Raw genomic sequence first — 71,528 nt, forward strand, 5'->3', positions numbered from 1 at the left:
GAATAAAGTATGATACTGGAGACACATACTGTACAAGTGGAAAAGTGCATCACTCAGCCCAACAACTCAAATGTATACAACAAATGTTACATAATTTCACCATGGTGCTTCAAACAAATATATCAGTGCTTGTGTAAAAACAATACGAGACAGACAAGAACTTTATTTCAACTTGAACACAAATGAGGCCTTTCCCCCTGTAGGTCCAAATGTATACTGGGTTTTCTTGTAGGTTCATTTGTATAAAAGTTCTCGGCTCTCAGCATACAAACGCCATCACTGCATGTCACATCTGTTGTAATACACCTGCTGCTCACCAGCACCAAGAACTAAATACCAACTCACAAGTTCCCATCCTTACCCAGTACACCAAATTCTTCGGTTTCATGTCTTCAATGGATTCCCACCTCCTGATTCAAATGACTACAATTAAACAGCCCCTTTTTTAAAGCATAGGATTAGAAAACTAATTGTGCAGGATAGGGTCAATAGGATTTAAACCGATGTACTAGATATAACCAGTCATTTAAGTGGTGCAGTGACGTGCATAAGGAGGTCTTTTGCAGCTTTAGGAGGCCGAGTCCACCTTCACCTAGAAAGAACAAAGCAAAGTGGGGGAAAAGTTAATCAAGACCACATCTGTACCAGTAATAAAATAAAAAGGTTCTTTCAATGCTAGAGTTACATTTCAAACATTGGAGAACCCAAATCCAGTCTCATTTGCCTAGTCAGGTTTTGCCACACAAAACTGGACAGACTAAAGGGTCCGTACTTTCATATTTACCCTGAAGTTAAACCTGCACCATAAATGAAATCAGAATGAGAAGGGATGTTATGAACAGCTAGGTTCCAAATCACAAACTGCAAGTTGACAGCATACTGTACATGCATCACTGTGGGCACGTCTTAAATCGACCACTGGACAATTTAATTAAACCTTTGCAGTACTGCCTTATCCATCTGCCTAAAATTTAACCTCCACCACAAGCGAAGTCAAAATGTTGAGTAAAAGCAATGTTAAACAGTTACATGTTGGATTTAATATAAAGCTACATGCTCAATACAAACAAAGAAAAAAGCTACACTAAATATTTTTACTGGAATAAGAACCACTGAAATGGCAAGTGAACTTGTTTTAAGAAAAAAAATATATTCTTTAGCTAATTTACTCTTAAGACAGGCAGACATGTACAGGCCTCAACCTGAAATACTTTAAATTAAAGCTCATTTTTAAATACACAGCACATTCTGCACAAGACCTTAGCCAAAATTTTCACCCTTTCAAAGACCACAGCTAACATTTTTGCAGCAAACCTTTCAATAAAAGGTTTCAACTTTATTTGTAGGCCAATAAATACCAAAAACCCAGTCCAGTAAAACCCACACCAGATATTTAGCAGTGTGAACCTGAAATTAACCTAGGCCAATTCTAAATAAGTGCACTTAACTAGAATCAAAAAGACACCACAAATATGACTCCTACCCATTTCCTAGGCAAAAGTTTTCAAAGCATGTATTCATTTATAATCCTGGCATAGAGAACATTCTTTGCACCCTTACACAATCTCACCACAACAGCAGCACCTTTAACAGAAATTGCGGCATCCTCCACAAAGAAGGCAAACCCATGTGACTTCACTTCCTTTAATAAACCCTTTACACCTGCAATCAGTTAAGGACCGATTCATGTCTAATGAGTGTCTGTTTAGTACCTCCCACAATCACATTCTTTTTAAGGGACAAGAAGAACCTGTTTAGAGAAAAAGAAGACAGACGCCTAAAAAGCAAGTAAAATAAAAAAAAGGGGTAAAAAAAAAAAATTCAGAAAAACATTTATGTGTGTATGTCTGTGTGTAGTACTAAAGTCTAGGAGTGAAGGCTAAAGCCTGGCAGCTCTATTTGGTCATTTCTCCCAAAGTGGGTTCTTTTCCTGTGGCTGTAAAATGGGATGTTCTGCTTCTCATACACTTAAATAAGAACAAAACTAAAATAATTTGATTATAATATAAACATATAAGAATATATTATATGTAAATATAAACAGTATATAAAAAATATGAGGGGTTATCACCACTCTATTGGCTTTTTCTATAGGTTTTGGGATTAAGAGGATCAATTCGGGATTTAGGGATTCTGCAAAAAAACTGCAGTTATATTAATATGCAATGACGAAGCCTACTAAACAATCACTTGTTTGTCATAGTCGTCATCATGGGTCTGGGCCATATATCTATGGTATATGTTTACTTCTTTACCTAGAGTACATTATGTTGTATCTGTAAATGACTTAATTGACACATTTAGGTTTTGGAGCTTCCATAGCGTATTATTTCCAGGAAAATTGTGGTTGATTAAAAATAATAAATCAGCATCAATCATTGTAGTTTAAAACAGGCTGGTACTGTACTTACTTTGTTTTTTAAACTTTGGATTTGATTTTGGAAAATCTTGTGATTTATGAAAAGGGAAAGTGGTCATCACTACTGTCTTGTACCTCCAAAGATACTATCTTGGAGTTTAAACCATGTACATTTGAGTTTAAATGTTGTTTGCAAAATATATATATATTTTTTTATTTTGTTGTAAAATATGATTTAAAAACCCTAATAACATTTTATGACTTTATGTATTTTATATTCAAATACATAAATGACACTATATATATATATATATATATATATATATATATAATTTATTTATGACTTTATATATTTATTTAAATACTCAATACACAGCAGATACCTTGCATCTGTACTTTAAGTGGAATTTTTTTTTTTTAAAGTCTTGTACTTTTTAGACGGTCCCTTAGAGTCCACATTACTAATGCGATGCCGTATATTACTTTCTTACTGACAGATTCGCTTAAACAGGAAAGGCTTTTAAAAAAATATGTTGGTTTTCTATCCAATAATAAAGAATAGAGTCGTTTTTTTAAATCCTATTTGAACGTTTATTTCATGAGAAACAGAAGAGAGAAGCCTCGTCTATGAACTGGATGCCTGACGTCATCATAACGGCTGGGGAAGGACACGCCCACCATGCGCGAGCGTCACATGCAAGGGTGTGACCTCCGTCCAGTAGTCTAATAGAAGTGCACACTCCAAAGTCTTACTTCCTATTCGCGTCTAGATACGAATGAACTGTTTGAACATCAAAGAAAACAGAAACAGAAGTCCATGAGATTATGGAGGAGAGTCTGGATGGTCTGTCTGGTAGGACTGTCTCCTGTCTCCACTTGTCCTCTCTCTCTCTCTCTCTCTATATATATATATATATATATATACACATTAAGTTTACTGAAAGTAAAAACAGTTAAAAGTCAGAGGATGTTTCTTCTTTTGCTGAGTATATATATATATATATAAGGCCTAAGCCAGCTCTCATTTCTTATCTTTTGCTTCCAAAGGGCCAGACTCCTAGCATCTTGTATTGTCAATATAGTCTTGACGAATATTTTATCCAGGCCTCCTGAAAGACTTTTTTGGCTCTTGTTTTTTAGTCCAGTTCCTGTACCTGTCAAGTTTCGAAGGAATGTTTTTTTTGAAGCCTCATTGTGACCTATAAATTATCCAGGCATTAGAAGACCATTTAACTTAAGGCATGAACCAGTGAGAAACAGGTGCAGATGATGATCAGGCCGATGATTGGTACACTGCTGATGCTGAATGCTCAGTCTTTGGAACAGACGAGAGGGGAAATGAGGTTGTTGTCTATATACATACAGTATATAGTAAAAGTAATCTATGTACGTAGGTATATCTAATGTATGGACTGGCTACTTTACCATTGACATCATGTCCATTAAAGTCTCCTAATTTTTCATCTTGAATAGAAATGATTAATTTGGCTGTGTGATTGTGGAATGGTGACGCAGCTTGGCCCAGTCGGTTGTTGGCACTGTCATCTCACAACTTTTTTTAATTAACACACAAAACAGCCCATAATACTGAAATAGGAGAAATCAATATAGGTTGCAAAATTCTGTACCAAAGAAAATTACAAAGATAAAAGTTTCCACTTATTTGGAAATATTTATTTCTGTCAGTTGCTTAGGTTTTTGTCCCTGAGTTAAGCCACTCCTGGCTTTAATTTATTTTTTTGACCGTTTTTAAACCACGTATTCTAAATTCTTTTGTTGTGCCTGATTAGGACTTTTTCCTGCCAGCAGTTAATGACAACATTTCTGAATTTCCGATGAACTAGATGCATACATGTGTTGCTTTTTTTTGGATTTCAAAACAGTCCAAATTTTGAAATCACTTTCCCAAAACCTCCTTGTTTTTTTTTTTGCAGATGTGCAGGAGTTGCACAAGGAAGTTATGAGAAACTATGTGGAGGAGTCCACCCAGGTCAGCTCCCTTTTAAAAGGTCAATCAATCAAAGATGTGATTTTAAACAAATGCTACATTCCCCTTACAGTCAGCGTGGAGAAGAGATCGGCTCGGACGCACAGCTTGCGTAAGACCTCGGACTTGGAAAGAGTGATTTCGCAAGAGTTTGGTGCAGACACCGAGGGTGGTAAGTTGCTCCTATGTGGAGGACCAGGGATGGGCAAGACCACCGCAGTGGAACAGCTCATCTGGAACTGGGCCTCTGGGATCCATCTTCAGCGCTACACCTTTATCATGCGTTTGTGTTCCAAAGTGCTGCGTGGACCTGAACAGAGTTTGCAGAGCATGCTTCTCAGCACGCATCCTCATATCTCCGCTGAACATCTTGAGATCATCTTGAAGACGCCTCGCACGTTACTTTTGGTGTTCGACGATGTCCAGAGCCTTCTGTCTAATCCTCCTGAATCTGATAAACTGGTGTGTGACCCAGATCAGCCAGCAGGGGGCACAGTGTTGGTGCACAGTTTACTAGAGGGGACTTTGCTGCCTGGTGTGTCATTATTGCTCACGTCTAGAGAAGATCTAGAGTCGGATTCTGTGCGTCTTGCTCACCTGATGGGTTTCTCCAGCTCGCAAAGGAAAGCGTACTTCCAGCGCTTCTTCGACGGCAAGAATAAGGGAAAGCAGATTCTCCATCGCTGCGAACAAGCTGTGGGAGTCAACGAGATTTGTGCAAGTCCTGGATTGTGCTGGACATTGTGCTGTGTGTGCAAAGGGCGACTACAACATGAACGTTGTGTCCCAGAGACCTTGAGTGAGCTCTACTGCATGATCATGCACACACTACTGCAGGAACACAAGGTGAATGTGGAGACGGCAAAGGAGCTGGTATATGGTTTGGGGAAACTCTCAGAAGAGTGCACATCTGACACCTTCACACACTCTGACATCATCAAATGTGGCCTTCGACCCTTCCTGGGCTCCCAGATCCTGTCCGCTATCCTGCGAGTCGACGCTGATGATGTCACGTCCCCAGATGCAACATTCTCCTTCATGTCTCCGACACTGAGAGACTTTCTAAAAGCAGTCTTTTTTTACCTTGACCAGGATGACACAAGGAGCCTAGAAAATCCCATGGAAATCCACAACTACCACTTTTTTCTGGCCGGGCTTTCAGACCCTATGCAGCGGAAGCTTCTGGAAACCTGCATAGGCCACTTGAGCAGCAGCCGTCTCTCAGAGTTCCACAGCTGGCTCATGAGGACAGTCGCAGAGGTTCTCCCGGAAATAGACAAAACAAGTCACTGGCATGTTTTGCGTATCCTCCACCACACGCTCAGCCCTACGTTGATCAGAGAGAGCGTAGGGTCATGTAAGTGGAGATTGATCGGATATGGTGACATGCAGGATGCAGACTGTGCTGCGATGGCGTTTGTAGTGCGATGCTTAGGAGAACTGCAGGAACTGAACCTTTACAACAGCTCGCTCACCGAGGAGCAAGCGGAGAAACTCCTGACTGTCTTCCGTTTGGCCGAAAGCATCAAGTAAGTAAGGGGAGGAGAGACAGTAGGGGGGATGGAGGGGGTTCAGGTCTGCGCTTGGGAGGGATGTTTTTAAAAACCTTGTCGTAAATATTGAAATGCAACCTTGAACCAGACCACCTGATCGCTCTTTTTGGAATCACTGGAGAGGAAGACAAGCGTCTAACTCCAGCTAAACAGCGTCTGTTATCTTTTGCGACACTCCTGGCCAGGCGTTCTCTTTTACTCAAGTGGAAGGACGCCACGTCACCCACTCACGCCCAGTGGCTCAGAGATATTATGTCCTGTTTGTCCCACTACTCAATTTGTTATTCAGACTTGAAATTTCAACAGCTTTTTTCATATACATTTGTAGTTTGATTCCCTTCTTATTTAATTGTTTGTCTGTACACTAGCTACGTTTATACGTGCCTCCATTTTTTTCTCCCCATCTCTCTCTCTCTCTCTTTCATATACAGTATATATATATATATACTGTAAATATGTGCTGTTTTCCCCCACTTTTGGCTCGACATTTAAAACTTTACTGCTTCACTTTCAGCTTAAGTCAGAGCAAAATGGGTATAGGAGTGATCAGACATGTTGCTCGGGCGCTGAAGGACGGACGGGTCACCAATATCGACCTGAAACACTGCAAACTGGGAGACCAGGCGATAACCATCCTGTGTTCCTCCATCACACACTCCAGGCTGCACAGACTCGAGTATGATGCTCACACAAGCACATAGAAAGGACGTTCACTTCTGTCATCATGCATGTCAATGTTTGTTCTGTGTGTGTGTAGCTTGTGGGACTGTGGCGTGACACTGGAGTCCAGTCAGGCAATTGCTGAGATGTTGTCTCGTTCTAACCTGCGTGATTTGAACCTGGGAGCAAACGACCTAAACGACGAGGGACTCATCCGGCTCGTCGCTGCGCTCGAGACGACGTCCACGTGCACGCTGCAGACGCTTGGGTTCGATCTTTTCTTATGCACACGGTTTTATTTACAGTCCTGGGTTTATTTTGGATACATTAAGTCAGGTTGTCTGTCCCTGTGCTTGTGTGTGTTGTACAGTTTGGATCTCTGTCCATTGACCGGATCATGCTTGTCTGCGTTGTCGTCGGGCCTGACGTCTTCACTGTCTGAGCTGAGGAACCTGGTCCTGAGAAGGAACAGTCTGGGTGATGACACTCTGGAACATCTCTCACAAGCGCTACGAAGTGGCCGCTGCAAACTCAACACGCTGAGGTAACACACACACATGCGCACACACACGACCTGTTAAACAAAGCAGGTGAAAATCACATACACTAATCAGCCATATCATTAACATCACTATCAGGTGTTTCCTTTTCAGTCTCAGGTTTAAACACAAAATGCACACAAAATGCGTACTAAATATGTGTGTGTGTGTTTTTTTTTCCCTGCAGTTTATATTCTTGTAAGCTGACGGGCTCTTGCGGCCCGGCCCTTGCAGCCGCGCTTCGATCAGAACACTGCTGTCTGACCGACCTGGACCTGAGTGTGAACGAGTTTGATGAATCATGTGCTCTTCTTATCTGCGATGCCCTGAAATCTCCCAACTGTTTATTGGAGAAGTTATGGTGTGTGTGTGTGGCCATATGTGTTTGCAAACCGTATATGTTCGAGATCACTATCCAGCAGAACATTCTTTATATATATTTATTACAGTATTTGGTTAATCCATTATCTACATTACGTATAGTTGTGTGTGTGTGTCTCAGCATGGCTGCGTGTGAGCTGACAGGGCCGGTGTTCAGCGCACTGAGCAGTGTGTTGGTGTGTGAAGCTTCCAGGTTAAAGGAACTTTCCATCGGAATAAACCGAGTAGGAGACGCTGCAGTCAAACACATCTTGAAGGCTCTGAAACACCCTCAGTGTCGACTACAGCACCTTGAGTAACTACACACACACACACACACACACACACACACTTAAGCAATGTCAACTGAGCATGTTCCAGACAGTTGTAAAAATAAATAAATTAATTAAACACCACATAACTCTGAATTCCTGCTCGGAAAAATTTACATATCCTGATTTACTGTATTTGGATTTAAGATCAAACAACATACAGATGTACAGAAGGGTCCTAAAAATGAGACACCGGTCGCCTTCCAATTTGTTATGATCACCATAACTCAGTGCGACTCGATCTATGAGCATCATGATTTTATAAATATCCCAATTTGAAACTATACCTTTCCACGATTTTGTAACAATTTTAAACCTTAAAAAAAAAAAAAGAAAAAAAAAAAAGTTTTTTTATTGTATCCCGTTCCTTATAACATTCGTTTTCTGACTTCAAAACTACGGTGGCCCTAAAGTGCAAAACAAATTAACAAAACTGAAAACAAAAAAACAAATCCGAAAACAAAATGACCAAACCCAAAACTAATTTGCTGTTTTGTTTTTGTTAATTTGTTTTTGAATTTGTTATTTTGTTTTGGTTTTTTTGTTTTGTTAATTTGTTTTGCACTTCAGGGCCACCGTACAAAACCAAGCGCAGTATTTAAACACTACAAACTAACTTCAAGATTCAAGATTCAAAGAACTTTATTAATCCCAGAGAGAAATTGCTTATTCTTGGTCACTGTTGTTACCCAGTATAATATTAATAATAATAATAATAATAATAATAATAATAATAATAATAAATAAAGTAAAATAGGAAAGAATAAAATGAAAAGTCCTAAAAGAGTAAGTACCATATTGCACAGGAAACCTTTGAATATCTTAAATGAATACAATAAATATGACATTATATTATTGCACACTATATATGACCCAAGAGCATCGGTAAATATTGCACAAATTAATACAGTAATCAAATGTATGTATGTAATATTGTAATATTGTATTTAATATTTTATTGAGAAGTAATATTGCAATTATTATAATATTAATACAGGTAAGTACTATTGTCCTGTTGTGTTACTGTTGCTGTCGGTGAATATCCACATAGTGTACGAGTTACAGAGAAGAGTTGTATAATTTTATGGCTGACAAATCTGGATTCTCCCAACACTTAATATGTAAATGTGGTTTTCAAATACAAGAGTTTAACATTCAACTTCAGATGAAATTAAACAAAAAGCTACATTGTTACTGAACAGCATGTACAGTATCACCATAATTATTGTTTATAAACAAACTCGGCAAATAATTCACTCCCACCATACGGGCTGAAAATAGTTCAAAGTGCGCCCCCTGTAGGATTATAAAGAAAAAGTGGCGTTTGAGGCCTTAAAACGTCACTGTTTCTTTATAATCCTACAGGTGGCGCACTCTGAACTATTTTAAAAACAATGCATGCGGCTTCTAATGCGCGTGATTTTCAACTAATTTGCGCTGACCGTGTTTTGATTTTTGTAAGCGTGTGTAATGGGTGGGTTTGAAAGGAATCTGTTCAGAGTTTGGAGAAAAAGCAAGATCAGCTGCTTTTAATGAGTAAGATTTTTGATGAACGTTTACCGTTTTTTTTATTATTTTTTTTTTAAATAGACTTTGGAGTCAGTGTAATGATACGTAAATCGCCACGCACAAGAATTGCAATACATAACTGAACCGTTAATTCCCCCTTATCTCTATTAATAATGCTGTTTGATTCCGGCGTTAGATCATGTTTTTAAATCTTTCTTAAAAAAAACAACTTGGTTGGCACTACTGTATTTCATGTGTTGTGTTTGTCTTGGCAGTCTCGAGATGGTGGATTTAACGGATGCCTGTCTCGACGAGCTGTGTGAAGCCGTCACGGCTTGTAGCTCCTTAACGAGCCTGATTCTGAAGAACAACAGCCTGACCGACAGCTCAGTTCCCAGATTAGTGAAGCTCGTTCAAGAGCGTCCAGTTCTAGAACTGAAGTAAGTACTGGTCTCGTCAGGCACGACAGAAACGAACACACAGCCTGTGTTACAGAGCTGGAGCTCGCTGTGGTCTTACGGTGTTTGTCTCTTTTTGCAGCGTGCAGTATAATGACTTCAGCGAGGACGTGTTTGAGCTGATGGACGACTACAAAACGATACAATATTAACACAGCGTGTGATTTCACACAGCTAGGAGAAGCTTATAGGCTGGTGGTGTTAGTTTCCCAGACTCTGCTATATGTTAAGTATCTGGGTTGAAGAAGAGATCAGCTTGGATGTCTGCAGATTGACATCTTATTCACATCCTACCACATACACATATAGTGAAAACTGTATTAGGTTGAAAAACACACACAGCAGAATTGTTTATACATTACATGATGGACTGTATTTAATTCATCTTGGTACGTTGACAAGCTAAATCTGAAGCACAGGTATAGCCGTAGCCAAAAGCTTTGAATATGACGCAAATATTCATTTTCAAAAAGGCTCCTGCTTCAGTGTTTTTAGTTCCCTTTTTTTTTCTTTGTCAGATATTACTATTGTATACTGGTATATTTACGCAAAGAGTCATTATTTTTTCCCCCCCAAGACCTCTGCAATTCACCTGCTGGCATGCTGTCAATCAAATTCTGGGCCACATCCTGATTGATGGCAGCTTATTCCTGCATAATTAATCCTTGGAGTTTGTCAGAATTAGTATTTTGTTTGTTCAATGAGATTAGGGTCTGTGCAGTTTCCCGATGTTTTATTCCCAGAGCCAGTTATCACTTTTGCATCATGGCAAGGTGCTTCAGCATGCGGGAAAAGGCACTGCTCGTCACCGAACTATTCTTGGATGGTTGTGAGAACACAGAAAACTGCTCTAAATATTTGCTTAAATTCACTTCAGCGTTGCGACATACACTCTAAACACATGTAATGACATGGTACAACAATAGCTAGGCCAAATTAATAATACCAGTAACAAAGCACAACAACAGAATACCGCCACCTACTGGACACGAGGGTCAATGAAGGAAGGCCTCAAGGTACAACTTTTCATGTTTTATTTTTTTTGGAACAGATATTTACACAACTCAGGCCCGTAGCCAGGGGGGGGTTCGGGTGGTTCGAACGACCCACTCCCCACTGCCAAAGGTCCAGAATTTTTTGTTATTATTATTATTATTATTATTATTTATTTTTTGAGACAGTTTAAAATTGTTGGGCAATATTTAAAATAAAAATTTATTACAAAACAATTTACAAAAAAAAAAAAAAAACGCGACATGTGACAAGTCTGCGCAGCAACTGACGTTTTCTAAATCTGTGAGGCGGCATCCAGCGGTGTATAATATGGGTCGAAAAGAGCAGGAGAGACGGAAGAGAAAGCAGGCAGCAGCGTCATTATCGCAGAATATTGAACATATGTTCAAAAACACTGCCAAACAGAGTAAGTCTGTTACTACCTTAAGATCAAATTGCTAACGCTAGTTAAGTGGTAGCTAATCGTCAACCCCACATCACACACACAGAATAGTTCTCTTGTGCCTTTTCTTGAGCAGTCTGAATGGCTATGACAAGTCTGTAACATCTTAAATAAACATAAACAGACAGTAGCCTATCTGATGGATCTGTGAATTTATTATGTTAAGTAATGTTAATCTATCAAAAAAAAAATAATAAAAGAAAGAACGACGAGTTCAATGCGTAAACAAACCTGCTTGACCATGCATAGTATTAGGATTTATTAACATTTTATTTTGAATTGATAAATTAGTATATTAAATTAGTAAATTTATTGAATTATTATATTTACAATAGGCGATGCTGTCTAGTGTCTATACGCGGTGTAGACAGCATTCGAATGAAGTTTATCATGAATAATTGTTACATAAAACATAAAATAAAATAAGCCCACAAAAAATATTTTTTACTCATCCCACAGTCTTGTAAGTATATTAACTGATCGTCTTTCCCCCGAATTATTTGTATATTATTATTATTAGATAATTATTGGTAATATTTTTATATTTGTTTATATTCCTCATTTCGATCTCTTTACTTTACGTTCTGAATGTAAATGATAGCCTACTGTAAATGCTCTACATTCCAATAAAGATTGAATTATTCTATATGACTGGGATTTTAAAGGTTGAATTTAACATATTTTATTATATTTCGCCTAATTAATAGAATATGCAAATAAAACTATTATATATATTCGACCACGTTACAGCGCTTAAATCCTTTAGTTTTTGGTATTTGCAAACAAACAGCACGCGGACTGCGGATCAGCGCCTGCGTAAGGTAACTCATAGCAACCGTGGACGCGGGTTGATGACGTAGTTAGTTGGCGACAAGCGTTGTTTATGTTTTTTATCGTACTGCTAAGTAAAGAGTTGTTGAAATTAAAATTAACAAACAAAAAAATGTTTGTCACAATCACCCGCACATATTCCAATAGTTTTAAGTTTGCGAGGCGGATTAACGACTCTGAATTTAATCAGTTCTGCGTTCAGAACGGAGAAAATGTGTCATCATATTATAATACCTTACACACAGGAGAGGGTTTAAAACGTTTGTCGATTTTCTGTCCAAATCCAAATGAAGAAAATAATCGGGTTTTTATTTTTATCATATCTGTACGTTTATTCCATGAGAAACAGAAGAGAAAAAAAAATTATTTATTTTTTTTTATTTTGAACTTTTGAAATAACAGAACAGCGAGTACAAAAAATATACAAATTGTAGCATTCCCGGCTGAACATAAGCACTTTACTCTCTTGACTGATGTTTAAAAAGATATTTTAATATCCAAAACACCGTAAGAGCTGAATAAATAAAAACAAAGACAAACAACAAACAAACAAACAATAGACATTGCTTGTAAATGGTATGAATCATCACCAATGTTAACAATAAACATGTACAATAATGTATACATATTTACCATAAATTAAATGAAAATGTCATCCCTTTTAATATATATTAAATTATATCCTTACCTTACAATATTTTAATTAGACTTATTTTAACACTGATGATTTATTTTTAAATGTATATAAAGCATTTGCAACATGTAACAAAATGTACATATTTATAAATTTGAAACATTGACAACCTCTGCTTAGGAGTGCAATTAAGAAACATAAAATATACTAATGTTGAAATTAACTATGAACTACTGTAAACAATATAACAGCCAAAAACTGTACCTTGTGCCCTTTATCAGCCAGGTGCTGAGAGGTAGGAGAAAGCCTTAAATCTAGCAAGGTAATATATGCTCCTTTGTGCACACCAGCCAGACGCTTATCACATGTGAAGTACATATAAAGTGCGCATTCACAAACAGCGCCACTGCACTTCCTTTTATGAACGTCAAAATAAAAGTCTGTGATATAAAACGCAAACACAAATGTAAAACAAATAAGAATAAAGTTTCCATATTTTAATTAACGTCAAGTAAGAAACAAAACACAACCATTAAAGAGTTTCTCTTATAAATGTTCTTAAATAAAAGGCCTTCTTTGTGAAACTTTTAAGTCATTTATGGCAACACTGCCCTCTATTCCTGGAGGTAAAGATGACGTCCCACCTTTGTGCTTGGGGGGTTTAATGGTCATTTACACAAATAAATAAATAATACAGGTATTTTAACATCATAGGTTAAATAATAATACACAAATATATATATATATATATATATATATATATATATATATATATATTGTGGCGTGGGCGGGGTTCGGGTAATAACCATCATGCTCTGCGGGAGGGACTGTTTATGTGTTCACCGTGTTGGGGAAAGGTGTTTGGTTTAGTGGCTTCAGCCAGGGTATGTGTGATAGGGTGTTCTTGTTTTTAAGCCGGTTCATGTGTTTGAGTTGTGAGATTGTGTGCTTAAATAAAATACCCCCAGCCATTTGCATTGGGCAGCAAGATAAGCTCGCTCGTCTCTCCACCATCCTTTCAGGCGATAAAAACGCCACATTTGGTGTCAGAAGTGGGATTATGGAGAGTCGCGAGTTGGAGCGCACCCCGGAGGAAATCCGGAGGATCCAAATGGGCCGCCGAGTAGCGGAGCAGCTGCGGAGGAAGAAAACCCTCCCTGATGGGGCTAGTGCAGGCAAAGAGCGGCGACCGGAGCGGAGCGGCGCGTTCCAGGTTCCGGTATTGGACCTCGGGGAGGAGTCCTCCAGTGACGTGGCGCCGACACCGGAGCAAGCTACAGCTCCGTGCCCCGTCCGCCAGCGAAGCGACCTACAGCTGCGCCTGCCGGCCTACAACGGCGCCGGCGATCCCCACGCGTTCATCGCGCAGGTAGAGCTAGCCGCCAAATTCGCGGGCTGGTCCCCGGCAGAAACAGCCGTCCGGGTGGCCCTCTCGTTGGAGGGTGACGCGCTGCGGGCGTTGCAAGATCTCCGGGCTGATGAGCGGGACGACTGGTTAAAGCTGCAGCAGTCGCTCTGTTTCCGTTTCGGCGCAGGAGACCGTAACGAGGCCGCGGGCGAGGAGCTGGCAACCCGCGTGCGGAGCGCCTCTGAGCCACTAGGGGCGTTCGCCATGGACCTGCGATCTCTCGCGCGCCAGGGCTACCCGGATTTCGGACACGGCCAGCAGGAAGAGCTAGCTCGTCGCGCGTTTCTTCGGGGAATCCGGCCGTACCGCCTTCGCGAGCACCTCCGGTTAGCGGCACCGGCGTCGCTGTCCGAGGCGCTGCGCGAGGCTGAGCGCGCCGAGCCCATCTTGGGAGAACACCACGGCGAGAGAGCCGAGCGATCTTCGGTGGCTCGCGGCCGCTGGGGAGGTGAACCTAGCCGGGGACAGGGCTACCCGTCGCGGCTAGGCCTCGACCCGGCCGGCGAGTTTCCGCGACAACGCCGAGGCCAAGGATACCGCTGCAACGTGCTCCGGCCGGAGGACAGCGTACCCCAGCAGCCGTTAAACTAGCTTCGGGGGGCGCCGAGGGGAAACCGCCTCCCACAGCCATCTTTGTTCCCCCAACTGCCGGATTTAACTTCCGGTCGGGACGGGTCGGAAATCGCGCGGGGGTCTACGTGGACTGCGGCCTGGATAACGTTTCGCTGCGGGCGCTCGTGGACACCGGCTCTACAGTTTCGCTGCTGCGCGGGGGATTGTTGAAGCGCGGAGAGCGCGGTCGTGTGCTGCCGGACCCGGCCGTGAACATTCGCACCGTGTCGGGAAGTTATTTGAGGATACGGGCCTGTCGCACAGTGCGAATACAAGTAGGTGCAATCATTCTTTTTCACCCATTCTTTGTGGCGGATATCGAGGATGATTGTATCTTGGGGTTAGACATTTTGGAAAGGTGGGGTGCGGTACTGAATCTCGCAGACGGGACTCTGCGTGGTAGTTTCGGTTTAGCTAGGTTGCTAGTGCCCAAAGCGCGGCCGGACGAGTTAGTAGCACGCACCAGCGGGGCGGAACTTCCGGTGGACGCGCCATGTAAACATCCGGTAGCTGTCCGAGCGAGAATAATGGCCGAGCTGATGCGGCGTAGCAGTGTAGGGCTAAATCAGACGCAGACCGACGCCGTGAAGTCCCTTTTGCACGAGTTCGCCGATATTTTCGCAGTGGATGAGCGCGAGTGCACGCATACCGATTTGGTGCAGCACCATATCGATACGGGTAACGCCGCTCCTGTTCGGTTACATCCGAGACGCCTCCCGTTAGCTAAACGAGCTATAGCCGAGCAGCAGCTGCGTGAGATGGCCGACTCGGGCGTTATAGAGCCAGCATCCGGACCGTGGTCTTCACCCGTTGTACTGGTGCGTAAAAAGGACGAATCGTGGCGGTTTTGTGTGGACTACCGGCGGTTAAACGAGGTGACGCGCAAGGATTCTTATCCGTTGCCGCGAATAGATGATGCGCTGGAACACGTTGCGGGCTCGGCGTGGTTTAGCTCGTTGGATCTGCGTAGCGGGTATTGGCAAGTAGAGCTCGCCCCGGAAGCACGACCCAAAACCGCGTTTTCGATCGGACAAGGTCTATGGCAATTTCGGCGCATGCCGTTCGGCCTCTGCAACGCTCCCGCTACGTTCGAACGGTTAATGGAGAGAGTATTGGCAGAGATCCCTCGCAACCATTGTGTCGTCTACTTAGACGATTTATTGGTACACGGCAAGGATTTTGCGGTCGCGCTAGCTAACCTACGGGAGGTGTTTCTAGCTATCCGGCGGGCGAATTTGCGGCTCAATCCCAAAAAGTGCCAGTTGTTGCGGCAAGAAACTGTCTTTTTGGGACACGTCATTAGCGCTCAAGGGATTGCCACCGATCCAGCCAAAATTGCCGCGGTACAGCATTGGCCTGAGCCGTCAAATGTGTCGCAGCTGCGCACCTTTCTCGGGTTAGCGTCGTACTATCGCCGGTTCGTGAGGGATTTTGCTACGATCGCCAGCCCGCTGCACGCGCTCACGAGAAAGAACCAGCCGTTTCGCTGGGACAGGGAGCACGCGCGTGCGTTCACACGGTTACGGGAAGCTCTGGTTACGTCGCCCGTTCTCGAATATCCTGATATAGCTCGTACGTTTATTCTCGACACGGACGCGAGCGATGTAGGGCTGGGGGCCGTCCTGTCTCAGGTTGCCGGGGGCAAAGAGCGTGTTGTCGCGTACTTCAGCCGCGCGTTGTCTGGGCCGGAAAAGAATTACTGCGTCACGCGGCGCGAGCTGCTTGCGGTCGTCGCGGCCCTTAAGCATTTTAGGCCGTATTTATACGGGCAATCCTTCTTGCTGCGGACCGACCACGCTTCGCTGGTGTGGCTGCTCAGTTTTAAAGAGCCCGAGGGGCAGTTAGCGCGTTGGCTCGAACGGTTGCAGGACTATCATTTTACCGTTCAGCACCGAGCGGGAAAATTGCACGCTAACGCCGATGCGTTATCCCGCCGGCCGTGCAGCAAGGAGCGTTGTCGACACTGCGAGCGGGTTGAAGAGCGTGTGGGTGGTCACGACATGGAACACACCCCGACCCCCGTGAATCAGAACCTTCTCCCTGCGCAGTCTTCCGAAGCCCCCGTCGGTAATCGGCCGTCCGAGCCGGCGTGCAGCCGAGTCACTGCGGCACCTACACCATCGCCGGTGGTCGTTTCGCCTGTGCCACAGATGGACTGCGATCAGCTAATGGTCGAGCAGGAGAAGGACCCGGCATTGCAGCGGGTATTAAGTTGGGTTAACGCGGGCCAGAGACCGGATTATGCCGCAATCGCCCACCTGGGACCCGAAGAAAAAGCTCTCCACTCGCAGTTTCACCGACTAGCGTTGCGGGGGGGCTTACTCTACCGCCAGTGGGAACGGCCGTGTGGCGCTGGTGAATCTTTTCAGCTGCTGGTGCCGCGGACTTTGCGGGCATGTGTGCTGGGGATGGTTCATGGGCACGCGGGTTCGGGACACTTTGGGGTAACTAAGACACTGCGGCGGTTGCGTGCTCGGTTCTACTGGCCGGGTTGTCATACTGACAGCGAACTTTTTGTCCACAGATGCGATGTCTGCACGGCAAAGAAGGGCCCTACCCAGCGCTCGCGAGCACCCTTGCAAGACTTTCGGGTGGGGGCGCCCATGGAACGTATGGGCGTGGACATTCTGGGGCCGTTTCCCATTTCTGATCGCGGGAATCGTTATGTGCTGGTGGCCATGGATTACTTCACCAAGTGGCCGGAGGCGTTCGCTGTTCCGGATCAGAGCGCTTCCACCACGGCTCGAGTGCTGGTGGATGAGGTGTTCAGCCGATTCGGCTCCCCGGAGCAGTTGCACAGTGATCAGGGGCGTAACTTCGAGGCGGAGGTGTTTGCGGCGGTGTGCGAGCGCCTCGGGGTGAAAAAGACCCGCACCACGCCCCTGCATCCACAAAGTGACGGCCTCGTGGAGCGGTTTAACCGAACACTCACCACCCAACTCGCCGTGCTTACCAGCAACCGGCAAAAAGATTGGGACGAGCATTTGCCTCTCGTGCTTTGGGCGTATCGCACAGCGGTGCAGGAGTCCTCGCAACTGACGCCAGCTGCGTTAATGTTCGGTCGCGAGTTGCGCACGCCTGTGGATCTGGTGTTCGGGCCCCCGCCTCAAGTGGATTTACCCACGAAACCAGGTTTGGACTATTTTTATTCATTAAAAGACAAACTGTTTCGTGTCCACGAATTGGCGCGTAGACACTTGGCGGACGCCGGGGTTAAGCAGCGCCGCGTGTACGATACCCACAGCCGGGGGCGTGACTTTGCTAATGGGGAGCAGGTTTGGGTGTATTCCCCCGGAAGGAAAAGGGGGCTTTCACCTAAGCTGATGTCGCACTGGGTGGGCCCCTGCACGGTCGTCGCACAGCTCTCTGATGTGGTCTACCGGGTGCGGTTGACGGGGCGGTCGCGATTGGTCGTGCTCCACCGGGACCGGCTCGCTCCCTACCAGCCCCACGTCAGCAAAACATCGAGCTCTGTGGAGGCCGGTCCGCCTCAGGAAGAGGGCTGTGCCCCGCCTTCCCCCGCAAAAAGACTCCGGCGTTCACAACGCCAGCGCCGGCCACCGTCACGCCTGCTAGACTGAGTTCGCCATGGTGACCGGGGACGGTCACAGCTCGGGTGGGGGCAATGTGGCGTGGGCGGGGTTCGGGTAATAACCATCATGCTCTGCGGGAGGGACTGTTTATGTGTTCACCGTGTTGGGGAAAGGTGTTTGGTTTAGTGGCTTCAGCCAGGGTATGTGTGATAGGGTGTTCTTGTTTTTAAGCCGGTTCATGTGTTTGAGTTGTGAGATTGTGTGCTTAAATAAAATACTCCCAGCCATTTGCATTGGGCAGCAAGATAAGCTCGCTCGTCTCTCCACCATCCTTTCAGGCGATAAAAACGCCACAATATATATACATATACATATCACATGTAAAATAGAAGAGAGTAATCAAAAAGCACAAAATAGAAGGAAGAGAAGAAAAAAAAATTAAAATAAAGCAGAGGGTACTTCACAGGATAAATTATAGATTGAGTATATTTATAAGCTTGTAGTCCGTGCAAATTGAATAGGTCTTAATTGCTTTTTTATTATGAGACGTTGAAATAGTTTTTAAATATTGCTTAATTTCTTGTAGAAACACAACAAAGATAGGTGTACAATCAGAGAATTTGCATTTGTGTATGTAAAACCTACAAAGATAAAAAATTAGATTTATAACAAAACAAACCTTTGTATCTCCTTCAAAAAAAACCCAAAGAGAACCATCTTGAGGTTTAACTTAAAACCTTTTAAAATGATGTTTGAGATAAACAAGCCAACATGTTTCCATAGTTGCTGAGTGTACTTGCACATCCAGAATAAGTGAAGAATAGTTTCAGTTTTATTGTTACAGAAAACAAAAAATTATGAAGTATTTTAAAAGATATTTCTTTTACTTTATTTGTGACAAAAAGAGTATGTTGCATGGACCAAATAAGATTCCAATTTAAATGGTCAAAAATACTATTCCAATATGAAATAGCAGAAGGGGTACAAGCTATGGATTCAACCAATAAGGCTCTTACTTTATGATTTTTACTTTTCCCCCCTGTAAAACATATCTCTCCAATAGGAGTCTTCACAGGTTTTAGGGAGTGGGTCATAACTCAGAGTTAAAGTATTTTCTTTGAAAAGCATACATAGGCCAGATGGAATAGCATCCATAACGGTGGCAAACTCCTTTGGTGTCACTGGAATATTATAGGTTGACAGAAAGTCTGAATATCTAAAGAGCATACCATTTTTATCAAAAAGTTGGCCAACAAATAAAAGGCCATTGCTGAACCAGTTTTCGTAAAATAAAGATTTTTTCTTAAATAAAATATTCTTGTTATTCCATATATAACAGCGGTGGGGGGAAAAGTTGTGTTTGTACATAAGATTCCATGCAAGGAGAATTTGCTGGTGAAACTGTGACAATTTGACAGGGAGTTTTTGAATGTCATAGTTGCACATCAAAACAAATTTTACTCCACCAAGCTGTGAAAAAACTATCTGGGGGAATATATTCCAAACAGAGGCTGGATTTTTTAAAAACCGACTAAGCCAGGTTATCTTAATTGAGTTATTTAAAATATTAAAATCAATAAAGCTTAAGCCACCTTTGTTGTGAGAATTTATTACCACTGACTTCTTTAAGTAATGGGGTCTGTTTTTCCATAAAAAATTATACAAAATTGTATCTATTGTTTTACAAGTAGATTTGTCAATACACAATGACTGGGCGGCGTAAGTAAGGCGAGATAAACCCTCTGCCTTCACAAGCAATACTCTGCCTTTCAAAGACAGGTCTCTCTGCAGCCAACAGTTAAATCTTTTCTTTGTTTTAACAATAATTGGATTGAAGTTTGCAGAGCATCTTAAATTTTTGGTTATTTTTATGCCCAAGTATGTTACGCAATCTTTGACAGGGATACCACAGATTGAAGAAGTCATTGTATTCTTAACCGGTAATAATTCACACTTGTTAAGATTAAGCTGTAAACCTGAGGCTTTGGAGAAGAGCTGGAGAGTAGCCAGTGCTATTGAAATTTGTAGAGAGTCTTCCAGGAACAGTACAGTGTCGTCTGCTAACTGACTAATAATTATCTCTGAGTTTTCTATACCAATTTCTTTTAAAGGGCTTTCTTTAATGTACAGACTTAGAAATTGTGATGCTATTATAAAGAGATAAGGAGAGACAGGGCACCCTTGTCGTACGCCACGCTTTAAGAAGAATCTGGGAGAAGTATTATTACCTAATTTAATTGAACTATTACTACTCGTATACAGCATTTTCACCATATTACAGAAATATTCACCAAATCCAATTCTATTTAATGCTTGAAACAAAAACTCGTGCTCTAACGTATCGAAAGCTTTATAATAATCTAAAAATAACATAAAACTTTCTTTTGGTAGTAAATATGAATAATCTAATATATCCAGAACTAGACGTATATTATTAGAAATATGTCTATTAGGCAGAAATCCCGATTGCGTTTCATCTATAACCGAATTAAGAACAGATTTAAGTCTTTTGGCCAAAATCAATGCCATTATTTTGTAATCATTATTCAGTAAAGTAATAGGGCGCCAATTATCTATTAGAAGGGGATCTTTGTTTGGTTTGGGGATTAAGGTTATTACTCCTTGATATAAAGTGGGAGGAAATGATATTTTTTCTGAGCTTTCTCTAAAAACCTCTAATAAAAATGGTGCTAATTTATCACTAAATAATTTATAAAATTCTGAAGTGAGTCCATCAGTTCCAGGGGATTTTTTATTTTTTAATGACTTAATTGCATCAATAGTATCTTCAAGGGTAACAGGAGCATCACAAATCATTTTATCAATCTCATCTAATCTTGGTACATTCTGAATAGATTCAAAGAATGTATTCACCTCTTGATGGCAGAGTTTGGATGCATATAATTCACTATAAAATGTAGCACAATATTGGCCAATCATTTTTTGATCCTCATTTACTGCCCCATTAATTATAAGTTTATTTATATTATTACTTTTGGATTGCTCTCTTTCTAGTCTAAAGAAATAAGCAGAGCTTTGTTCCCCCTCCTCAAGCCACTTCCTACGAGAACGGATATATGCTCCTTCAGCCTTGTATTTATAAATATTATCTAGTTGGTGTTGTAGTCCTGCAAGTTCAGATTTTTCAGAAATAGTGATATCGTCCACATTTTTACATAAAATGTTGCCGATTTTAGAGATGACCTCGTTTTCTTTAGACCTCCTTTCTTTTGCCAGGTTACTACTGAATTTTCGTAAAAATTTAGAGATCTCATATTTGGCTAATTCCCAATTGATACCATATTTATTTTCACTTTTTGCTTTGGCCCAAAAATTGGTAATAATGTCATTAACTTTGTCTTTAACTTCGTCATGAGCCAGTACTGTATTATTTAGTTTCCAGTAGCAAGAGTTTTTATTTGAATTAATATTAGAAATTGGAATGTGAATAGTAATGCTCTTATGGTCGGACAAGGGTGAAGGTATAATATCGGTTGACACATTAACAAGTTCTTTAGAAGTCAACCAAAGATCAATACGAGATTGAGCTGATAATGAATTATTGCTCCACGTAAACATTTTTTGAGAAGGGTGAGTTTCTCTCCAGCTATCAACCAAAGAAAACCTTTGCATGAACATCTTTAAATAAGAATTAGAATTATTTGATTTTGGGGGCCATCTATCAATATTATTATCTACAACCATGTTAAAGTCTCCTCCAAAGATTAGACAGGAATTAGGGTAATTGTTTAACAATGAAATTACACGCTTCTCTATTTGATCAAAAAATACCTCATTTTCTTTTTGTTGATTAGTTCCATAAACATTGGTGACAATAATCTTCCTATTTGAAATTTCAATTAAAAGACAAACATACCGCCCATTTGGGTCACAGTCAGCAGACAAAACTTTCCCCTTAAAGCCATGAAGTAAAACACAAACACCAGCTGAACTTGAAGTTCCATGGGACATCCACATGTCCATACCCCATTGTGCTCTCCATAGATTATGGTCTTCTCCGATTGAATGACATTCTTGCAAAAAGTAAAAATCAAGATTGAATTGTTTAAGGTACAAAAAAATAGCTTTACGTTTTGTTGAGTTTCGAAGCCCTCTTACATTAATAGAAAGAATAGATAGAGCCATAACAAAAACACAAGAAAACAGAAACAAAAAACAAAAAGAGTAAAGAAAAAGTAAATAACTTTAAATGTAAACTTTCAACAAATAAGTCACAAGTAACGTTCCAAACACACTTATCTAAACAACTATGCAAAGATGAGCATAGCAAACTCCAAAAACCAAAGAAAACATCTTATTGATGTAGTGCAATATAAAAACCTTAACAAAAATGTAACATTAAACTCTAAGCAATAACACAGGTCCCAATCTGGACCCTAACTCAGAGAACCCACTCATAAAGTGCTGACCTGCTCTGATAGACGCTTTGCATTTGCCTGATAGACAGACAGTACTTCAAAATCTAAGCAGGTAGAAATATCTCAGTGCCATCCACAAAAGCTCAACCTCCAACAAAATAAGCTCGTTTGTTTTCACGCCGTGCTTTTTCCACAAGAGGCCATAGTTTATTCCTTTTTTCTCTGTCAGACGGAGACAAATCTTCAGCGATTTTTAGGTTGTTGGTCCTGAGGAAAGAAGAATCCTTTGCTGCCCGCCAGATAGCATCACAGTAAAAGTGAGATGTGAACTGAAAGATGACTCCTCTTGGTTTGTCACCAGCGGATTGCTTTCGGCCAAGTCGATGTACAGTATCAACAACGAACGGAAGTTTATCTTTAGCGTCTGGTAACAGCTGTTGGCATATCTGGATGACTCGTTCACGAACATCTTCCCTTTCCTTCTCCAGCATTCCATAGACTCTTAGATTCCAGCGGCGCGTGTATCCTTCAAGATGTGAGAGACGTTTATCTTGCTCAGAGGTTTTGGCATCAATCTTCTTTGCTTGTAGCTCCATTGCATCAATTCGGACTTTAACGTCATTAATTTCACTACTCACAAATTCCACGGCTGTCTTCACGTCAGTTATCTGATTGGTGTTTTTATTTACATCTTTCACACTTGCGATTACTTTCGCATTTTCTTTCACCATTTTTTCAAGTGCATCAGATCTATTATTAATGAGATCCGTGAGCTCTCTGAATTGCGTCAGAAAAGTTGTGTCCGAATTTTCTACCTTGCGTTGTTTTACAGCCGGAGACTTGCATGGAGTTTCAGGCAGAGGGGGAAAAACCTCTTCCACAAGAATGATATCTGTAGGGTCCAGGTCTGACTTGAGATAGTCGTGTAAGTTGTCTTTCGTATTCGTGTTCGAGGCTTGTTGCAAAGTTGATACTTTTTTAATAGAACCAGCATTCATGTTCAGGCTTTTGCTTTTTCTTTTTTCAGATTTTCCCATTTTCAGTCGTTTCAGTTGTTGTAGCAGTCTTAATTACTTGAAGTATGACTGATATAGGAAACAGAAGAGAAAAGCTCAGCTACGAGGCAGATGCCTTACGTCATCATCGTGGGTGGGTTGGGGGGGGCGGGGTGAGGGACACGCCCACCATGCGCGGGCGCCACATGTGACCTCCCCCTGGGCGGGGCTAGAGTCATGGTGAAAGTCTAATAGAATCCAGATACAGAGAGGTCTGTCAGGATGTCTGAATATCTGAGTTCAAAGAAAACAGAAGAAGTTTATGAGATTATGGAGGAGAGTTTGGATGGTCTCCCTGGTAGGACTGTCTCCTGTTTCCACTTTTCTTTCCCTTACTGTGCTGATTGTCTAATTTCTTCTTTTCTTTTCTTTCTTTTCTTTCCTTTCTTTCTTTCTTTCTTTCTATAATTATGTTTGCATATATATATATATATAATGTACAGTGTACATATACAGAAGCTATTATATCGCCGCCATAATAATTTAGCTTGTTAGCTTGAGGTTATTTTGTTCATGTGGTAACTAACAATAAAGATAGTAAAGATAATACTTTATCAAAATATTTCTTTTAGAAAAGTTAAGCAGCAGTAGTAGAAGATAATTATTAATTGTTAGGTTGAAGATGGTAGATGGTTATTATGGGAGTTAAGTTGAAATGTTAAAATGAGATTGCAACAAAAGTAACATTTGTGAATGGAGTTGAACTTACACCCTTTGTTATGGAACCCCTAAATTAGTTATTTTGCAATGATGGTAATTTCGATTTGGACAATTTTACTATAAAAAACAGAATAACTTAACTTATTGTTCCAAACTAGGACCCTTTCCTGTCTATCAGTGATGACGACACTTCTTTGTTACTTTGCTACTCACTTGATATTTCAAAACAGTCCAAATTTTGAAATCACTTTCCCAAAACCTCTTTGTTTTTTTTTTTTGCAGATGTGCAGGAGTTGCACAAGGAAGTTATGAGGAACTATGTGGTGGAGTCCACCCAGGTCAGCTCCCTTTTAAAAGGTCAATCAATCAAAGATGTGATTTTAAACAAATGCTACATTCCCCTTACAGTCAGCGTGGAGAAGAGATCCGCTCGGACGCACAGCATGCGTAAGACCTCGGACTTGGAAAGAGTGATTTCGCAAGAGTTTGGTGCAGACACCGAGGGTGGTAAGTTGCTCCTATGTGGAGGACCAGGGATGGGCAAGACCACCGCAGTGGAACAGCTCATCTGGAACTGGGCCTCTGGGATCCATCTTCAGCGCTACACCTTTATCATGCGTTTGTGTTCCAAAGTGCTGCGTGGACCTGAACAGAGTTTGCAGAGCATGCTTCTCAGCATGCATTCTCATATCTCCGCTGAACATCTTGAGATCATCTTGAAGACGCCTCGCACGTTACTTTTGGTGTTCGACGATGTCCAGAGCCTTCTGTCTAATCCTCCTGAATCTGATAAACTGGTGTGTGACCCAGATCAGCCAGCAGGGGGCACAGTGTTGGTGCACAGTTTACTAGAGGGGACTTTGCTGCCTGGTGTGACATTATTGCTCACGTCTAGAGAAGATCTAGAGTCGGATTCTGTGCGTCTTGCTCACCTGATGGGTTTCTCCAGCTCACAAAGGAAAGCGTACTTCCAGTGCTTCTTCGAGGGCAAAAATAAGGGAAAGCAGATTCTCCATCGCTGCGAACAAGCTGTGGGAGTCAACGAGATTTGTGCAAGTCCTGGATTGTGCTGGACATTGTGCTGTGTGTGCAAAGGGCGACTACAACATGAACGTTGTGTCCCAGAGACCTTGAGTGAGCTCTACTGCATGATCATGCACACACTACTGCAGGAACACAAGGTGAATGTGGAGACGGCAAAGGAGCTGGTATATGGTTTGGGGAAACTCTCAGAAGAGTGCACATCTGACACCTTCACACACTCTGACATCATCAAATGTGGCCTTCGACCCTTCCTGGGCTCCCAGATCCTGTCCGCTATCCTGCGAGTCGACGTTGATGATGTCACGTCCCCAGATGCAACATTCTCCTTCATGTCTCCGACACTGAGAGACTTTCTAAAAGCAGTCTTTTTTTACCTTGACCAGGATGACACAAGGAGCCTAGAAAATCCCATGGAAATCCACAACTACCACTTTTTTCTCGCCGGGCTTTCAGACCCTATGCAGCGGAAGCTTCTGGAAACCTGCATAGGCCACTTGAGCAGCAGCCGTCTCTCAGAGTTCCACAGCTGGCTCATGAGGACAGTCGCAGAGGTTCTCCCGGAAATAGACAAAACAAGTCACTGGCATGTTTTGCGTATTCTCCACCACACGCTCAGCCCTACGTTGATCAGAGAGAGCGTAGGGTCATGTAAGTGGAGATTGATCGGATATGGTGACATGCAGGATGCAGACTGTGCTGCGATGGCGTTTGTAGTGCGATGCTTAGGAGAGCTGCAGGAACTGAACCTTTACAACAGCTCGCTCACCGAGAAGCAAGCGGAGAAACTCATGACTGTCTTCCGTTTGGCCGAAAGCATCAAGTAAGTAAGGGGAGGAGAGACAGTAGGGGGGATGGAGGGGGTTCAGGTCTGGGCTTGGGACATTAACTTTATTAACTTTGACTGTCTGGCAGTTGTACTTGGACCTGTTTTCTCTCTTTCTTGGCCCCTGGGTTTTTTAAACATGGTGAGCAAATCTGTGTTGTCTTGAATGGTCTCCAAAATGATCAGATGGTTTTTCCTTCTAATTTTGACCTATCTCGCTTTTATATGAATTCAATCCTGATTTGGCCTTGACTGGTTTAAGAGTTGGTCTTGACTCCATTTTAAGATTGGCAGTCTTGACCTTAGTCTTGACCTTTTACTAAAAACTGCTGTATGTTGAGGCATAAATGCTTAATGATTTATCGAAATAGTCAGGAACAGTTCAGGATGCCAAAATAGAATTATTACACATCTGTATACGGTGGATATCATATCCCAAACCTCATGTCTTGTATTTAGTCATAGTAAAGGTTTGACAGTTAGTGCAATAAGAATGTTGAAACAATGGGGCAAGAAGAAATAATGAAATGCGTTTCTTTAACTTGATGGCAACGCTTTCAGTCACTTCTTCTATTTCCTATCTAAAGCCAGGCTTCTGAATAGTTAAATCGAATATGCAAAATGAATCGATATTTTGCTGAGTCAGTTTTTGATTGAGAGTCAATTCACATTTAAAAAAAAAATTATTAAGGTAAACTTACAAACGCTAAACGGTCCAAAATTGACAGTTCTCTTAAAAAATCACTCCAGCTTTTGTAGCAAATAGAAACTGCTTTAATATTAAATACTCTTGTTTTTTGAGAGCATCACTTCTTAGTTTGGTTTTATGCGCGGTTAGGGAAATACCGCTACTGTATATCAAACGTATGTAAACTTTAGTGCTGTTAAATCAAATCGAAAATCATAATGATGAAATCATAAAGAATTTAATTGGAATCGTCTACTTTTGTTTCACAGCTCTACTTCTGATCATTAACAGATCTACTTTTATCAGTCATTAATAAATATGAACAAGAAATTATATTTGTTTCTCATATTAAGTCCCGAGACAACGAAATGTGATAAGGTGTATATATATAGCCTATATATAGAATAAGATTACTGCGACGGATTGGCACCTTGTCCAGGGTGTACCCTGCATCGTGCCCTAAACCTCCTGGGATAGGCTCCAGGCCCCCCGCGACCCTAAATACAGGATTAAACGATATAGAAGAAAAGTAAGTGAGAGTGTGAATAAGATTAGGGCAGTGCGTAAATTCTTTAAGCAGCCGCCGGTTTCTGTTGTGCAAGTAGTTTGAGCTTAAGTATACTGTTTCAGGTTATTCATATCAGATCATTTCTTAGCATTGATATTAAAACCCTTCAAACCCAAGCTGTACAGATACGTGTCGGCAACGCAGCATAGATCAATAATTTAAAAAAGAAACAGTATATGTAAGCCTTACTGGTGTGTGTTAACGGAGAGGCTTCAGATATTAAACTGTATTTGGGTTTTTAGATATATTTTAGATAAAACGAAAGTCATCATTCCTTTTTAAGACGCGCCAATGGAATATGGTATGGTGGAATATGGGAGTGATGTCATAAATATATAGAACTCTCAAAATGAGAATATTAGTATAGTATTATATATATTACAACTGAAAACAACCAAAAAAAAAAAGGTAGCGGGAAAACATCTAATGGCTAAAATGCTCTGAACTTTAAGGGTAGTTATGATTTAGAGATGTTATTAGAATACAGTATATAGGGATCCCTTTGTGATAACTTACTACCATTCCTAATAAAATGGCCGATGTGCCATTGGCTTTTGTGAGTCTGGAATGAGTTGTGCGGGTTTTTGAAGCCCCTGCTGTTACACTAGCTAAGTTTACACGCACATCCATTTTCTCCCCATCTCTATTATATACTATATATACAGTAGCAACATTTTTTTTAATACAGTGCAGTAAATATGTGCTGTTTTTTCCCCCACTTTTAGCTCGACATTTAAAACTTTACTACTTCACTTTCAGCTTGAGTCAGAGCAAAATGGGTACGGGAGTGATCAGACATGTTGCTCGGGCGCTGAAGGACGGACGGGTCACCAATATCGACCTGAAAAACTGCTATGTGGGAGACAAAGCGATAAAGATCCTGTGTTCCTCCATCACACACTCCAGGCTGCACAGGCTCGAGTATGATTGTTACACAGGAACATACAGTAGAAATGTAAATTTCTGTCATGTATGTGTGTTTGTGTACTGGTTGGTGTGTCTGTGTGTTTGTTTGTGTAGCTTGAGGGGCTGTGGCGTGACACGGGAGTCCAGTGAGGCAATTGCTGAGATGTTGTCTTGTTCTAAGCTGCGTGATTTGAGCCTGGGAGCTAACGACCTAAAAGATGATGGACTCATCCGGCTCATCGGTGCGCTTGGGACGTCCACGTGCATGCTGCAGACACTTAGGTTCGATCTTTTTTTAGGCACAACAAAAAAACCAAACAGTTTTATTTACAATTTACTGTGTCTGTGATTTTTTTTTTTGGCTGCTTACATCAAGTCATGTAGTCTGTCCCTACTTGTGTGTGTGTGTTCTACAGTTTGGATCCCTGTCAACTCACCGGATCATGCTTGTCTGCGTTGTCGTCGGCCCTGACATCATCACTGTCTGAGCTGAGGAACCTGGTCCTGATAGATAACAGCCTGGTGGATGACACCCTGGAACATCTTTCACAAGCACTACAAAGTGGCCGCTGCAAACTTGACACGCTGAGGTAACACACACACACACACACACACACACATCACGGCTGTAAAAATCATATAAACTAATCAGCCATGACATTAACATTACCACCAGGTAAAGTGAACAACATTGGGTGGCACTGGTGGCTCAGTGGTAGGTGCCATGTGGAAGGCCCGGGTTCGATTCCCAGCCAGTGTCCAAACCCCCCAGCAGTGCCGGTTCCAAGCTCAGATAAATGGGAGGGTTGCGTCAGAAAGGGCATCCAGGGTAAAACCTGTGCCAAGTTGTTGTGCGGGCTGGATATTCCGCTTCGGTGACCCCTTACCGGGAGCAGCCGAAAGACCAACAACATAGTAAACAACATTGATCACTCCACAGGGACCAAAGGCGATCCCACAGAAAAGCCAATGCAGTAGAAAGCATTGTAAAAAAATCTATACTGGTCTCGATAGAAAGGCACAGACTCATCCATTGCATCACAGCCCAGCAGGCAAAGAGCCCAAGGCCACCGACGTGGCTTCCAAACTCCCAGATCCCAATCCAATCGAGCACTCGTGGAATGCGCCACATAGGCTGCACCTTGCAACCAACTGCCAACATCCTGGTGCTAGACACCACAACACACTCAATATCAGAGGTATCATCGATTCATGCACTGGTGGTGCAAGGGGAACCAAAAAAATTTTATTGCAGATCGGTGTATAATCTTTAGTAGTTTGACAAGGTGAGGAGAGAAACACGTACCCCAAGTTCCACATAACGCAATGCTTTCATTCATAGAAGTGCAAACACTTCCCAACTGAAGCTGGTCTCAGAGGCATCCATATAAACTAGGAACGGGCGGTCAGAGTCAGGGTTCTGAAGTATGCGGGAACTGGTGAGGATGGGTTTTTAGCCGTTGACACAACTTCTCCTCTCTTTCTGTCTAGCAGAAAGACCCTTTTTTTTGGAGATCTGAGAGGGGTGCTTCCACAGACGAGAAACAGGGGACAAAACGTCAGTAATAGTTAACCAAGCCCAGAAAAGCACACCCTTTTTTTTTGTCGAGGGTTGCAGGTAGGTTTGGACTGCCTCCACTTTCTTTTCCTGTGGTTTTAAAGTCTGATTTTGTACTCGATAACAACTCGATGGATAACAACATCGTCTAGGTATGCAGCGGCATATGGACGGTGATGGTGCAGAACGATGTCCATGAGCCACTGAAACATAGCTGGTGCAGTGTGCAGGCCGGAAGGGCTGATCTGGCCAATGCCACTGGTCGATGCTGAAGGAAGTTTTCTCTTAAGCCTTGGGCATGAGCGGGACCTGCCAGCAGCCTTTAGTAATATCTAATGTGGAGATGAACCGGGCCTTTCCCAGCCGAACTACAAGATCATCACATGGTAGCGTGTATGCGTTGAATTCGGAAATAATGATGATCTGATTGAGCCTCCGAAAGTCCCGCTGGGCTTCAGTACCGTCACTGTGGGGCTGGACCAAGGGCTAGTGGACTCTTCCATAATGCCATTTCGGAGCATGCTTTCAGTTTCGGCATTAATGGAATGAATGTGGGATTTGTTCCTCCATGTGTGGTACATGGAGGTGCAGATCTGCTTGGTGTACAACAGCCTACACACATCAGACATTAGTTTAGACATGAGTGGTGTACCCTGATCAGTGAGAATTTCTTTAGGTAGTCCTACATGGCTAAAAAGATACACCAGCTCCTTTGCGATATTTCATGACGTGGCTTTCTGAAGCACCACCACCTCCAGGTATCAGGGAGCATAGTCTACCAAGATGTACTCATGTCCTTTTGCATATTTTGGGAGCGGCCTAACAATATCCATCCTGATGCGCTGAAACATCACATTGACAGGGGAATCAGTGGGTCAGGAACAGGCCTTGCTGGTTTTCTGACACTCTGGGCAGTACTGACAAAAGTTATTTATCTTGGCGTGCAGCCCCGGCCAGTGAAAGCAATCGAGGTTCATCTCGATCGTGTTGTTCATGGTGTCCTCTGAGGGGAGTCGAATGAGCTAGGTGCACTACGTCTTGGCTTGTGGACCCACGAGTATGGTCTCATGGCTTGCCTCTTAGCGTACGATTGTACAGCAAGTCATTGTGCACTAGGAAATAAATTTTCATAAAATTCAATTTCGAGCACCTGTTCCCAGCAGCATTTCAAACTGGGATCTTTCCATTGTAGCTTTGCAAAGCTCTTATCACACCTTACCTGCTGATACAATGAGAAAAAGGTACCTTCTGCTTCTGTATCCACGCCATCATCTGGGGTTAAACAGTACCGGGTTAGCAGGCGCTGTGCTTTTCTGTCTTGGTCAGTAAACAAAGCGTTTCTTCTGTGTTTCAACATTTTTTGGCAGAAACATCCGGGGCTGGTAATGACTTAGAATTAGAGGAACAGGCAGATCAGGAATAATGTCGGCCGTTCGTTCACCCATGTGCTCTTCGACCAGGATGCGTGCCGTCGGAACCTCATGCTTCGGGCAAGATCAAGGGCACGCATTAGGCTGCTTTCTTCTAGGTGAAGTCTTTTTCCAGAGTTTTTCAAGTCTGCGGGCATAGGAGATAAACGTAAGGCTGCTGTAATTTCTGCTGAAATCAAGATGTGCACAGGCTGTGCACACAGTCAGGAACTAAACTCTTTACAGGACTAGATATGATCTTCACTAGAAATGTGCAGGCTAAATATGTGTATTTTTTTTCCCCTGCAGTTTATATTCTTGTGAGCTGACGGGCTCTTGCGGCCCGGCCCTGGCAGCCGCGCTTCGATCAGAACACTGCTGTCTGACCGACCTGGACCTGAGTGTCAACGAGTTTGATGAATCATGTGCTCTTCTTATCTGTGATGCCCTAAAATCCCCCAATTGTTCACTGGAGAAGTTATGGTGTGTGTGTGTTTGTTCATATGTGTTTGTTCTGCTGGATAGTGTACCATTTGCATTCTTTATATATTTATAACAGTATTTGGTTAATCCATTATCTACATTACATATAGTTGTGTGTGTGTGTGTGTGTGTCTCAGCATGGCTGCGTGTGAGCTGACAGGGCCGGTGTTCAGCGCACTGGGCAGTGTGTTGGTGTGTGAAGCTTCCAGGTTAAAGGAACTTTCCATCGGAGTAAACCGAGTAGGAGACGCTGCAGTCAAACACATCTTGAAGGCTCTGAAACACCCTCACTGTCGACTACAGCACCTTGAGTAACTACACACACACACACACACACACACATGAGGAGTGGTGGCCAATCTTTGCCATTAGTTGTATCTTGGTCTCTCTAGTTCCCACTCAGTTGGGAAACACAAGTGAAAGCCCCTCACCTCCTCTTGAAACTATGTCATGACCACATGACAGCACAGCTCACTGTTTTGCAGAGGTGAATTTTCTTTAGCTATCTAGATAGATCTTTCCAACAAAAGATGAACATGGAAACATCATTTTTTATTTTTTTTTATTTTGAGGTTAATAATGCTGTAATCCCAAATTCCCGATTGCCAGTTGAAGTTTGAATAAAGTCATTCATGCCAAGCAACCTGGTTGGCACTACTGTATTTCATGTGTTGTGTTTGTCTTGGCAGTCTCGAGATGGTGGATTTAACGGATGCCTGTCTCGACGAGCTGTGTGAAGCCGTCACGGCTTGTAGCTCCTTAACGAGCCTGATTCTGAAGAACAACAGCCTGACCGACAGCTCAGTTCCCAGATTAGTCAAACTCGTTCAAGAGCGTCCGGTTCTAGAACTGAAGTAAGTACTGGTCTCGTCAGGCACGACAGAAACGAACACACAGCCTGTGTAACGGAGCTGGAGCTCGCTGTGGTCTTACTATTTGTTTTCTTTTTGCAGCGTGCAGTATAATGACTTCAGCGAGGACGTGTTTGAGCTGATGGACGACTACAAAACGATACGATATTAACACAGCGTGTGATTTCACATGGCGGCATGGTGGAGTAGTGATTAGCTGATGCATTGCACCTCCAGGTTCCAGGAATTTGCTGGTTCTCCTCATGCTTGGTGGGTTTCCACCGGTTTTCTTTCCACAGTCCAAAGACATACAGATTAGGCTAATTGGTTTTCCCAACTTGCTTGTAGTGTGTGAATAAGTGTGTGAGTGGGTATGTGTGTGTGCCCTGCAATGGATGAGCACCCTGCTCAGGTGTACCCTGCCTTGTGCCCTAAGATAGGCTAGGATTAAACCTAGGATTTGGCCTAATGGTACATTTAAACACATACAGTGGGACCTTGGATTGCGAGCATAATTCATTCTGGAAGCGGGCTCATACATCAAAACACTTGTAAATCGAATTTCCCCATAAGACATAATGGAAACTCTTATTATTTGTTCCACAGCCCCAAAAAATAAATACATAAAAATAATTAATACAAAATATGAAGTAAAAATAAGTAAATAAGTAAATAAGTTAAAAACTAAATCCAGACAGATAAGTGTTCTTCTCTCTTATTTGAGTTTTTCGCACACACACACACACACACACACACACATTAACGGAAAGACTATCCGTTTTATCTGGAAAATTAACAAGAAATCTCTCCAATGACACTCGATTGAGCGACGCATTAACAGAATCACTGCTGTAAAGTAAAAATAAAACAAATTAATCTGCACTTTACCTTTGAAAGGAAAGCTTATGCTGTATACACTCATGGAAAAGTTACATCACTTTCCATTTGTCCTGCTTTCACCTTGTTTTTCTGTGTTTTACAAAATATAAGTATTAAAATTATTGTCACCCCTTTGGATTCTTATTGTTTTTGATTTTCTGTGAACTTCATTCCTGCTCTTGACTATTTTATTGAGACTAAATAGCATAAAATCTGTGTTGTCCATCATTCCAGTCTCCTGCGATAGGCTCCAGGCCCCTGTCTACAGGATAAAGCGGTGCAGACTATGAATAAATGAGATGAATCAGTTAACATAACATGTTTAGAGTTGTTTTCTTTTACCAAATAATGTAACTGTAACAACTGTGTAAGCTTGAGGAAAATGATGAGGCATGAAAGAGAAAAGAATTTTTATTTTTAATTGTTCACCTGAAATAGTGTCAATAGGAAAAAGGACTTTGATTGCAGCCGCTCGAGTTCTTCCACTCCAACCTTAACACAACATGTCTTCATGGAGCTTGTTTTGTGGACAGGGGCACCATCATGCTGGAACAGGTTTAGAGCGTCTTAGTTTCAGTGAAACTGTCATTCTGCAGAATTAAAAGTCATTAACGATATTTTATTGAAGATGTGCCGCCAAATGTGGGGCAAAAATTTGGCAACTGTCCACATATGGGTGTGATGGTCATGTTCCTACTAGATCTGTGAATCATTGGTAGTGTTCATTTGATTTTGAGCATTGTGATTTTTGGTTCAGCTAAAATGAAAATACTATTACTATTAAAAAGATCTAATAAACATTGAAAGGCCGTGCAACTTGTTACAAATGTTACGTCTCATACAAAGCAACAAAGTTTCCAAACTTCTGCTCCACGCTTCAGTCCAGTAGGAGGCAGTATCGCACCAACTGCCCATAGGTATCATGGTTGCGACCTTCCTGACGCAACCCTCCTGAGGTTTGGGCGGGAATCAAACCTCTGCCGTCCACATGGATAGTGAGGGACCTACCACGGAGCCACCAATGCCCGGTACTTGATAATCTTGCAAAATATGCGGTATTTGCGGAAATGGAAGCAGTTTGTGTTTTTTTCTTAAGCGATAATCTACTGTATTGTTTAAGTTCAAAGAATTTGTCAGTTTTAGGAGAGTTTGTGTAAATTTCCGCAGAATAAACCCCTGGGCTTCGAACCAAAAATTCCAGTTGTAGGACTTCTATAGTGTCTGATGCCAGTCATGATGATAAGACATTAATTAAATGAATTATATAATATTTATTTATTTATTTATGCTTGCACAAAGAATTTTTTTTTTGACATTTATACATCTTTGGTTTGCATACATGGATCTTTGTAACCTGTCCCTGTAACTGGGATGAGAGTACCTGTGGATAATTAGAATTGAAGTAGATGGTAAACAAAAGCTTAGGAAAAATCCAGTGCGGTAAATTAGATGTGAGCTGAACCCCTTTATTCTAGGGGTCGCCATATCGGAACATTTCAGCTGCGAAATCTATGACATTATTTGCAACAGTGTACATGAAGTCAGTATAATGGAGTAGTCAGGAGTAAACAATAACGAAACCAACTGAAAAAAAAAGCTACAATTTTTGGTCTTTGAATATTTATTCATTTATTTATTTATTTATTTGCAGATATATTACAACCTGGTATTAGCTCTAGTTAGCCCATTAAACTGGCAACCTTTTTTTTTTGCCTCCACCTCTTTCCTTGTGCCCGAGAGCAGACAATCAGACATTATGTCAGGAATGTGGAAAATGTAAAGAAATAGAACTAAGATAGTAAGCGTGTATGAAGATGATTAACATTTTAAAAAATACGATAAAATCACACACTCTCACAAACATTCGCATGCAGGTTCATTCAAATGCTGGAAGCACAATTTGTCAAAGATGTCAGGTTTTTCAATATTACTGCCCGAAGATATAAAAGAAATAGACAAAAGGGTGAAAAAAGCTAATTCTTTAAGATATATCTAAATTAGTCTTGAACACCGATGAAGCTGCTTTCCTGAGTCTCGGTCGTCTTGACAATCAGGCTGGCGCAGGTGACAGATTTCACAGAATCAACGTGAGCTGGAAAAGACACACATGAGATTATATGAGAGTTTGTGTTAAATTCTGGAAAAGAGATCTATAAAAAAAACAAACTATCTAATTATGGTAATTATATCTCATCCACTGAGGTAATGGCATTGAATGAGCCCTATTGTCATTTCCCTATTTTTATGCGAGCATACGATATTAAATAAACACTGATTCGTTCCCTCTATCATTTGAATATTTTGGAAATATTGTTATAAGTGATGCTACCATCACCATGCTTTACTGTGTAGATGCCAGATATGTAGATGTAGAGACAAAACAGTCCCTCAGGAAGCCTGGAGAACTGTTCTTAAGACTACACTAAAAATGCAAGAAAGTCAGGCTCTTGGGGAGCAAAACATGAAGAAATGAGGTGGCTCAAGACTTTCGCACTGTATATATTTATATAAGGGAAATGCATTATACTTACTGGTGGTTGGCACGGTCTGGACATAGACAACAGAGTCTAGACCAATTCTGATGAACAGAACACAGAGAACATTTAACACTTTTTTGTATTCTCGATTAATAGCCAAACAATATGTTTTTATAAAGATATATATATATATATATATATATATATATATAAATTAAAATAACATATATAAAATAACAGAATTGGTACAGCATATAATATGGTGCATAAGATTTTTCCACAATACTGTATATATTTGATGATAATATTTCTCTTACCTGTTCTCTTCTCCTTCCAAAAGTTTCCTATAGGTGGCGATCTCAATGTCCAGTGCCAGTTTGACATTCATCAGGTTATTGTAATCAAAAACCTGCCTGGCCATCTTCTGCTTATTCTTCTGCAGCGCTGCCTCCAGTTTTTTAATTTCCTGCTCAGCCTTAAGCACCGCCTCCTGACCAGAACGCTCCGCCTCCTTGACCTGCTCCTTTTTGTTATTAAACTACAAAAGTACACACACACACACACACAAGCATAAAATGTACAGGCTATATATACACTGATATATTCAATTTAATCAAATTTTATTTGTATAGGGCTTTTAACAATTCTCATTCTCGCAAAGCAGCTTTACACAATCAAAAAAAAGTTATGGAAGTTTGTATAAAATGTAAAAGTGTATAAATCAAAACGATCAGATTGTCCCTGATAAACGATCCGTGGATGACGACAATTTGGGGACACCAATTAGCTTAATCTGCATGTCTTTTGACTGCGGGAGAAACCCGGAGTACCCGGAGGAAACCCACCAAGCGAAGGGAGAACATGCAAACTCCATGCACACAGACCACAAGGTGGGAATCAAACCCAGGACCTGAAGGTGCATGGAGATGCTGCTAACGCCACTATATGTTTTTCAACCAAAAGTTGATAGCATTTTACAATCTGGTTATCACCAGAAGTAAAAAAAAAAAAGCAGAACATTGATTATGGTAACATTGGTGTGATTAGTGATTAGTGATTAGTAACATATACATGTATACGGTATGACCGTCTTTACCTCCATTTTAGCAGACGATAAGTCCGCCCGCAGCCTAACGATCCGTCTCTTTAGCTCGTCGATTTCACTCTTAGCTCTCTTCGTCTCTGCGGCTTGCAGCTCAACCTGTGACGATGCCAGCTCGAACTGACAAGACATAAACACTAAGGGTTATAAAACAAATAATATACATTATAAAGAGCGCTGGCTTGCTAGCGGTTGCACTTGGTCACTTCATACATAGGTTAAGCCATAATCCTAATGAGACCACTCTGAGAGTGTACAGTAAGTAGAGTAAAGGGGGAGGGGTTTGGGACGGAATGGGGCGTCACCTTTCTCTTGTACCAGGCTTCGACTTCGTGGCGGCTGCGCGCTGAGACATCCTCGTACTGCCTCTTCACCTCCTTCACCACCTGCTCCATGTCGAGTTGCCTGCAGTTATCAATCTCAACCACCACCAAGGTCTCCTGCAGCTGCTCCTGGAGCTCCTGGAGTTCCTGTTAGGATAAAAATACATGGAGCCGGAGAGAGAAAGAGACAGAGAGTTGAAGATTTCATCACACAAATGATGTGCTACTGAAAGGTAATAGAAGTGTATGCACGTACCTCTTCATACAAGGATTTATGAAAGTTCAATTCTTGTTGAAGTAAAGACAGTTCTACTTCCAGATTAGCTCTGGACAAGTAAGCACTGTCGAAATCCTGCAGGAAAACATCGCTCAATGATGTTTAAGTATAATCAGTATAATGTTGTCTACGTATAATAAATCTTTTCTTTTTTTATTGTAATTTATGTCATGATGTCATGCCGTACCCTTTTTATGCAGACAAAATCATTTTCCGCTGCGTATCGCTTGTTAACCTCTTCTTCATACCTGCGGAAAAGGAAAGTGGTATGTGTGTTAAGGTACACATATTTATTTGTTATTCTACTATCCACACTAGATATCTTCTTTTTATGTAAAATTTGCTTTAGATACAAAAACATTAGCACATTTTCCAGGGTTTAAACAAGTCAATCCGACTGTCCCGCTAATGTGACCTTATATAAGAAGAGCCCGTTCCCCTGCTTGTTGCTCAGCTCTGCTGTTCTTTTGGAGGGGCGTGGCTCAGCAGGAGCTCATTTACATAGACACTGAAACAGCGTGCATGGAAGAGGAGTGAAACAGATGGAGATTGAGGTGTGAAATAATGCATTATTTAAGAGATGTTTTATCCGCAGCATTAACACATACACTTTAAGACCTGTGTTAAGTTGTTAAAGAAATAGGAAAATGTCTCTTTAAATCCCAGTCCAAAAGCAATCTTGACCACTTCTACCATGTTTTTCGTTTTCTTTTTTTGGTTTGAAAATGTTTTTTTTTTTGGTTTCGCTCTCGTTCACTACGTTCCTCCGATTCTGGCTTTTTTGCTGTCCCTCAGTACCGCCTCTCTTTAATAGGCGGCAGATCATTTAGTGTTATTGCACCCAAACTCTGGAATTCACAGGGATGATGATGATGATGATTGTTATAATTATTATTATTATTATTATTATTATTATTATTTCCCTGAACCGTGAATAAACTAGTCTTGCACAATTAATCACACAAAAATAATTTGGGATATGGACCTGTGCAATTATTTAATGGCTTAGGCAGGAATTTATGTAGAGTTTGTCAATTATTTAAGTATTTATTTTTTATATATTTTTGAGGTGATGAATAAATACTGGCAAACATCCTATTAATGAGATCATTTCAATTCCGTTTTATTTCTATAATGCGTTTAACAATGGTCACTGTCGTAAAGCAGCTTTACTGAATCAAAAAAAAATTATGGAAATAAGAAATTATAGGAAAATTATTATTATTATTATTATTATTATTATTATTATTATTATTATCATAATTTATGCCGGTATTAACAGTTTGCCTAGATAAGTAAGTTTGAATATAAGGTTGTAAATGTAATAATTCAATAATTATAAAGTGATTTTTTTTTTATTTTTATTTAATCGTACAGCCCTAGAATAAAAGCAAAAAACTGGTCACACTAGAATTCTGTAGAAATGGGTGCAAAGAGGAAAAATGTCTGGCATGTCATTTGCATTTTTTTTCTGCGAGTCATACAACTTGCTTCTTTCTTTACTTCTCGAGAAAAGTGATTGTCAGATCTAGATAACGTTTTTCAGTAATATCACCCAGACCATCGAACCCTGATTCACGCAAACTGATGCTGGTGTTTCAGATAGGGTCGAAAAGGGTGTGGCCTTCTGTCGTCTAATGAGCCTTTTGTAGAACTGTCCCATTAAGCATGTTCTGTATGCTTTACTTATGGTGTGTGTAAATCCTTAGCCCTTTACTACACCGTGTCGTGTAGATTTAATTAAAACGGAAGTGTCTTTACTTGGATTTTTGGTCGGTGACCATCGATTGAGTACGCTCCAGGTCGGCTTTCAGGAAATGGTGGCTATTCTCCAAAGTGTTGAGCTGCGCCTGTAAAGAGCTGATGTACATCTTGAACAGCGCCTCTATGTTGGATTCTTTTTGAGGTTCGTTCTGTAACAGCTGCAGCTTCGTCTCAGCAACCGTGTTCCGCTTCTCCAGCTGTTGCACCTGACGTAGAATAGATACAGCACAAGTCATGAATGTTCAAGAAATCAATGTATTCCTGATTGTATTAGTGTGTTTCAATGTTATGTACTGTATATGATGAAACCCTCAATGCTGTAAGCTTAAACATTTCACTGTAGTAATAGTTTAAGCTCTCTCATTGCATGATATCTATCTTTCTTCAGCATGTACAGTAATACGCATGATGTCATCAGTCACTGGCATTCCTGACCACAATCTGTGAATCATTAAGTGACACGTAGTATGACATAACAAGCTTTGCTGTGCCTAAAATAATGAATGAAAAAAAAGAAGAAGAAGAAAAAGAGGCATCTGGCAGATCTTCTTATGTGTAGCGTTTTTATGACAAGCTGGGATATGCAAAGAAAAGAATTTCACTGAGGATTACTGTTATGTTTAAGTGACAAATAAAGGCTTAACTTTCACCCTCAAGCGACAGTATAAGAGTGAGAGATGTTTTCAGGGAAACCCCTTAGAATTAAGAATAGATGGTACATTATTGGTTATTATTATGGTTATCATTACTATATAATGTGTCGGTTATTATTTATTAATGGTTAAGTGATCAGACAAACAACAATCCTGGGTCTTCAGTAAGTTTAACAACCAGTGTGTTGTTGTTGTCATTGTTTTTTTTTACATTTAAGCATTTGGCACACGCCCTTGTCTTACATTTTTATCTCATTTTCTACATCTGCGTAATCAACGGTTAAGGGTCTCGCTCAAGGGTGGTAAATTGGTGGTACTGAGGCCTGACCTTGGGACCTTCCGATCAGTAGTCCATTGCCTTTACCATTGCCATTGCCTTTCAATTATCTTCTGGTGGCACACTGGCGCATTAGTCACTTTAAATATGTGGATATGTGAATCATTACACTTTCAGGCACATTTGCAAACCCCTGGACATTTCCATTTATATTCAATTCCATTTATATTGTACAGCTGTTTTTCTTATTTTTCTATATTTTTCATATATTTTTCTTATATTGTATATTTCGTACTGTACAGTTATTTTATTTTATATTTCATTTTATTCTTTCTTAGTTAAATTTACCTTTTATTTTCTTCTTTTATATTTATTTCCCATTCATAGTCTTTTATTTTAAGGTCACGGACATACAGTACACAGTCGTACTGTGTATGACTGTGTATGTGACCAATAAAATTTGAATTTGATTTAATTCATCATCTGCACTACAGAATTCATAGATTTTTTTTGCAGAGACGAGACCATTAGCAAGAGCGATGTGCACAGGTGGATGAAGAAGTGTAAAGGAGGGGAAACCTTCTTTAGGTTTGAAGACATACCACAAAGAGACCATCAACTGCGATAAGGGAGAGTTTCCTAAAGAATTCGAGAGTTGGATTAAACGACGGTGCAAATGCATGCATGATTTGTAACGGGAAAATATATGGAGTTGTTGCAATTTGAATGACCTGTATCAGTTTATAAAAAAGTTATCCCCACTTTTGCATTAGTCTTGGTGCAGCTCATGTGGATGGATGGATGGAATACTTTACTCATTCAACCACAGGAGACTTCCTAATAAAGCAGAAGAATTTCTTGCACAGAAATCTAGCATGTGGTCTGGTTGTTGAAAAGAAATATTATTTCTAGGCTTAGTTTTTTTTCAAGACCAAGTTACGTTTAAGATCAAGGAAAATCTAATCACTTTGAATGGCCAAGCTTTAACCTTAAACGGCTTGAAGCTTGTTCCCATGTCAGATCTGCTGCTCTCTGGACTCAGGATTATCTCATTTACAGAAACACTGAAACATGACATAGGTGGCACTAGAAGTGGCACTCTGATTTGCCCAGTGGTCTAGTGAACGCATTTGTGAGGCTTCAATGACAATCAGCTTATGTTTCACACCAATATGCACCATTGTAGAAGGAGGCCTTTAAATTGATGCACCAGAATATTGGCTTTTGCGAGTGGAAGAACAAGTAATGCAGGTAATGTGATAAAGAAATCAGAGAATACAGAGAAATCCAATAAGCTTCCCTGGCAGTTGGTAGAATAACAATAGCTTACAAACGCTACTACTACTAATTCATGTTTGTTTTAAAAGGCAACATGATGTAGACCAGGACCAGGACCAGATCAGTGCCTTTAGGTTTTTCACAAATATAAAAAAAAGACTCTTATGTTAGGTAAGTTTCATACCTTGTTGATGAAAATGGCGAAGCGGTCATTCAGGGTCTTGATCTGATTCTTCTCCTTCTCTCTGATTGCATAAATGTTTGGGTCCAGGTCAAGCTGCAGAGGCTCCAGGAGCCTCTCGTCCACCACCACAGAGTTGATGGATGACCCCATAGCGTACTGGTTCCCAAACCCGAAGTACGTGTTCCCCGTGCGGGGTATGGTCCTATTAGGGCCATATGAGCCGACAGAGCAGCTGCTGAAGTTCGAGACATTACGCTTGGTGCTTAATTGCATCCGGCTGCTCATGGCTGCTGAGAGATGGAGATGTTGTCGAGGTTGGTGTAGGTCTTTGCCGGTGAAATCGTGAACGCTCGAGTTATAAGAGCACTGGGGGGGGCGTGGCCTGTTGATGTGTGGGTGTACTGTATGTGTGTTGATCTGAAGAAAGGTATGAAGTGAAAAGGAATGCACATTCTTTAGATAGGGTAACCAGTTTAGCCAGACTTCAAGCATTGTGCACATTTATCAGTGTAAAGACACACACTACTATCAGTGCTAATAAGTGCAAAGACAACCACATGCTGTTTTATCTTGATGCATGGAATGGTGGTGGGGCGTTCTACAGAAAAGGTGATGCCAATCTTCTGAAATGTGTTTTTAGTGACAGGATCAAGGGCAGCCAAGGATTACCTTTGTTGATCTGGCCTTCAAATGCCCCAAATCTTACTCTGATTTAGCATCCATGGAATGTAGTCAGGATTAGGGGTAGCTCAGTGGTTAAGGCATTGGAATATGGTTTGAAAGGTCCCAGGTTCAAATCCCATGACCACCAAGTTGTCCATGTTGGGCCCTTGAGCGAGGCCCTTAACACTCAACTGCTCAGGTGTATAATGAAATTAAAATGTAAGTCACTCTGAATGAGAGTGTCTGCCAAATGTCTAAATATATATAATATGATGCACAGGAGACAAATAATAGACGTATTGTTTTGCATTGCATTGTTATAGCTGATAGGTTTATATGAATATTTAATGCTTACTAAAAAAAGAACATTGCTGCACGCCTCAAGTTTGTGAAAGAGCACATTGACATTCCACAGCGGTATAGGCGAAATGTTTTGCGCACTGATGAAACCAAGATTGAACTAGTTGGAGAGAACATGCAGCACTACATCTGATGGTAAAAGGGCACTGCGTATCATCATGAAAACATCATTCCAACCAGAAAGTATGGTGGGGGAAACATCATGATTTGCACCTGCTTTGCTGCATCAGGGCCTGGCCAGCTTGCAGTCATTGAGGGGAAGATGAATTCCCCAAAAAGTCATCAGGATAATGTGAGAATGTTTGTACGTCAGCTGGAACTCTGTAGAAGTCAGGTTATGCAACAGGACAATGACCCAAAAGACTGGAGCAAGTCCACAACAGAATGGCTTTTCCGTTGAATCTGGCTTTTGGAGTGGCCGAGTCAGAGCCCAGACCTCAACCCAATAGAGATGCTATGGAACGAGTCGAAGAGAGTCGTACACATAAGACGTCCAAAAATATGACAGAGCTGAAGCAGTTCTGCCGGGAAGAATGGGCTGAACGTCCTCCTCAAGGATGAGCAGGTATCTTCCACATCTACAGGAAGCACCTGATTGAGGTTATTGCTGCCATTTTTAATGTTGAATGAGTGTGTTCAATTAGGACATGAAAGATTTTCTTTTGGGCACATTATACAGTATTTGAGAATACCCTTGACTTGGATGATGATCAGATCACATTTTTTGACAAATTAATGCAGAAAACCATGAAATTTCATATACACCATACTGTATATGGAACATATTTCAAATACAAATATGTCCATATATTATATTATATTACTGGGAAACTTTCCAGTTTTCTTTTCTATCCATTACCAGGTAGAACCAAGACTAGCCATCCTGGATCCGTGTGTTCTGATATGGCGAAATCTGCATTTCTAAAATAAGAATGTGCAAATATGGATTTGTGTAGAGTAACCGATTATTTTCCATCGTTACCCTGCTTAAGTATATATTTCACATCTATACATTATTAGAGTATATTATATATTGTTTTATTCGTGGATACTTTCACTTTTACTCCACTATATCATCCATCAAATATCTGTACTTTCTATCTCGCTACATTTCTGCATGGTGTTGCGTTACGTAACCAGAGGGGTGTGTAGTATTTGTAGAGGTCATATTTTCCTCGGCTGGTGATTATGCATAAGGGCCTGATTTGCCTTCCCTAATTATTAATCAATTATTATCATTTTGTACCAGTGTATTCCAACCTTCTCAGAGCTTGTCGAACATTTTGATAAGACTCGCATAACCCGAGCTGCCCTTTCCATCAGACAATAAAACGTTTTGAGTTTCGATTATGCAGGAGATATATGTTAAACCTGTTGTCCATATGAAAGGCCAGTTATCAGCCAATCAAATACCCTCACGGCATCTTCCATTGTTCTACAGCACAGTCTGGTGCACTGATATGACGGATGACAGTGAAGATCGTTCTGGATGCATTTTTAACTACATCTCAGGCGTCGGCTTAAACAAGAACATCATAATAAAATACTATGTCTGCTATCAATGCTATCACAACACACACTATCTAGAAAAGATTTTTTTTATGTTCATAAGGTAGTAAAAAAATTTTTTTTGTTTGTGATGTCCAGGTTAGGTCTTTAATCATTTAAGTCAGCAGAATGAACACTGAGTATAGACTTGAAGGTGATGAAGTGATGAAGTGAGAGCTGAACATGAAGCCCATCTCAGGGCAGTTCACATCCAAAGGTTCTTTGTCATCTGAGTACTCTTTACAATCCAAGGGTAGCTTGGAACCTTACAGTTGCAGGTTCTCTGGTTATTGCCTTTGTGAGGAACCCCATGTTCTCCGTGTGTCTTTTCTGGTTTCCTTCAACCTTCCAGTGGTAGTACTGTATTCAACTAATCCAAGCAGTTATCACAAAGAGTGGTTGGATTATTATATTTGTTTTCTAGTCGACTGCTGGTGATAAAATGAGATTTTAATATCGAACTGATCGCCCTGGGTACAAAGTCATCAAATGTCAGCACTGGGGTAAGAGCTGGGGTTAGAAAAGGCCTGGAGCCTATCCTTGGGAATCATTCCAACTGTACAAGTTTACTTGTTCCAACTGTACAAGTAAAAATAAAGATATATTGCAATAAAGGAAATATGGTAGAAATTGGGAAAGACCGGGTCTTTCCCAATTTCTACCATATTTCCTGTATTGCAATATATCTTTTTTTTTTTTTACTTGTATAGTACATTTTACCAGTTAACTTTATTTTCCAGCGTAGTTCCTTTATTTATATTTATTTATTATGTTTAAGCTTTTATTTTAAGGTCACTGGCAGTCGTATAAGCATTTCACTGCATATCCTACTGTGTATGACTGTGTACGTGACAAATAAAATTTGAATTTTGAATTTGACCCTGGATTGGACAGGGTGCCAATCCATCACTGGGAACACTACAGGCAATTAGCCTAATGTGCATTTCTTTGGACTGTGGGAGAAAACCAGGCGAACATGCAAACTCCATGCAAAGAAACCAAAAAACAAATTGATGTGGTTGATATTTGGTAAGATCTTAAACCAACCTAACGCAATGGTAAGAACTGTACTGACCAGTTCAAAAAAGACATGGCCTCTAGCTAGGTTTGTGTGTGTGTGTGTGTGTGTGTGTGTGTGTGCATGATGCCCTGTGATGAACCATTTACATTTACGACATTTGGCGTGCGCCCATATCCAGAGCGACTTACAGTACATTTTTATGTCATTATACATCTGAGCAATTAAGGAGTGAGGGGCCTTGCTCAAGGGCCAACAGTGGAAACCTGGGACCTTCTGATTTACAGTCCAACAGCATTGAACTTGAACCAGCACCCCATTTAGGGTTCAGGCCGACCAAGGCTCTAGAATCTGGAGAAAGAGTGGTGACACTGACCGGAATAAAGTGTTTACTGAGAGTAAGTAAGTGAGAACAAGTAAAAGTGAGAATCCTGTATGTTGACATGTAGAGATCTGACATGCTACAGTACAATAATAATCACGCCACACCACCAGAGGGAGCTTCTTATTCGCTTTGAATGTCAGTGGTGCTTGGTGTTTTTCCCCACCCGTATTCCGACAAGCTCCGCCTCCCCGACTGGAATTCGACAGAAAATTCACATTTATGAAACCAAGAAGTTACAAGATATCAAAACAAGATATCGCCCTTAAAAAAATCTCCTGGGATTTTTCTCCCTCTCTCTCTTTAAATATATAATATACATTTTGCTTGTACCTCTTTAGTTGACTACTTCAGTTTGGTTTAACAAAGCATTAAAATATATTTTTAATTCTGAATCTAAGACAATTTATATAAAAATTAAATACTTTAAACTTTAAACAGACACCAAACATTTGTATTAAATTATATTTATCGATATACTATACACGCTATTCCTTCGTTTTCATAAAAAAAAAAACACAGATACAACCAGAACTGAATCACTGAATCACGCGTTCGACTCTGAATCATTTGCACTGAACGCAGTAAAAAAAAAATCGGAAACAACGAATCGGTTAAACGTCACCTTTGTTTTTACTGCTGCATTATCCAATCAGCGGACAGCTTGGAAACGTGACTTCATTTTCAGCCAATCGTTGCGGAGAGGAGGCGGAGCTTCACGGGTTAATCCCGGCGCGCAGTATGACGTTATACCGCAAAACAGGTGGTGTAAACATAACTCCGTGTTCCTGTTTACGTTTTGCTGAAATTTCAGGAGCGAGACAGTGACGGTGCTGCCTCAGCCTCAGTCTTATACTCTCTGCCTCTCCGCCTCTCGGGTCCGCGCCTCAGACTGAGGTGTAAAGGTAGTCGTGTGCAGTAAAAGCTGCAAGAACTGAGCCTGCGCCGCTCCGCTTCAATGTATCACAGAGAGCCGCTCTCACCGCGGGGATGGACGCCAGCGACCTGTTCTCGTGCTGTAGGAAGGGCGACGTGGCCAGAGTCAGGTGTGTGTGAGTGTGTGTGTGCAGGCCTGGTTGTGTGTTGACAGGTAGGTGGTGTCTGTGATTGTTGCATTCACTTTATTCCTCTATTTAATAAGGTTATAGTGGTTGTTGCATGTTGTGGTTGTTGCATGTTGTGGTTGTTGCATGTTGTGGTTGTTGTTGTTGCATGTTGTGATTGTTGCATGTTGTGATTGTTGCATGTTGTGGTTGTGGTTGTTGCATGTTGTGGTTGTTGTTGTTGCATGTTGTGGTTGTTGTTGTTGCATGTTGTGGTTGCATGTTGTTGTTGTTGCATGTTGTGGTTGCATGTTGTGGTTGCATGTTGTGGTTGTTGCACGTTGTGGTTCTTGTTGTTGCACGTTGTGGTTCTTGTTGTTGTTGCACGTTGTGGTTCTTGTTGTTGTTGCACGTTGTGGTTCTTGTTGTTGTTGTTGCACGTTGTGGTTCTTGTTGTTGTTGTTGCACGTTGTGGTTCTTGTTGTTGTTGTTGCACGTTGTGGTTCTTGTTGTTGTTGTTGCACGTTGTGGTTCTTGTTGTTGTTGCACGTTGTGGTTCTTGTTGTTGTTGTTGCACGTTGTGGTTCTTGTTGTTGTTGTTGCACATTGTGGTTGTTGTTGTTGCATGTTGTGGTGCTTTGGTTATTGTTACATGTAGTGGTGTTGTAGTTGTTACATGTAGTGGTTGTTGCATGTTGTATTGTTGTTACATGTAGTGGTGTTGTTGTGGTTGTTGTTGCATGTTGTAGTTGTTGTTGTTGCATGTGGTGGTTGTTGTTGCATGTTGTGGTTGGTTGTTGTTGTTTGCCTGTAGTGGTGCTTTGGTTGCTACATGTAGTGGTGTTGTGGTTGTTGTTGCTGCATGTTGTGGTGTTTTGGTTGTTACATTTAGTGGTGTTGTTGTTGTTGCATGTAGTGGTGTTTTTGTGGTTGTTGTTGTTGCATGTAATGGTGTTTTTCTTGTTGTTGCATGTAGTGGTGTTGTTGTTGTTGCATGTAGTGATGTTGTTGTTGTTGCATGTAGTGTGGTTGTTGAAATTTACTGATGTCATAAAAGTTGTCTGTGTTTTGGATGAGTTTGGGAACATGGTTGTTGTGATTGTTGTTGCATTTAGAGCTGTTGATTTGAAAGGTGGCTGTTGGGGTTTTAGTGGTGGTGATTGTGTCGTTTAGTTGTTGTTCTTGTTGTTGAATTTGGAATGATGTCTGTTGTGCTTGTTGCAGTTAGTTTTGTTGTTTGTTGTTGAAGTTGACTGTTCTGATTGTTTTGTGACTGTTGTTGTTGTTGTTGCACTTTGTAGTACCTACATTCTCTAACCAGAAAGTCTTCAGGTCAGGGTGTTTGTTGTTGTAGTTATTTTTATTCTATAATATAACAAGCTGCATGTTTTCTTAGTTAGTTTTTTTTCTTCATTATGTTGATAGTTTGCTTGTGATAACAGGAAGCTAGTGGTTTCTGGACGTCTCACAACATTAAGTGTAAATAAAAAAAATAAAAAAATCATCATCTGTAGCAGCAGCTGACTTTTCCAGATAAGAGTGTTAGCTCGCGCTTGGCCTCTGGGCCTCGTCACTGCTCTCCTAAAATCTTACTCAGAAACAAAATACCCGTAAACAACTAAACTAACCTTTGGCTACACTGTCAGTACAGGCTGTGTGTTTACCCAAACCTTCACACTGTAACATTTTTACTTCAAGCCTGGTAAAGTGATGTTGATTAAATGAGTGAAGTCTTGCTTGTTCTTTTTCTTTTTAGATACCTGGTTGAACAGCGAGATGTGGAACTGAACATACGAGATAACTGGGACAGTACACCTCTGTAAGCCTAAAACAAATTACGATAATGATTCATAAAACGATGGGTGTTCAAGTCAAACTGGGACTGATGAAAAAGGCTTAAAAAAGCGACAAACATTTACAGAAGATTCTCTACATAACACATTTGAACGGTACAAACGTTTTAAAGAAGGTCGTCTGTCTGTAAGTGACGATCCCGTCTTTCCTGTGAACATTCAGCGAGTGGAAACATCCCATCCTGGAAAATTGACTGATAAATGATTGTCACATCCCCTCTTTAGCCCTGACCTTGCTCCAAGCCTTTTCCTCATGTTAAAGGAGTTCCTGGGAGGCCGGGGTTTGAGACGTGAAGCAGGCAGTCCGATTGTGGCTCCGGCATACTGAGAAAACTTCCTACCTTGATGGTGTATAAATAAAGGGAATTTTTACTTTCAGAACTGTGTTTTCTTCTTCTTCTCAGTCCCGGTTTGGCTTGAACACCCCTCGTACCTTGTTTTTACAAAAAGCCTTAGTGTTGGTCATGTGACAGATGTGTGGTATGCTTTACCTGGTTAAATTGTGCCAGGGATACTTTAATGAAATTATAGGAATGATATTAAACTTTTGTTTTTTCTTTTTTTTTTCTTTCTATGTGTGTGTGAAGTTACTACGCATGCCTCTGTGGACATGAGGAGCTGGTGCAGTATTTATTGGCCAGTGGTAACTATCAAAAGTTTGTATTCAACTGATATCTCTGCTAAAGCAACCGCTTTGCCGAAGCTAATGAGTAAACTGGTAGGAAAACTGTTGAGGATTAAATTTGTCAAACCGTCAAATTGTTTTTCTACAAAAAAAGATTTTTTTGATTTTTTTGGATTTTAGTCAGTATTAAAATATCAGACATTTAGATTATTAGGTTGAATCCTGTCGCTAAGTTGAATATAAATGGAAGTAGCGCATTATAGAATGTCTGATTTTTAAGTTCTTGTGTGTGTGTGTGTGTGTGCAGGAGCGAAATGTGAAGCGAACACGTTCGATGGAGAGCGATGTCTGTATGGCGCTCTGAGCGACTCCATACGCCGCCTGCTCAAGGAGTACAAGCGCATCACGGCTAAAACCATGCAGCGGGATTACTATGAGCAGTTCCTGCAGACGTGAGACACACACACACACACACACACACACACACACATACTCATGTAGTTATAAGCAGGTTGTGTTAATAATCTGTTATAATGTGTAACTAAGGTCCTTATTCACATGAACTCAAGCACATATGGAAGTCGGTCTATAACCAGCCTGATATTAATTATTTTTGAATTTTTTTTTTATACTTACCTTTTTACAAGTTGAGTCAAAAATTTTCCGCACTCCCGTTATATTAGAAGGGTTGCCCGCGCTGTCTTATCAACACTTTGCGTTTAAGGCTACTGTCGCCACTTCTCTTTTATTTGTTTTTTATTTTGTTTTAAATCATCATTGATCTATGACAGTTTGATCTTTGACAGATCCGTGCCACTTGAGTTCATATTTAAGACTGTATACCTCTTTTTAAATTACTTTTTTTATATTTTCACTTCCTAGTGTAATTAACCTTCATGCAAAGCTAGCCTTCTGGTGCAGGGTTCGATTGAGGTGTTTGAATAAAAGAAACCATAGTATTTGCATTTTCCAGGCTCTGAACTATCCCTGAGCCGAAACGACGTCTCTCTGCGCTGCACCGTCTCCTCTCAAACCCCTCGTACAGTTTATACACGCTTCGCCTTTGTGTTTACAGCTTAGTTCGGTGTCGCTACTTAAATCAAAATGGACGTGTTTTTATCTGACCCGCTGTTTGTCCCGTGTCTGTGCGCAGGCTCCTGGAGCAGGGCTCATACAGCGACGTGACGTTCATGGTGCACGGCGAGATGTTCCGCACGCACCGCTGCATCCTGAGCGCCCGCTCCGAATACTTCGCCCACATGCTGGAGACCAAGTGGAAGGGCAAGACCATGATCGCTCTCAAACATCCACTGGTGGGCGCTCTTTCACAGGACATACTGTTTAGACGTCCGAACATCATCGCTTATTAGTAGAGATGTCTGAATCATGTGGGAACTCTGTTATCACTTAATAACAGCACGCTCACACACAGCAGTTTCGACTTCTCAGGTCGTGTCGTTTATTTTATGGAAATGAGAGATTTGCATGTGAATCTTGCTTTCATTTTCCAAGAATGGACGTGTGTGTGCGTGATCCAAACATAACCGGATCGTGTAGACGCTATTAAATAAAGCTTGCGCTCATAGTTTAGGTCTACAGGTGTATTATTGTTCAACCTAAAGTCAACCTTTCTCTAGCATTCCCTCTTTAATGAGGTCACATCTAAAATGAGCCGAGATGAGCAGCAACAGAGCAGATCCGTGCTAAAATCATCTTCCCCCAGGAGCGATGAACTTGGGTTGCTCCTAAACCTCTTAATTCTCTATTGTCTCTATTGAGGACACGATCTCGAGGCGTACAAACGCGAATCGTCTCGCTTTATCATCCTGTACTCTCTGTCCAATCCCTGGTTTAATTATATACTTTGTATGCGCCGTCATTGAATAAATCACCATTTATTATTAATCTAACATGCTTTGTACGAGAGACAATTTTAAAATGGTACGTTTTTTCAAAACCTGTCCGTGTGAGTTGCGTCGAAAACCGAAATAATAAATGATGAATATTTAATTTCTGCAAATAAATGCAAAGTAAGTAAAATTTACATGATCGCCGGATCTTACTCTGCTTTGATTAAAGCGTGTTCAAGGGCCACTTTAAACCACATGACTGAGCACACCTTTGGAAATATTTTGGGGAAAAAAAATCGCATATTAATAATAAAAAAATAATAATTCCAGGATTTATATATGCGTTTTTTTTTAGGGTTTTTGTTACGTTGGTAAAATTGTTTTAACCAAGCAAGTCATTACTCAGATTCTTTGATTTCGTTGCGTTGAAGCTGCATTTGTCTTGTATTTTACATCAAAGAATCACAGTAAATGTATGAGGGGCGTTCGAGTCAATCCTGGACTTTTGATCGGCACAGTTCTAAGAGTAAAAACTCCCGTTATTTCTGTATAAAATCCCCCGCTACACTAATGCACTTATCCCAGTGTGTCACTAGTATACAATCAAGGAAGAAAGATTTCTCAGTACGTCAGAGCCTGGGTCGGACTTCCTGCTTCATGTCTGAAAGGCCGGCCTCCCAGGAACTCCTTTGATGCCCCACACATGTAAAACTAGCTTGTGAGGTCGGGACTGTATGGAGGATGTGGCAATAACTCCCGGCTGAGTTCCTGTAAAGTGCAAGTGGTGGTGGTGAATGATTGACAGATGCGTTTCTTCTGCAAGTTGGTGACAAGTTATCCGTTAATTTTTTAAGGATCAGACATTCCACGTGCAGAATGTTCACAAGCGCTCAAAGTCTTCTGTAAATGTCGATGAGAAATTTCATCACAAGTCCCGGTTTGACTTGAACGCCCCTTGAAAGCCAAATTCATGTTAAATAGAAAGAAATAAAGGATTCTATCATCCGTTTTATCTCTTAAATGACACGATTTCTCGGGAAAACATAGGAACACAGGTCCATGGCATGACTTTCACACTCATTCACACACTCGCTCAGACGTATAGCGTTAACGTATCTAATGATATGGCGAGAACCGTGATAAGCTCGATAACTCTGTGTGTCAGAAACTGTGGTAACAGCACTGAGATGTGATTTATTAGGTATGATGATGTCATTTCTAAGGGTTTCACTTGTAAAGCTGATTTTTTTTCGTGTACGTGTGTGTGTGAGACCAGGTGAACCCGGCTGCGTTCGCCGCCATCCTGCAGTACTTCTATATAGGTGAGTGCCGCAGGAGATAGAGGAGCAAATGAAAGAGCCTTTACCTAAAAAAAAAGAAAAGAAAAATAAATAACTGTAGACCAGAGCTATCCCAGAGTTCCTTAGCATGTTATATACGTGTGTGTGTGTGTGTGTGTGCGGAATCTTCTGTGGTTTTGCAGGTCACCTGGACATCGACGTGAGTTACGTGGAGGACTGCAAGCGTCTGGCCAAGCAGTGTAAAATCAGCGAGCTCATCGACGAGCTGGAGGTCAAGTGCAAGCAGGTGCAAGAGTTTGGTGAGACGCTGCTGTTTGTGTTTCAGCCTCATGCAGATATAAGATGTTTTTTAAACAGTAAAAAATGCTGTGAAAAAAATATTTGCCCCCTTTGTGATATTGTTTGTGTAAAATCTAAATTTTGTTTGATTAATCTCAAAGATACACAAGAAAATGCTGTTTTTAAATTAAGGGAAAAAAGTTGTCCAGACCTACCCGGCCCTATGTGAAATAGTAATCGCCCCCCAAAACTAATAGCTGGTTAGTGCCTCCTTTGGTGGAAACAACTGCCATCCAGCGTTTGCATTAATTGCCAAAGAGTCTTTCATATCGCGGTGGAAGAATTTTGATCCGTTCTTCTTTGCAAAATCATGAACGCTGACCGGAGTGCAGCTCTTTAGATGTTGTTCTGGGTTCTTCTATGAGCTCCTGGACCAGTCCTGAGAAACTCACCGTGGTTTAACTGCATCCCAAAGACATAGATCTGTTTTTTTCCCTTAAGAAATGAAATCATCATTTAAAAAAATGCATTTTGTATTTACTCTGCTTATCTTTGTGTAATATTAAAATTTGTTTCATGATCTCAATCATTTAACATGTAACAAATATGCACAAAAGATAGGGGGCAAATACTTTTTTTTACGACATGGTACACGTATAGTATAGTATAATAATAGTAACAAAGGGGTGTGAGAATTTCAATTCGGTTCTTTACCTGTCAGTGTCCAATAAGCCGGGGACGTGCGTGAAGGTGCTGACTCTGGATCCTCACGACTGGCAGCTGCAGGACGGCATGGCGCTGTTAGCAGACAGTGCTCTTCCCGCTGACCTCAGGGTGAGACACACACACACACACACACACACACACACACATCCAGTCACAAGTGCATACTGTCTGTCTTCATTTGATTCACCTGTGTGTGTGTGTGTGTGTGATCTGATTCCTCAGGTGGGATACGGACAGCTTCCTTTTGATTTGACTGACAGTTTTCCGAGCTACCCAGACGTCTGCTTCCGGGTGGACGGGTACGACTTCCTGTGCCATAAGGTCAGGGAATATCCAGACTGATCTGTATGTGTTTATTTATTTGAGCTGTTTGTTAAAATCTCTTTGCAAAATATGTGTGTGTGTATGTGTGTGTGTGCACAGGCGTTTTTCTGTGGCCGTAGCGATTACTTTAAAGCGTTGGTGGAAGATCATTTCAGTGAAGGAGAAACGCTGCAGTCTCTCCCTGAAGTTCCCGTCATCACGCTGCATGATGTATCTCACGAGCTTTTCACCAAAATCCTCTACTACATCTACAGCGATAACACTCAGGTGCATAAACACACACACACACACACACACACACACACACACTAATAATAAAATCAAAGCCTTGTCAATCACCGTGACACAAATGGTAAAAGTGCCGCAGCTTTCAAATCAATAGGAAAGGGGCGGGACATAGACACCTGTTGCAGATGTCAGTCATTTCTGATGCATATGTTGATTAATTTGTGTTCTGTTTAAGGGTCACATATTATTATTATTATTATTATTATTATTTATTTTGGTTAAAAATGTTAAACCATATATAATGATGGAACATATTTAAGGTTATTAAGTCTAGTTTTAGACTTCGTCATTATTTTATGTCTAAAATGCTCTCATTTTTACAGGCAGATTTTCTCACTACTCGATCACATCCTTGGTGTTTACGGGCAGTTGGCGTCCACTATGTTGCATTACCGCCACCTTCTGGTCATGATCTCCCTCATCGCCCTTTCACTGTGTTCCCTTCGCCATTAACAAACACCTCAAATACTGTCTTCATTATCCTCCTTCTTCATTTTTCCTAAATATCTTTCGTTATCTTCATCTCCTTCTTCTTCCTTGTTGTTTAGCAGCAGCTGGAATCCCGTCACATTACAACTAACTGTAGGTTTCATTCTCCCTCATCTTCCCCGCCTCTTAAAACCGATTTTTCCAGTCCAGCCACCCTTAAAAAAAAAGTTAAATGCTTCCTTCCATGATCCTGTCTTGTCTCGGTCTGTCTCTCAAAGTCTTTGTCTGCTTTTTTTCTCCGCCACTTCCACAAACTCCATCCTCTCCACATCTTCTCTCTTTGCACCGCTCTGCGCCTTTGTCGTATCACCGTCACCTACAGATCTCTCCCTCCTCAGCTTCCCTGTCCTTTAAAGCCGACTTTACAGTTCAGTCTTTATAAAAAAAAAAAAAAAACATAACAGTGGAACTTCGACATACGAACTAAAATTTTAAACATTTTCTGCGGCCTACGAGACATTTAGGGCTTACAAGCGAACGAACAGGGCCGAACCGAATGCCGTCTCCAAAAGTTGGCGTGTACATCGACGAGCCATTCAGATCTCGCTGGTGTCAGTGGAAAGCCAAGCTAAGCGAGTTTACATTTTTATTATTTTTTATATACAGTAGCATCATGGGGTCCCGAGAATCCTATCGAGGACGGTAGCAAGAAGAAAAAGGAGCCGCTTTCAGTTTGGTTTTTAAAGCAGCCGGTGCCGAGAGGAATCATAAATGAAAGTTGAGTGAGGTTTAATGTCTATTTATTCCTAAGTTTACTTTATTTTCATGTCTTTTCTAAATGTTTTGATTGTTTTTATATGCAAAAAATATGATTATAGTGTTGGAAATTGGTAATATTTCTGGGTGGCTGGAACGGATTAGCTGCATTTACATTATGTTCTATGGGGAAATGTGTGTGTTACGTAAGCACTCAACTTTAAGCACGGATTACATTCATATGCTAAGGAACCGCTGTAAATGCTTCCTTCCCTGCTATAGGCTATGACATCACATCTAGCGTCTCCCGCATACATTTCCTGTACATACTCGACAGTCTCACTTTCATGGCATCTCTCATGTCATCTTAATCTCCTTCTTCTTTTTCCTCTTTTTTTTTTTTTTTTTTTTACAGTGGTTGTCATCCAGAAAGTTGCAACACCTCTCTAATTTAATTCTGTTTTATCGTATTTTAAAAGTTGCTGTGTATAACATCATCCTGGTGATTCCTTTCACTTGAAAACTTGAGATCAAACTAATCAGTGCCTGTTAGTGCCGTCTCAGCAGGTTTATCCCAAACACCCGACTCTGTAACGAAATTCGTGAACATTTCATGAATGTGCACGGAATACCGTGTCTGTGTGTGTCTTTCAGCTGTCCCACGATAGCGTGTACGAGGTGCTGTGTGTAGCAGACATGTACCTGCTGCCGGGTCTGAAGCGCCTGTGCGGTCGCACCCTGGCCGCGCTGCTGAGCGAGGAAAACGTCCTGCACATGTGGAAGACGGCCAAACTGTTCAGCCTGTCTCGGCTGGAGGACCAGTGCACGGAGTACATGGCCAAGATCATCGAGAGGGTGTGTTGGGTTGTCACAGCTGGAACACGGTTCATGTTAATGAGCACAGGGAGCTGAGTTTACGCTTTTGAAGCTATAAATAAATCACGTGTGATAGATTTTCATGCCTCTTTGATCCTAAATATTAAATTTTTTTGTGTGTGTGTGTGTTCGGAAGCTGGTGGAAAGGGCGGAGTTTGCCGAGCTGATCCGAGAGGACGCCGCGAGCGTGGCGGCGCGCCAGGAGACGGACTCCATCCCGCTGGTGGACGACATCCGCTACCACATCAGCAGCAACGTGCAGACGTACAGCGCCATCGAGGAGGCCAACCAGAAAGTGCACGCCCTCGAGCTCCTGCTCAGCTACATCGGCCTGGACTGCTGAACACACACACACACGCGCGCTTGTAGGGACATGCTTAAGATAACACGACGTGACTGTAACGAGGTTTACGGCTTTATTTATGCTTTCCGTGCATCTGATATAAGTAGCATTCAGTTTTAAAATAACAGTCTGATATTTATCTTGAACTCGCACTGATATACAGCAACACCGAGTGATGTTTAGGGGAAAAAAAGCTTTAAGTAAGTTTACTTATTGTTTTAACTTTAGATTCGATTTAGTTCTTATTAACCTGAAGACGATCTTTCGTGTGTGTGTGTGTGTGTGTGTGTGTGTGTGTGTATTCGTTTAGCATGGTTACATATCAACAGAGTTACAGTTACAGTGATGTATAGGCTGCACAGTAATGCAGAAAATATTATTTCTTTACAATTATTTAGGCAAGTTATGAAAAAAAATAGTAAATGGTTTAGTGCGTTGTTTTGAATAAACAGAAGATTTAATTATCTGTCACATTATACTTCTTAAGCCTATGCAATTACGAGCGAATGAATCATTTCTGAGCGATGGTTTATCTTCTAATATAATTGAGAAAAGAAAAGAAAAAAATAAGCCACAGGAATCCTGTGAACCAAAACGTATACATAATACGAGCGGATTATCTTTAGCTGAGATGACTAACGATGGGGTTAATTATGTTGAATTAATTAAGGAGCCTGCTGGTATTCTGCACAGCTGTAATGGAAACACCGTTTTTAATAACTGTAATAGCTTCCTTTCCTTACTGAAGTCATTCTTTACCTAAAAGTTGCCCTACAGGCTTGGCAGGGAGCTATTGAGTACAAATTACGATCCAGATTACGCAAAAATTGTACAGATTATGTTTCTTAAAAAGACAATTCGGTGATTGTGTTAAGCTTAAAATGCGCCATGAAAGCATGTAAACATGCATATGTGAGAGCTCGTTTTATAATGCACCAGTCAATATTTGAGCTAACTAGCAATTTTAGCTAAGCTCGTTAATAGTAATAATAATAACAACAATAATAATAATAATAACAATATTATTATATGTTTTTCAAGTTTGAACGCACTTATTATAATAATACTTAACAATAGTGCTTTCGTTCTCATGCGGCCTTTTAAATAAGACTTTATGTAGAGGATTAGAAATGTGTTATTAGACAGATAAAAAAAAAAAAAACAGTGCAAAATATAAAATTCTGCTTGTTTGACATTTGTTTGTTTATTTCTCTCTATAATCCCCTGCTACACTAATGCACTTATCCCAGCATTTCACTAGTGCTTGGACACCATCAAGGTAACGCTGGCCTCCCAGGAACTCCTTTAATGGCTCAAACATGTGCCCGTACTGTGCTTGAGGTCTTGTGTAAACGTCAATCGCTTTCATGGCTCAATTCACCAGAAATCTCATCACAAATCCCTGTTTGACTTGAACACCCTGCTCGTATTCATATCTTGGTGTAGATGTACGAGTCTAAACGCAGTCCTCACTTGGCCTGTTCCGGTCACAGACTGGGGTCAGAGCGGGCCAGGAAAAAGTTATTTTAAATCAATTCTTAGGTTCTGACACTTTTTTTCAAGTCTTCGTTTAATGTATTTGTTGCATGCCACTAAAAATTTGCACCTGGCTTATTAGTTGAATTCGTGATTCTTAATTCTGATTGGTCAGCAAATCTGATGTTAGCGCAAATCACAGTGTGTGTTCATTTTAATACGTTGTAATTTCTGCAGTAAAATCACAAATAGACTCGTTGTGTTGAAATGTTTTGTTAGGACATTTCATTTAGTTTATTTAGGATTTATGTAAGGAGTCTCCAGTGTCAGAGTTTTCAGTCGCAGCAAAGACTTCACGATAGAACGCTTTGTGGCTATTTTCTTAAAATTATGTATTACCTTTAATAATTACTAATTGATTTAAAGGAAAAATCTATAAAAAAAAGAATCAATTAAAATGGCTGTTGGAACCTTATACTGTAATTCCCTTGACGTGTTGCTTAATTACTGCATTAGCTAGTTAACATGAACCTAATATTAATGTAAGATCTTGATTTATTCAGCTGTGCAACGTTAAATAACAGCCTTACATTTGAGATGTGTATCTGGGTGTTGGTCTGGTGCTAAGCTTTTGTTTTACTTTACTGGTTTTTATTATTTCTTTTATATAGAGCTTGAGTTTCACTCTGTGGTAGTCCCAAAGAAACAGTGTAGCATGAAATTTACACCCTCAGACCAATGCAGTAGACCAGCTGAGACATGTTTTTGTACGAGTTTAATGTTACGAAAAAGTAAAAAAAAAAAAAAAACAGTATGAAACATCATACACCTGCCTTAAAATGGATTCTTTGGCTCAGTAATACAGCTTGTTATTGCACATTTTAATAAAATAGCTGAAGATGTCTCGGTTGATCGACTACGTTGGGAAGATTAACCGTGTGTAGGAATTAAATTCCTTCCTAAACTCTCTTTCTTGAAAATCCCGTCTGTAACGTTTCACTGGATTTGATTTTTTGTACGTGTGTGAGAGAAAGAATGAGTGTTTGAGAGTGTAATAGTGTCTCTAAAGAAACTTTTCGTCCAGAGTTAATGCAGAATGTGCACTGATTTTCGCAGTTCTATTTTCACACTGGCATGAAATTAAATGTGTGTATAAAATTTATGCATAAAAGCAAATAAATAGACGTTGTAAAAAAAAAAAAAAGCCAATGTGTTCGGATTTGTTCTTGGTCATCTATTTCTACAATGTTAATGTTGAGATGCACTAGTATATTTTTTTCTACAGGGGGCGCTATATGCATGCACTGTTCTTTTAGGACATTTTAATGCAGCAGTGGGGGTTGTTCATATATGAGGCAAAGGTAAAATCATTAATCTCAGATTTAGCTTGTGGAGGGAAAAATGGCGATTATAGAGGATGAAAATGTATTTCGGGCAAAACATAATATTAGTGACTCACCTAGGTAAAAAACTAGAAAGAATTTTCAGATAGGATCATATAATACCATTTCACATAATACTTTATGCTTTTTATCTCCTGATCCATGCTTTGTTTTTGTTTTTTTAGCAAATATGCATAAACGTTTATGAAACACATTTGCTAAATACAATTCATGCCCTTTTATGTTTTAGTGTCCGTAACGTTTTTTTTTTTTTTTAAGTTTCCAAAATCTTAATTGTCATTCAGATGAAACTTGGCAAATTTAGATTTTACATAAAAGAGACATAAACCTAAAAAAGTGTGTTATTCTAAAATGATAAATTGTTGAGATACTGTATTGCAACATGTATCTGAAATGGTTACGGACACTACAATTTTTTTTTTTTTTTCAATTTTGTACCGAATGCTTCAAATTAAGCAACAATTTTCACAGGTCATATGCTTCTAAAACTTTACCCCAATTTTAGCCTCAATACTTAAAAAGAAATATGAATAATTTGCATTTTAAATTATTATTGTTTGAAGCAAGAAAGTATAGCACTGAAAAAGAGCCATTTTTAAGTCACATATAAAAGTATCTCTCAAAAACGGCGGAAATTAGAAACATGAAATTTTTAGGAAAGTGATATTGCTCACTATAGAAACTGTGTTTCTTCTATTAAATAATAAACTGCTAGATGTTACTATAGTTTAAACCTTTCCAGCTTCACTCTCTCTGCCATGGTTAAACACAGTTGCATGGTCTGTATTTGCATACAGGTCATGTTGTGATGCAATAACACCTGAGGTTTATTTGTTTATTTGTTTTGGTACAAGTTGAATTATTTTGGTTAAGTTTATTGGTTTTTAAGGCTCTTACTGGACAAAATACTGTCCAAGTGAAATACTTTCCACCTTGTTACCAAGTTTATTGGTTTACTGAAAAGTAAAAAAAGTGCAAGTCGCAGTGTCCATCCAGTCCTTCATTGCCTGAGTGTCACACTAGTGCTGAAAGCCAAGATTCTGAAGAAGACGCACCCCATGGAGTCCTCACCCTGTTGCTCGCATCCACATAAACCAGCAGAAAGACTACGCAAAGCACAGGTGCAATAATTCTGGCTCCTACTAAGGGCGCAGGTGGAAGACCAGCTGGTGCTACTGAGCCAAGTGCAGTCCAGGGATGGTCCAGCTAAAGCTGCAGCTGGTGTCGTGGCCATGCGCCATATTGTGCGGGTCAAGGCGGACCTTGAGACCTTCCTGGACCCTAATTCACAACCATGCATGCACACACACACATCTCTCTCTTGCTCTTTCTCTCTGGCCAAAATGAAAAAACACCAAAACTTGATACCGATCCATAAATGTAAAGCTTTAGATGCGATATTTTTATATATATATATATATATATATATATATATATATATATATTATATATATAAAACACTTCGTTACACACTGAACTTGTCCTTAAGGTGCCTTTCCATGCGTAGGTGGGTGGAAATTCTCCTATGATCAGGTGTACAGTACATACTTTTTCACATCACCAATTTCCCCCAGGCTACATATACAGTACTACATGATCATTTCCTGCTAATTTCAATATTTTGCACTCACACACACTCACACACACACACTTGTATAGACAGATGAATTGCACTCACAATGTTTTTTTTTTTCCGAGGCGACAGGAGCGAGAGGATCTCCATGGCAACAGGCTGGAGGAGAGACGGGTTGACAGAGCAGAATTTCCATTCTCTGTCATACATTCTCAGCAGTATGTGTGTGTGTGTGTGTGTGTGTGTGTGTCACGAACCAGCACAGAAACAAGTAAGATAAGCAAGCAGACAGCGGTGCAAGTCTGTGTAATGTGAGGCCTGTAAACCAATACACTACATTCTCCCAATCTTCTAAACACACACACACACACACATACACACACACACATACACACAGATCCTTTCTCTGATAAACTCACTATTTCCAAAACATAAATACAACCCCTGGTGTGTGCAGAGCTTTGAGTTCCCTTTTTGATTCTGGTTTTTCTCTCAAGGTTTCATCCTCGTGTTGTTTCCTCGCTGCTGTTGCCTCCGGCTTGTTTATTAGAGATCTAAGGCTACATGCAGATTACTGTAAAGCTGCTTTGTTATAAGAACACAAATCACACATTTACAATGTATTTATGGACTCATTCTAATACTGTGTGTTTCACAGTGGCACGCAATCTTAGACTAATAACAAATGGATTTAGTCTTTCTTAATAAAGGAAAGCGTAATGTTTATTATGGTGAAGATTCCTGTAAATAAATGTTTGATGAATACGTACAGTATATTGAAGGAGTCTCCACTGTCAATGATTTGTAAGTCAGTTTTCTGGCATGAAAAAAAATAAACGTCGAAATTTGTGCAAAAGTTGCTTTTTTTGACGACTCAAAAAAAGAGAAGCCTCTATACACCTGTATAGCTGCTGTCAAGGCATCTGTTCTCAATTGTCCCGCCCACTAATGTATGGAAAAAGGTATGTACCTTACTGGAAGCCAGTACCAAAACCCACAAACAAAACCAGTCAATGAAAAACTTTCAGCAAGTAAATACACCAGAAGCAGTTACTAAAGAGACAAAGTGTTGTTTAAAACGACATAACGTTATCTTAAGTGTTTTCTTTGCTGTAACTGCTTCTGTATGGAGGTTTTGGTACTGGCCAAAACCAAAAGTGGTAAGTAACGTCCCTTTTTTCGAAAAGCTAGCTTCTAACATGAGGCTGAAATCCCAAATCCCTCTCCAACCCACCACTTGGGGTGTAGAACTACATAGTGCATTAGCTTTACATTTTAACGCTATTTGGGATTCAACCTCGGAACAGTTAATTGGCTATAAATTAGAAAACGTTAAATTAGAAAAAAGTTAATGTTACCTGTACATCATTTTATAATGCTTAAATCCGATCATATTCCATAGCATTGGAAACAGACGCATTGTTTACTGAAGAAGCAATGGAGTACTGAATGATCTATTGCTAGTGATAATGCTAGCAAATGTCGTATTTTAGCCATAATAATAGTTAGTACTTTATTATTCCACAAAGGGAAATTAGCTCAAGGTTGATCGGTTGCAATTTGGCAGTGCTGGAGCTCAAATCCCTGACCTTCTGATCAGAAACCCAGTGACCTACAGGCCTAACCTTTTGAGCCACCATTGCCCCTACACCATCTGTACACCATCTGACGTGATCATGTTATGATAACAAATTAACCTTCCTGTAAATGAATGTCCTTATTACCTTCTTCATCCATTTTTAGGCTCTTGTTTCTCTTTCGGATAACTTACAAAGTCCACCATAACATACTGCATATGAAAATAATCAGCAGAACAGGAGTTTTTAGATACGGTAGATAATCACCAGAAAATACACTACCTCGCCAAAAACAGAAAAGGTTGCATACAATACAAAGTCAAGAAAGCAACTGAGGAGATTTGAAATGACTGGACCTGGGTTAGCCATGTTTAATAGTGAAAGTAAGAGCATTTCTATACACATGCAGTGCGATGAGAACTCACAGGATTTAAAATTAAACAGCTGTGTGTCCATAAGAAAACCACTTGTTAATGGGACTAATCAAAAGAAAAGGCTTGCCCTTGCTAGGGAGCTTAAAGATTGGACTTTGGAGCGATGGAAAAAGGTCATGTGATCTGATAAGTCCAGATTGATCCTATTCCAGAGTGATGGGCGTGTCAGGGTAAGAAGGGAAGCGCATGGAGCGATGCTTCCACCATGCATAGTGTCCACTGTACAAGCCTCTGGAGACAGTGTTATGATCTGGGGTTGCTTTAGTTGCTCAGGTCTGGACTCGAAAATGAAGTCAGATGAAGACCTGAATCTACTGAATGATCAGCTTATCACATCTATGCAGTTTTCCCCTCCACATAGTACGGCCATATTCCCGGGACTCAGATTGTGAAAGAGTGGTTCTGGGAGCATGAGGAATCATTTCCACACATGAACTTGACACCATATTGTGGGCTGTAATCAAAGTACTTCAGCGATCCGTTAGTCATGCATCTGCAAAAGGTCTTTAAGATAATTGATAGCAAAAATATTAAATGGATAGAAAGTACAGTTATTCAACAGTATAATACAATGTTTCAAATGTAATCGTCAAATTCCTATGGTGTATAAGCTCAGGATGACTTGTAGCTAATTGCCATTGAACTTCATGGTCCTCACATTCTCAGCAACTGCAGTCACGAGTCCTCAGAGAACAGCTGTCTGATCAGATGAGGTCAGGACTGTCTTCATGGTAAAGTGGAACCGTCCGCAGTCACCACATGCATTCCCAGTTAGACCATTCATGCGACAGGATCTCCGACCAGAAACAGGGCACCAGGATGAGTCAAACAGACAGACCTGAGAATCCAATAACGATCTGGACTCCATCTAAACTTAAAGACATCAACTGCTATATTGAACTTGTTCAAAACTTGTTCCCTGTTGAGTCTGGTTCCTCTCAAGGTTTCACCATCTCAGGGAGTTTTTCCTTGACACTGTCGCCATCGCCATCGGCTCGCTCATCATGGACAATCTGATCCTTTTGATTCATACACATTCACATGTAAACTCATATTCAAAATCAAGCTCATATTCAAATATTCATACAAAACGTTCATAATTTCTTTAACAACTGTTAAAAAGCGCTATACAAATAAAATTGTATTAAAAGGAATATAAGCAAATAAAACACTTAAAGAGATGCTATTATTGGAAAATAATCAACTTTGTTAATAGTAGCCACCGTAACGCTACTATATTGTTAAATTTCCGTCCTATAACAAGCCAAGTGTTTATTCCTCACTTATTCAAACCCTCAAATTCTTTGATATATCAGAAGGGCTGCTGTTCAGATTCAGCATGTTGCCATGCCTCATGCAGATGGTCTGTTCAAATGCATCCTGATTCAGAATTTCCCCTCTGATTTAAATGCTCTTTAATCATCTGTGTGATGTTCTGCAGTATTGTAATGAGGCTATTGAGGTCATTGTTTCGTTCACTAAATTGCCTTTGGTTGATCTGGTGATCGACAGAGGGTTTAATCCGGCTAATGAGGCACAGAAACACTGCTGGTTGTATCCTCACTGATTGGTCTTGCACGGTCGCTTCCAAAAGGACATTTTTTCCCGCACAGAAGTCCCAAAGGATGGACCACGGTTAACACCAATCAGCCATTAAAACCACTGACAGGTGAAATGAACAGCATTGATTATCTCATTATGATGGCACATGTCAAGGGGTGGGATATATTAGACTGGAGGTGTCTAGTCTAAGAGATGTCATTGTGTTTGATGCAGAAAAGAAATGGGCAAGCATAAGGATCTGAGTGGCTCTGAAAAGGCCCAAACTCTCTTGGCTAGACGACTGGGTCAGAGCAGCTCAAAAACAGCAGGCCGCCCAAGGCTCATCCTCGTGCATGTTGGGAACACAGACTCGCCTGTCTGCTCCAATGCCACAGAAGACCTACTGTAGCAAAGGTTGCAGAAACAGTTAATGCTGGTTCTGAGAGAAAGCTCTCAGAACACCAACTCAGCCAGGGTTCAGGTTTGCATCAGAACTGGACCACAAAGCAATGCAAAAAGGTGGTCTGGTCTGATGAATCATAGATTTATTTTTTATATCATGTGGATGGCCTGGTGTATATGGGTCTCACCTGGGGTTGAGATGGCACAGGAAGCAATATTGGAAGACGGTATAGACAGTGTGATGCTCTGGGCGATGTTCTGTTGGGAAACCTTGGATCCTGTCGTTCATGAGGATGTAAGTTTGACATGTACCACTTACAATACCTAAACATTGCTGCAGACCAAATATACCCCTTTAATGGAAACGGTGTTCCCTGAGGGCAGTGACCTCTTTCAGCAGGATAATGTGCCCTGACATCCAGCAAAAAACTGCTTAGGAACGGTTTGAGAAAAAACAAGTGTGACAACTATGCCCTACAGTACCCTAGCAATTTACATGCTAGTGTTAAGGTTGATCAGTTTCTTTATTATGTAATGTACAGGACATAATGTAGTTTTGTTGACTACATTGACTATACCTGCTGTCTTTAACTTAAGCATACAGGAGATAGGTATTACAATTAGTCTAAAATGACTAGATACTTTTTTATTATTATAATTATTATTATTATTATTTTATTTTGTACGTAGTGATATTTCTAGTAAAGCACAGCTTAAACTCAGTCGCCATGAGTCACGGTTCGTAAGGTATGATTACCTGATGTTGGTGTCATGTAGACGTGACCTAAAATAACAATGGTGTAGGGTTAACGTGCCTTGTTTCGGCTGCTTGGAATCCGTTTAAAGGCTCACGAACACGTTAACATAGACTTTGGTTAAGTAGAAAGTGTTGAAACTGACAAAGTGAACTGACATACAATACGACTGGTGTAGGGTTCATAAGTGAACATGTTTGACGTTTCCTAGGAGAGAGACAGAGAGACGGAGAGAGAGAAGCTGGGAGAGGATTACCGTTGCAGCACATGACTTACTTTTATGGGGAACATAGACAGCACGACACACACCTTATCATTCAGTACTTTATTATTTCTTTTCCAACCTTCAGCAAATACGCCAAGCCCAGACATTGTCTGAAGGGTTTGAAGAAAATGGTCAGATGTGAAAAGGGCAAATTATAAGAGCAGAACACAGTTGTAATAAAGGTTTAAGATGCTTTAAAGGAGCCAGAAATCAAAATGTAAGCAGTTTCCTCCTCAATGAATTCATTCTGCTGATATATTTTGAAATATTTCTACATTATTGTCATAGAAGAATGACGCTTCCAAAATCAGTATGTTAATGAAAATAAATATATATTTATTTTTCATTATAAGCAACTAGGTGGCGCAGTGGCTTAGTGGTTAGCACTGTGGGTTCGATTCCCGCCTCGGGTCTGTGTGCATGAAGTTTGCATGTTCTCTCTGTGCTTTGTGGGTTTCCTCCAGGTACTCCGGCTTCCAGTCCAAAGACATGCAAGTTAGATTAATTGGTGCTCCCAAAAATACTGTAGCGTGTGTGTGTGTGCCATGTGATGGATTAGCACCCCGTCCAGGATGTACCCTGCCTTGTGCCCTTAGTCTCCTGGGATAGGCTCCAGGCCCCACGACCTTGTGCACAGGATAAGAGTATAAAAGATGAATGAATTAATGATGAATGAATAATGAGCAGATAAATTGTTCTGAATAGATCGAATAAACATAAGAACAGTGTAGGAGACTCGTATATCTACATACTTAATCATCTACTTAAGCAAATCAATCAGGACTGAGACATGAAGATGTGAAGAAGATATGAAGCTTGTGGGGGACAAAAAAAGAATTAATTTATTCAATCATTAATCTTTTCACTCTTAGTTCAGGGAGACTGTGTTAATGCTTTATTTACAATTTTGGGACGATAAGTTAGAACATATCATTAGCTAAGTCAAAGCTAAGTAAGAACTGGAGTGAAGTAAAATAGATATGATAAAAATACAATAAAATACACAAAATGTTACAACATTACTGATTAAAGTTCATTGAAAGTCCAGGAATATACAATCATGCAAATAACTAGTAACATGACATTTTCATCATAACATCAGATATATTAGGCCACGCCCCCTTACTTAGATTTATATTGGTTTGGAGTGACATCATACTGTGCGAGAAAGAAATGATTTGACTTTTTGACATACATTTTACTTATTTATTTATTTATTTATTTATTTTATTGTAATCTTTCCTTATTGGTTAGACACATTAGGTATACTCGCATTTCCAAAATTGTTGTTATTATTATTATTATTATGTTAATTCCACCTTTTTTATCATTTAATCACAGTCATTTCTTTTTTTTTGTTTTTCTTTTCTTTCAACTTAATTGCTAGAAAATTCCAGACCATAAATGTTATATTATATATCAGTGCTGGGAACAGATTGTGATTGATCAAGATGATCATGCAATGCAAATGATAACTAAGACTGACAATGCAGGACCTTAGCGGTATACCTTTTTGTGGATTACAATTAAACAGCAGATAAAAATCTTCCAATATCAATATAAAGAAATGTTAAATGTTCAAATAAGCTGAAGAAATACAGTAACATCTACTTTAAAAAACACTCATATGCAAACAAATACAGTATGTCTCACTAGGCGAAAACATTGTTTAGATTATTTTAAACAGCATAAAGTTTGTCTCAAGTACATAAAACCATGTATGATGCTTGGACAATGGTTTATTAACAAGTGCGTTGGGCGGAAAGTGAAAAGAAATGGAGCGGCCCATGATCTATACAGTAGTAGACCGTGACAGTGTGGACACAGCTGGAACTGATTAGGGTTTTCTAATTGTTCATGTAATTAGGAGTGGCACAACAACTGTCATTTACCAAAAAAAAAAGTGTGAAATGCGTATTTTTAGAGAGAAACACTTTGACAGCAAGACGTTATTTTCATCGCCAACATGCCATCATGCTGTAATGACGCTGTTCTCTCCATTTGTCCAGATTCCCGGTAAGCAGGACAGCACGGCTCACATGGACCAGCCATCTGTCTCAGTATAATATCAGTGTAATATACACCCCCTCCTCACATCATCTCATGCTCCTGCACATGTCCACACGCAGGCACACACCTCACACGTGCGTACACACACATGCTTACGCACTGGCTCGTGGCATGTCTGTGGAAAAATTTAGCGGGGTAAATACTTTTGCAAGGCACTGCGAATTACAGATTGGAAAGATAACTTCATCCCAGTGATCAATGGTCCTGTTCTCTCTTAGGGGCAGCGGCCACAACTTACTAGGAGTAGAAACAAGATACTATGCCATCACTGTGTTGAGGCCATGCGTTATACTATCCTGTTCCCACATCTTAGTAAGTCATGACTGCAACATTGTATTTCATTCCCACGCCTGGGAAAGTTGTGAAAACAACATGGTATCTCATTCACACCTTCGTACTGTAAGTCGTGTCCATAACATATTGTCTTATTTCCATACCTTCGTAAGTCAGGCCCACACCATAGTATCTCAGTCCCACAAATTAGTAAGTCATGGCCACAACATAGTATCTCAGTCCCACAACTTAGTAAGTCATGGCCACAACATAGTATCTCATTCCCACACCTTAGTAAATTATGGCCACAACATAATATCTCAGTCCCACAACTTAGTAAGTCATGGCCACAACATAGTATCTCATTCCCACACCTTAGTAAGTCATGGACACAACATAGTATCTCATTCCCACACCTTAGTAAGTCATGGACACAACATAGTATCTCAGTCCCACAACTTAGTAAGTCATGGCCACAACATAGTATCTCATTCCCACACCTTAGTAAATTATGGCCACAACATAATATCTCAGTCCCACAACTTAGTAAGTCATGGCCACAACATAGTATCTCATTCCCACACCTTAGTAAGTCATGGACACAACATAGTATCTCATTCCCACACCTTAGTAAGTCATGGACACAACATAGTATCTCAGTCCCACAACTTAGTAAGTCATGGCCACAACATAGTATCTCAATCCCACACCTTAGTAAGTCATGGACACAACATAGTATCTCAGTCCGACAACTTAGTAAGTCATGGACACAACATAGTATCTCAGTCCCACAACTTAGTAAGTCATGGACACAACATAGTATCTCATTCCCACTCCTTCGTAAGTCATGGACACAACATAATATCTCAGTCCCACAACTTAGTAAGTCATGGCCACAACATAGTATCTCAGTCCCACAACTTAGTAAGTCATGGACACAACATAGTATCTTATTCCCACTCCTTCGTAAGTCATGGCCACAACATAATATCTCAGTCCCACAACTTAGTAAGTCATGGCCACAACATAGTATCTCAATCCCACAACTTAGTAAGTCATGGACACAACATAGTATCTCAGTCCGACAACTTAGTAAGTCATGGACACAACATAGTATCTCAGTCCGACAACTTAGTAAGTCATGGACACAACATAGTATCTCATTCCCACTCCTTCGTAAGTCATGGACACAACATAATATCTCAGTCCCACAACTTAGTAAGTCATGGACACAACATAGTATCTCATTCCCACTCCTTCGTAAGTCATGGACACAACATAATATCTCAGTCCCACAACTTAGTAAGTCATGGCCACAACATAGTATCTCAGTCCCACAACTTAGTAAGTCATGGCCACAACATAGTATCTCATTCCCACTCCTTCGTAAGTCATGGCCACAACACTGTATCTCAATCCCACAACTTAGTAAGTCATGGACACAACATAGTATCTCAGTCACAACTTAGTATTTCCCTCCCACGTCTTGGTAAGTCATGAACATAACATAGTATCTCATTCCTTGGTACAATTTTTTTTATGACTCTAATTTAATGGTCTCTAATTTAAGGCTTTAATTACTGTATTTATTTAGTAAATTTTTCCTTATGAAGTTTTGACATCATGTATATGACTACCTGTTAATTACTCTTTCTATATTTTTAAAAAACTATTAAATTTTTTTTTTTTTTTTGCCAAAATGTACCAGAATAACCTTTTTTAAGGTCAATGTTTGACATTTTCTCCTGAACTGAAATATGATTCTCTTTGGCATGTGTCTCAACCAAAAGTAATGTTCTAACATTTAAAATTCTGATAAAAAAAAGAAGAGCAAATTGCATTTAAACCCAGTTTTAGTAGTTTCGGCAATCTCCTCATTTGTTTTCTTTGCTTGATGCAGGACAGTAATTTGACCCTTATGTAACAGACTAACATCTTTGCCATGGCCAGAGGATATGTCTTCTGACATATGAGAAGTTACTCACTGAGTCAGTTAGTGTTAAATAACTTGTTGCCTGCTGAAGTGCATTAATGACTGGAGTAATTATCCACTGGAAGCCTTTTACCTATTTGCTTAGTTAAATCCAGGTGTGGCCAGGGTACATGATGTTCATGTTTTTTTTGTTTTTTTTTTACTCTTATGCTATGTAAATGCTTTTTTCAGTTTTGATCTTGTTATTGTAGGACAAAGTGTGAACTAATATTATCTTAGTTTTCTGCTCTCCTGTGACCAAGAATGGAAATAAACCCATGCTGAGATTAAAGCTCTATGTTTTAATATCTGACACCAAAGATTAAGAACCTTAAAAGGAGGTAATCTTATTGTTAAAGATTCATTTCATTTAAACAACTTTCGACTTAGTTTTTAGACTTGAGACCAGCGACATTTGTTAGACCCCTCGTATAACCCATGTACCTCTTTGAAGTGTATATAATGACCATCATATTAAATGGGAGTGAGATCATATGTTTTGAGGAAGGACAGATCCCCAGTCAGGTACATCAGGTTCACCCCATGCTGTCACACACATGAGTTTTGGTAACAATGGATTAAGTTCCCCTATGTATACCACACTGAGAGTAAAAACTCCCTTTATTTCTTTACACACTCCAGTGCTACACTAATGCACATATCTCAGGGTTTCACTAGAGATACTACAAGGTTTTCTCACTAGCTAGTTTGATACTGAGAAAACTTTGACTTGCATACCGTCTCAGATCTCTTCTGCAGTTTTGCAAAAGTCATCTGTTGATTTTCAAGGATCAGGTGTTCCACTTGATGAACGGTCACGGGAACGTCTGCAGTGGGCTCTACGTCACCTCAGCTCTGATCGTCATTCACGGACACGTGATGGCTCAAGAGCACGGGATCCCTTTTTACAGCTAACAGCACCGATAATTGCTCAGTCTAATTAGGATTATAGGATGTACATTTACTACATAAAAATACATCACACTTAGCTAGCAAGGGCTTTCAGACTTAACATACGCCATGCTGTAAGATCGCCAAAACAAGATTTTTAAGTAAATAAAAACGTTCCGTGTCATAAGAAAACACTGTTCTTATATAAGGACTAAATATTTCCTCCTAGCTATGTTGTGAGTTTCGTTCTCATGCTGAACTTTCATTTGTCATCATTGTTGCCCATGTTGTACTGTAGAATTCAGCCTCAGGAACACCTGACAGGGTTTGCTAAACCACCTCATACAGTACATACGGACACA

General features: G+C 40.5%; 4 protein-coding genes across 6 annotated transcripts; 3 read left to right on the forward strand and 1 right to left on the reverse strand.

The window, feature by feature from the left end:
* Positions 1 to 3,073: 3,073 nt before the first annotated feature.
* LOC128530319 (NACHT, LRR and PYD domains-containing protein 3-like) lies at positions 3,074 to 10,816 on the forward strand. Of its 2 annotated transcripts, XM_053504200.1 has the most exons (9): positions 3,074 to 3,212; positions 4,294 to 5,875; positions 6,414 to 6,575; positions 6,657 to 6,827; positions 6,930 to 7,103; positions 7,286 to 7,459; positions 7,601 to 7,774; positions 9,575 to 9,739; positions 9,840 to 10,816. In XM_053504200.1, the coding sequence occupies exons 1-9, from the start codon at positions 3,185 to 3,187 to the stop codon at positions 9,907 to 9,909; spliced, it is 2,700 nt and encodes an 899-aa protein (XP_053360175.1). In that variant the 5' UTR covers positions 3,074 to 3,184; the 3' UTR covers positions 9,910 to 10,816. The 2 variants fall into 2 exon arrangements, with proteins under 2 accessions (XP_053360175.1, XP_053360174.1); XM_053504199.1 differs by having other exon boundaries at positions 6,657 to 7,103.
* A 12,991-nt stretch (positions 10,817 to 23,807) lies between these two features.
* On the forward strand, positions 23,808 to 33,672 carry LOC128530318 (NACHT, LRR and PYD domains-containing protein 9-like). Of its 2 annotated transcripts, XM_053504198.1 has the most exons (9): positions 23,810 to 23,963; positions 24,608 to 26,189; positions 28,208 to 28,369; positions 28,469 to 28,636; positions 28,771 to 28,944; positions 31,631 to 31,804; positions 31,942 to 32,115; positions 32,494 to 32,658; positions 32,758 to 33,672. In XM_053504198.1, exons 1-9 carry the CDS (start codon positions 23,888 to 23,890, stop codon positions 32,825 to 32,827), a joined length of 2,745 nt encoding a protein of 914 aa, XP_053360173.1. In that variant the 5' UTR covers positions 23,810 to 23,887; the 3' UTR covers positions 32,828 to 33,672. The 2 variants fall into 2 exon arrangements, with proteins under 2 accessions (XP_053360171.1, XP_053360173.1); XM_053504196.1 differs by having other exon boundaries at positions 23,808 to 23,963; positions 28,208 to 28,636.
* A 1,113-nt stretch (positions 33,673 to 34,785) lies between these two features.
* Positions 34,786 to 42,217, reverse strand: LOC128530321 (keratin, type II cytoskeletal 8-like). The gene is made up of 9 exons (XM_053504202.1): positions 41,870 to 42,217; positions 39,475 to 39,683; positions 37,901 to 37,961; positions 37,693 to 37,788; positions 37,419 to 37,583; positions 37,108 to 37,233; positions 36,329 to 36,549; positions 36,066 to 36,112; positions 34,786 to 35,626 (listed from the first exon to the last, which is right to left on the reverse strand). Exons 1-9 carry the CDS (start codon positions 42,152 to 42,154, stop codon positions 35,532 to 35,534), a joined length of 1,305 nt encoding a protein of 434 aa, XP_053360177.1. The 5' UTR covers positions 42,155 to 42,217; the 3' UTR covers positions 34,786 to 35,531.
* A 4,423-nt stretch (positions 42,218 to 46,640) lies between these two features.
* Positions 46,641 to 58,457, forward strand: abtb1 (ankyrin repeat and BTB (POZ) domain containing 1). Its single transcript, XM_053504201.1, has 12 exons — positions 46,641 to 46,886; positions 48,640 to 48,702; positions 49,324 to 49,379; positions 49,669 to 49,813; positions 50,515 to 50,674; positions 52,488 to 52,533; positions 52,695 to 52,811; positions 53,513 to 53,625; positions 53,740 to 53,838; positions 53,941 to 54,108; positions 55,969 to 56,169; positions 56,327 to 58,457. The coding sequence occupies exons 1-12, from the start codon at positions 46,831 to 46,833 to the stop codon at positions 56,531 to 56,533; spliced, it is 1,431 nt and encodes a 476-aa protein (XP_053360176.1). The 5' UTR covers positions 46,641 to 46,830; the 3' UTR covers positions 56,534 to 58,457.
* Positions 58,458 to 71,528: the final 13,071 nt, after the last annotated feature.

The sequence above is a fragment of the Clarias gariepinus genome, chromosome 9 (genome assembly GCF_024256425.1).
Source record: "Clarias gariepinus isolate MV-2021 ecotype Netherlands chromosome 9, CGAR_prim_01v2, whole genome shotgun sequence".
In the NCBI taxonomy this organism is placed as follows: Eukaryota; Metazoa; Chordata; class Actinopteri; order Siluriformes; family Clariidae; genus Clarias; species Clarias gariepinus.

Bases quoted from the DNA above. Each gene is read 5' to 3' on its own strand.
- LOC128530319 (XM_053504199.1), top strand. From the start codon at position 3,185: ATGGAGGAGAGTCTGGATGGTCTGTCTG. The intron at 3,213-4,293 runs GTAGGACTGTCT...TTTTTTTTGCAG, and splicing joins GAGTCTGGATGGTCTGTCTG to ATGTGCAGGAGTTGCACAAG. The intron at 7,460-7,600 runs GTGTGTGTGTGT...TGTGTGTCTCAG, and splicing joins TGTTTATTGGAGAAGTTATG to CATGGCTGCGTGTGAGCTGA.
- LOC128530318 (XM_053504196.1), top strand. From the start codon at position 23,888: ATGTCTGAATATCTGAGTTCAAAGAAAACAGAAGAAGTTTATGAGATT. The intron at 26,190-28,207 runs GTAAGTAAGGGG...CTTCACTTTCAG, and splicing joins CGTTTGGCCGAAAGCATCAA to CTTGAGTCAGAGCAAAATGG. The intron at 31,805-31,941 runs GTGTGTGTGTGT...TGTGTGTCTCAG, and splicing joins TGTTCACTGGAGAAGTTATG to CATGGCTGCGTGTGAGCTGA.
- LOC128530321 (XM_053504202.1), bottom strand. From the start codon at position 42,154: ATGAGCAGCCGGATGCAATTAAGCACCAAGCGTAATGTCTCGAACTTC. The intron at 36,113-36,328 runs GTAAGAGAAATA...TCTGTTCATCAG, and splicing joins TTGGAAGGAGAAGAGAACAG to AATTGGTCTAGACTCTGTTG. The intron at 35,627-36,065 runs GTAAGTATAATG...TGTCTTTTCCAG, and splicing joins CCAGACCGTGCCAACCACCA to CTCACGTTGATTCTGTGAAA.
- abtb1 (XM_053504201.1), top strand. From the start codon at position 46,831: ATGGACGCCAGCGACCTGTTCTCGTGCTGTAGGAAGGGCGACGTGGCC. The intron at 49,814-50,514 runs GTGAGACACACA...GTCTGTGCGCAG, and splicing joins TATGAGCAGTTCCTGCAGAC to GCTCCTGGAGCAGGGCTCAT. The intron at 54,109-55,968 runs GTGCATAAACAC...TGTGTCTTTCAG, and splicing joins TCTACAGCGATAACACTCAG to CTGTCCCACGATAGCGTGTA.